We start from the raw sequence: 71,813 nt of genomic DNA, 5'->3' as shown, positions 1-71,813 counted from the left end.
AAAGCTTGGACCCTGCCCGTGTCTTCTTGTGTCAAAATTTGCACAGAAAGACATATTTTAAGCCTGTTAAGTAGGCACTACAAGGGTGATTCCAATCTGGATCATTTTGGGCCTAGTGCTACCCAGCTCAACTGTGACGTCAGCTAATTAATCTGCAATGGTCTGAGAAAAACAGGGCGGTGTGATTCTAGTATGTAAGTATGTATTGGTGCTGCGCCATCCATGAATTATCTATGTACTCTCATTCCAACATACTTTGTTGTTGCTTCTCGCACGGCATCGTCCGACACTGACAAAAAGATACTTTACTTGCGCCGTGAGCTGCAGATGATGTCAGGACCTCTCACCCTGGCTGTTTACTTCCAGAATTTACGCAATAGGCATTACAAAAAGGAGCTGGCCCAGCTATAGAATATCTAGATCAGCATACGCCAGTAAACCATGAACAGTTTCATCAGGCTGGTAATTCGATCGTCCTTTACACACAACCGTGAGATGTTTACCTACAAGCGCCACCTTGCGGTGGGAAGTAGAACCTGCCAATATTGCCCGGAGTAAGGCAGCAGAAGGATGGCCAAGTCATTGGGTGATAAACAGGTCATGGCTCTGCGTACAGAACTTGCCCAGTGCAGTGTTTAGGGCTTGAAAACCAGATTTTACAAAGCCAATAGTTTATAGTTATTTATCTACATACCACGTTGAGACAACACTATCCCAATGTACTATATTGACATTCATGGAGCAGAAATGCCAACATTGTGACGAAAAACGGTTACTGGTAGGATTTTTGTGCCGATTTTCCGGGTACCAAAAGATTCATCATAGCGCTTTTTTCTGCCCTATTTTAAATGCCCAAAGTATGAAAAAAAAAATCATGGAAATGTGCTAATGTGGGATAGTATGTGTCAATATATCATGCAGATTGCCTTGTTCCAGTTTTGCTGCCATTATATTGCATCGAATGCGTTTAGCCATAGAACTCTGATGTACAGATGGAAATACTTCAAGGATGAAAAATCGGGTTTTGAAAGATGAAAATTGGGTTTTGAAGGATGAAAATTGGCTTTTGAATGATGAAAAAATTAGGTTTTGAATGGTGAAAAATGAGTTTTGAACGGTGAAAAGTTGGTTTTGAACGGTAAAAACTGACCCGATGAAGCCTTGTTGAACTTGTACTTTTGGTCTTTCGTAATTGACGATATCCTTCGTTCGTGGTAGATTTTAATGTCGCTCTGAGGAAGACGGCGTTCCAGACAAGCACCCTTAACGGGACGCATGGACCCGGGGTTGCCAGCCTTGCTGTAGACGGGCTCACCAATACCTACATGTACTACGGCACTGCCACCTGTACACACACACAGGAGGAGACTGGTCCTAGCTGGTGGGTGGATCTCGGCCGATCGTATATTATTGACAGGTACGTATGGACACGAGATGAGCGTATTTAGCAAAACGAATTCGAAAGACAGCATACTAAAACAGTAATAATTAAACAGTACAGGAAACGGTTGACTAGAAATGGTGTGATGATTGACATGTAGGGGCATGGCCGGCAACGACGTCCTTTCATTTTGAATCGATATATTTAAACCAGTGAGTCAAAGAAGAACTGACATAGGAGAGATTCAAGATGTAAATTACACGTTACCATGTTTTGCATGCATGGTGTCTCATATATATAAGCTTTAACAACTTTCATCCTGAAGTGTATCATACTTTATAATTGCAATGGCTTCGACAATATCTACAGAGTGGTCATCTTCAACCGCATGGACTGTTGTTCGGAACGACTCAACCCCTTCAACATCCACATCGGGGACTCCGACCAGGTCAGCGAGAACCCCAGGTGTGGAGGTGATCATCAGATCCTCGTGACGAAGCCGACCGTTTCCATCCCGTGTCGGTGGATGGCAGGACGGTATGTGGGCGTTCATCTGACTGGCCCCTCTCGAATCCTGACGCTGTGCGAAGTCCAGGTTATTACAGGTACTGAATATGGTTATTGGTGTGTCAATTGTTGTTAATTTCAAATTTTGTTCATAACACATTGATATGCGAATTCCGTTCCATTATCGATATCATTTACATCATTTGTCATTCTTAATTATTTTGTTTTCTGTACTTTTTTAGTTACATTTCACTCATACTATAGTATGGAATAAATATATTGTTTTCCCTCATGTTTCTCCTCTTCCTGTCATTTGTTTAAAGGGATTCAACTCTGCCATTTTTCAGCCGAATGACCTGAAATTTGGCATGGGATGGCAATAATAAGGGTAATATAAGTACTTACATGCCTAACCCGAAAGAGTTTTTGTCCTCACATGTTGACCACAGTTGGAGAGTGTTCCAATGGCTACTGGCACCTCCCACACACACGCCGATGTTACCGTGCCTACGACACGGAGAGTGAGTACGACCAGGCTTTGGCGACCTGCCGAGAAGAAGGGAGCACTCTGGCCATGCCTGGTGACAGCGCCACCAACGACTTCCTGGTCGCTTTAAAGAACGCCGCGGACACGACCAAGGTTTTCTACTTCGGGATGACCCGTTCAGATGACGGAACGTGGACATACGCACGCGGTTCCCAGCCGATGGAATGGGAAAACTGGGCCGATGGACAACCGAGCGGAGGAAAGGAGCGATGTGCGGTGTACTTCCCCGACAACTCGGGCGACCTCTCCTTCAACAACAGAAATAAGTGGAACGACGTGGGCTGTAAGATAGACGCTGGTTTCATCTGTGAATTTGGTAGGTCATTAGAATTGGTGTTACATTCAGTTTGTGAATTGCTCATTCATTGAAACCAGGAGTTGGACAATCGAAAATTTGCCCAATATTTCTGATAGAAAGTACAGTTCAGCTGCATTTTTCATCTACCAGAACCCTGCCAGGTGGGGAATGGGGCATCCTACCGAGGAACCGTCTCTGTGACCAGGACAGGCAAGACGTGTCAACGCTGGGACAGGCTGTTTCCACATGTACACGACAAGACACCGCATAACTACCCGTCATCCGGACTGGAGGAGAACTACTGCCGGAATCCGGATGGTGAACACGGAGTCTGGTGCTTCACCACGAATCCGTCAGTGCGATGGGAGCTTTGCGAAGTGCCAGTCTGTGGTGAGGCGTTCAAGTTATTTAGCACTAGCAGCTTCGCCGAGAAGGTTACTAGTGAGTGTTAGGTACACCATTTATAAGGCTTTGTGAATTCTTTAACGGTTTAATACATCATGGGGTGTGGTGCATGTATCTATATGATATTTGGTAGGTAGGTTGGGTTGGGACAACGAAGGTTGGCTGCTCTGTACGGTACTGTAACGATGTGCAAAGGTATGATATCTCGTATTTTGAACATGATTTTTGAGTGGGACGTAGGTGTTTGGGCAATGGGTACCTAGTAAAGCTTTCAGCGAAATACTAGTAGCTACTTACGAAATTGTCTTTTACCTCTAGTTGATCCCTGAATATTCCCATCAGATTTGTGCATTCACATGTTATATGTACTTTGTTATTGCTTCTCTCTCGGATTTTAATTTTCATGCTATTTGCAACATATATAGACGCCGTAATGTTTATTCAATGTACCCTTTCAAGACAAAAAAATTGACACCGAAACGATGCCATATACAGAATTAGATTAGACAACTTTTTGTGTACGTATGAAAGGTGACTGATAGAGCGAAACCTTTAATGACTTAATGACCTAATAGCTCCTAAGAAGTGGCGTGAAGATTTGCGTTGCGGACGAGGCTACAAGGCTGAAGACCAAACCCCGGCCGCCGAATGCGACCCTGGCAGTAATTTCCCATGCTGCTCCTCGGACAACTGGTGCGGCAACACTGCGGCCCATTGTGACTGTCTGGCGTGTGTCGACTACAGGAAAACTGGTACGTAACAAGAACACATGTACAGAATGGAAGGGGTAAATAACTTTATCGGAAACTAGATTCTTGAAAAGTTAGACTTCCAGGTCAACAATTTTCAAAGGCAAATCAAACTGTACTGCAGGATTTAATTACGGAGATTACTTCCAACAAACAAGAGTTCCGAGACTCCATACCTCCTTGAAATATGGGCTTGATAGATAAATGTAAATTTATTCTTTAATTATGCAAATGACCTCTGCATTAACATAATATATGCATCGTGATGTTAACTTTTGATAAACTTACAGATATCCCAAGTATGACATTCCCATCAGTCACCATTAATAAATCATAGAATTTTTGCATTAATTATGCAAATTAGGTCATCATTTGCATAATAAGCATCTGTTGATGTTCCATCTGCCATAGGTTACATACATTACATGTATGAAATTACTATAATGTAAAACACTGTAATTATAGAATTTCCTCAGGACAAAAGATACAAAAAACGGAAGTTCTGCTGCAGTACCAAGGTCATCCACCAGGAGGCCATATTTCACCTTGACCTTTGTCTTCCTAAGACTTACCAGCATACCAAATATCATCATAATCCATAAAGGCGTTATGAAGTTATGCTAACTACAAATGTGCGGAAACACAGACACACACACAGACACACACACACACACACAGACAGACGCGCCAAAAACAATACCTCCATTTTTCATGCAGGTAACAAACAAACAAACAAACAATTTTCTTTACTTCAATCAAACCTAAGGGATTTGTGCCAATGGAACCATCCTTGACCTGGCCCAAGTATGTGACGGTAGAGACGACTGTGGAGGCAATACGGACGAACTACGCTGCTGTAAGTAGAAACGCAGAGAGCACCGTTTCATCACATGTTTCAAACACTTATATTATATATACTAGGGATTCGAACCCAGAACCTTTAAATTCACCTTGCCACCTTTATATGATTATTCATTTTTTTTTTTAAACTGGACTTAAATTGCCCTTGGTTCCACTTTAACCATAAAACAATATGTGAACACTATTCGCTATTTTCTTAAAACAAGTAATTGCTACTTTCCTATGTATCTGATGACTTTGAATGTAAATACTTCATCGATCTCCCTTGTATTTGGATACAAGGAACATAAATTATCATCATCCGGAGTCTCACGGATGTTCATGAACCTTTTCCTCTACCCCCCTCCCATCCTCCATAGTAACAAAACAGGTCTTCCAGAGTACAGTATCCTCACACAGTTGGTGCATGTACGTAGGTTGCGCGTGGTCTGCCTCCACTTGCATGTACTTACATTCAGCATTAAAATATTGACGGTTACTCATAATATCCGATAATGGTATAAATAAACTTTAAAACAAGGAGCAAGACTGATTAAAATACAAATATTCTGCAGAGGTAAGAATTTATGAAAGTCCATAGTGTCCTTATCTAAAACAGTTACTCCTGCATGATTTTTTAAGTTCTAGGGATAAATAAGGACTGTCTAAGTCTCTCAATACGGCTCAGTGGCATATTGTAGTTAGATGTTGAAACGTGATGCCTCAATGTTCAACGCAGGTGAGAGAAAAGGCGAGATAGGCTGCAGCAATGGACGATGTCTTGAGTGGAGTATTCAGAAGGCCGAAGACCCTTTTTGTGACGGCATAAGGTCCTGTGCGGATGGCAGTGATGAGCTATCATGTCGTGAGCATATTTCCGCTTGTGTCTATGGTATTTTCTTTCTTTTCCTAACTTTTTGTGCCTGATATGTGTGTTGTTTTTTCTGCCACTGCAGGAAAAGTAGGATTTACTGATGGTGGTAAATTCAAGTAAAGTCGTTTACTTTGTATACAATACCGGACATGATAGTAAATAAAAGTCAGATCCGGTAATTTCAAGTCCGACAGTGCCGGACTTTTGTCTACAACCATTGTAAAGTCCGGTACTGTTTACAAAGTAAACATTACCTGACTTTACTGGCATTTACTACCATTGGTAAATCCAACATTTCAAGCAGTGTGCGCGTCATGTGTATCATGTATACAACCAATGGCTCACAAACACCTGCAGTTGGATAGACAATTTTATAACTGTTTTATAACCCGCAGCCCTTTCTGCCTGTGACAATGGTGCCCTGTTCCACCCGTTTGCTCGATGTGACGGCAGAGATGACTGTGGAGACAACAGTGATGAGAAGAACTGTGGTGAGTTTTTCACACAGTTATTACTGACAACCCCATCAAAGTGTTTATAGCACGAAATCATTATAGGAAGGTACAATGCAATTGGACACTATGGTACAATGTAAAGCTTTATGTCCACAGACTGTTACTACCTACACGACAAAGGGGCAAGCTACAGGGGCCGTGGAAACCAACAACACTTCTGTCAGTACTGGACATCTCAGTACCCCCACGCCCATAACCACACTCCCGAGGCCTACCCGTCAGCAGGGCTGGAGCGGAACTACTGTAGGAACCCGGACGGGAAGGACAGACCGTGGTGCTACACCAACAACGCAACAATCATGTGGATGTACTGCGACGATGTCTTCGCCTGTGACGGTAAGATCATAGAGAATACTACACGGTGTATTCCGTATGGACCGATTGATTTTATTGATTGATTTTATTGATTTGCTCATCAAACAATAACAGAATGTAATTAGAGTTCCACGATCTCATACCTTCGCCAAATTAATCCTTCCGGTGGACAGTTTGTACATTTGTACTCATTAATTTCATGCAAATGAGAGTCTCATTTGCATGAATTATATCAGTAGATCATATTCTCAAATGACAGCCTAATCTGAACAAAAAAACTATTCTAGCACTTCCTCATAAATTATGCAAATAAGGTCATGATCAGATTTGATTAGAATATGTTTATTACTGTTCACCTTTACTGAACTTCCAAATACAGCACTATATCTTCAGATGTTTGTTTGCAGTTGTTTGCACGATGATGTGTGTGTGTGTGTGTGTGTGTGTGTATGTGTGTGTGTGTGTGTGTGTGTGTGTGTGTGTGTGTGTGTGTGTATGTGTGTGTGGGGGGGGACATGCTAATTTCATTACTGGCACGACATACATGTCCTGTTTCCATTTTCAGAGTTACCAACAAGTTGCTTCTTCACTAACGATAAGGGAAGGAGCTACACAGGGCACATAAATAGGTAAGATTAGCGCTTGAGCTTTGGTGCCATTTTTTTCTACAGTACGGCGAATCAGTTGTGCAAACCATTGCACCCCAAAGGACTCTCTTTGTATGGATTTGCAACGCAAACTGGAAATATGCACTAACCTTATTTAGAAAAGGCTGTAAAAACGTTAACTTAGGTTTTAAAAACAACTTGACAAAATTGAGAAATACATTAATTATTTATCTATATTTAGTTTAACATGATAAAGTACATAACCTATAGTAACCCATTCCACAGGGCAGGAGACCGGCTGTGTCAGAGATGGGACTCACAGTTCCCCCACAGCCATCCCCACACACCGCAGGCTCATCCTGATGCGGGGCTGGAGGAAAACTTCTGCCGTAACCCTGACAACAAGGACCGGCCCTGGTGCTACACCAGGAACGGGACGGAGACGTGGGGCTACTGCGACGTGACGGAATGTCCTGGTAAGAAAGCTCGAAGAAGTCTATTATTGTATCCAACTGATAAGTTGTAAATGGGTAACTGTTATCATCCTTAACTGTCATCTATCGAGTCATTCACATCTACCAATGCATGGCAAGTCATGACAATATCATCATATATACGCAATAATAACAGTTTTGATAGTGCAATTGGATAGGACAAAGTCTAACAACAAATAAGATTATGTTTACTGTATCATTGGACATTATTGAGGAAGATTGTTAAACATCAGTTTGAAAGTTTTAGAATTAATGCAAACTCTTTATCCATCAACACTAGTATTAATTCACTATTTCCTGTTTCTCATCTATGTAGACCCCACGTCGTCGGACTATGTTCCCAGAAAGTGTAACAGCTCCTGTAAAGGAGAGTGCGGACAGAGTTACAAACAATTTTACTCGTGTCAGTGTGACCAGGACTGCAGCTTTTTCAGCGACTGTTGTAGCGACATTGGGTACGTAGATTGTATACATATTGCAATCAGTGGGGACAGCATATTTCTAGAGGTACATCCTAATTGTACATTGTTGCAAGAAAAGGAATACGTGCCCATACGTGAGTTTTGGTACTCTCCAAGCAGAGGTTTTGGTTTGGGGTTATTACCTCCATGAAAAATGGAGGTATTGTTTTTGGCGCGTCTGTCTGTGTGTGTGTGTGTGTGTGCGTGTGTGTGTGTGTGTGTGTCTGTCTGTGTGTGTGTCTGTGTGTGTGTGTGTGTGTTGTGTTCCGCACTATTTGTAGTCAGCATAACTTCATAACGTCCTTTAGTGGATTGTGATGATATTTGGTATGCTGGTAAGTCTTAGGAAGACGAAGGTCAAGGTCAAATATGGGCCTCCTGGTGGATGACCTTGGTACTGCAGCAGAACTTCCGGTTTTTGTATCTTTTGTCCTGAGCATGCTATGGTCTTGAATTTTTGGTGACAGATATCTTTTCCTGTCAGGAATAAGTGGTGTGGGTTTGGTCCCCCTAGCAGCTTGTTCTGGAATTGCAGGGGACCTTCGGGCGAAATCTTTGAAAGCAAATCTTTGGAAGTCCAGATAGGAACAACGTATTTTCATTATTTTTGGTAGGTAGGTAGCTGAGAGAGAGATGTACATAATTAAATGCAAATAATGCAAATGACGACTTTATTTGCACAATTAATGAGGTGACCTGATGATTGTTTGCCTTCATAATACAGAGAGGTATGCAACTTCAACACAACAGCTCAAAAACCATCTGATCGTGACCATGAAAAGTGGAAGTGCCTGTCGGGATATGACAAGGGAAGATCTTATTGGCTGGTGGCTGGCTGCCCTGACGACTGGATGGACGACGTCACAAGAGATCAGTGTTTAAAGCAAGCTGATCCCAACAACCCGGGTGACCTGGTCTACCGGATGCCCGTGCAAGATAGCTCAACAAGTATCTCCTATAGAAACATATTCTGTGCTCTTTGTAACAATGTAAGTACGGAAGAATTCAGTACATGGCGATTCACACCTGTGTGTACTGGGTACACAGCTTCACCTACAAACCCCATTGGAATTCCACAAATATTATACGATCATTATAAACTCCGCATTCCCAACTGGAATGGAGATTGTACCGGAACTCTAAAGGTGGAGTTCAGTCCTACTCGGTTGAATGTGAGACAATGCATTGTCCCTGTCGTCAATATTTCGAATGCAAATTGTAATGTGACTGCTTGCAGATCCTACGACGAAAGAGTAACTTTTGACGTTTTCAAGTTCTATAAAAACGTTCACTGTGCTCTTTGTGAAGGACTTTCCCTTGCGGTAGCCACACATTTAAGTTGTCCTTCTGCTAGTGTGAGAGATATATTTGCATTGAACCCTATCTCATTACCTTCTCTGTTCAACTTTAACGCTGATGAGAGTCCCGAAAACAGTCCTGAGCATTGCCCCCCAGACTCTTTATACGACCCATTTGTAGACTCGTGTCGATCTCTCTCGTCCCTAAGTCACGGCTCTTTGAACAAAACTTCCCATCTCCAAAACTGCAGCAGACCCATTCTGAATTTCACATCCGAAGAGTTCGAAATCCTTCCCAATGGCAGTGTCCGCCTGTTGAGTTCTAACGTGTCGTGCCCAGCTGAGCAGGTGGCCATTCTGAACACAGAAGCGTCAGTCTGTGGGGACTGCCTACTGGAGTATTTTTCCAACGACACGCTCCAAACCTCGGACCCTGTCCAGCACTGGTTAACCCTGGGTCTTGTGATAGTGTCTGACGTTGCCGTGTCTGGTTTTGTGGCTCACACTTACAGGTCAGGCCAGTGGAAAAAACTCCCGGAAAAGCTGAAGGTACAGATGATGACATGCATGGCAGTTGCCGTAACCCAGTTTGTGGGACGTGTGTTCCTCTCTCCCGGACCAGGCTGTACAGTTTATGCAATACTTCTGCACTACTTTATTCTGACGGCCTTTACATCCATGAACGTGCTAGCTGTAGATCTCTTCCTTACATTTCGTGAGGATTCCGAAAGAGCCGAACTGTACAAGTACATCTTGTACACCTGGCTGGTGCCGGTGCCTATAGTCCTTGTCACAGTGATTGTGGAATTCGGCAGTTCTGTCAGGGTGGGTTATGGAGAGCAGTGTTGGATCGGCAATCCAACAGCCAGTCTGGTGGCATTTGGTGTTCCTGTCCTCTGCGCCCTTATGGTCAATTTTGTCTTCACCACTCTTGTGTTGTTGGCCATACGGAAGTCATTTCAGATAGCCAGCACTGCTTTGCCACGCTCGGAGATCAGCAAGATCTGGGTCTACACGCGTATCTCGTTTCTGGCGGGGTTCACCTGGATTTTGGGATTCATTGTTCCTTTCGTCAAGATCGCAGTTCTCGACTACATCTTTATTGTGCTGAATGCTTCTCAAGGCCTGCTGCTGACCCTGCTGCTGACAATGACGGGGAAGGTGTTGGAGGAATGGAAGTATGCGATCATGGTGCGCCTGGGTCTGATCGAAGCTAACCAGGACGATGGAGGAACCACCACTACCAGCAACCGGCGGACCAGGAGAACTGAGGTGACAACAGCAGGTGGAACCGGCACTGCTATAGAGATGACAATTATGGCCGATGTAGAGGAGAACAGGACACGCCATCGTGTGGGCAAGCCTCGTCAGGACAAGGGGCGGAACGCAACTGCCAGCAACCAGCCTACCACCGCAGGGGAAACTGAGGCAGATGAAACTGGCACTGCAGGCAACTTGCAGACCCTCGCAGGTGGAGTTGGGGCTACAACAAGCGGCACTGACGTTGGTACTGAGATACCCATTAAAACCTTCGTCGATGCTGAAGGAAATCAAGCTGAAGACAGGCGTTCGACCTGCGCTGAAGATGAGACCAGTTTCTGATTGCGGTACTGAAAGGAACCTAAGAGCATGTCTCTATAACTGCCCACCTACAAAGTGCTTATCATCCCCACATGACGTTGCTAATACAATTTGAAAGTAATTGCCTTTCAGAAACAAGCTTTGCTTCTCTCCAGAGTTCAAGCCTTTTGCTGAGTAAACTCCTGCATTGTGCCCGCGTGTTTTTGAGTATTGAAGAGGCTGGTCTGTGTGATTGTAGATACAAAATGTCATTTCATTTATCTTATTTTTACCAGTGGATCACACTCAGGTCTGTGGCCTGTTTTTCAGATGTCCCTGGATACATAAAAAATAAATACATACACACATACTCAAGCGATAAAACAGATGGATTGAAATGACACAAAACAAATAACGTTCAGAACAAAGCAGAATACAAGTCAACCGGTAACTTATTCATTTATAAGTAGAGTAACTGATTACTTTATCAACTACATGTATATAGTGTAGTGTATCGTAGCGTGTATATGTAGAATTGTAACATTCCTGGCAAGTAACTTAGTCAACACTCTTTTTAGTAGTCATAGAACACGTTTTATAATGAGGTACAACTGCTCACTGTACCCGTCATGAGTATAGTTTAGAGTAATGTAGAATGTACATGTAGAGTTGAAATATTTTCTAGCCAGTAGTTCTTTATAGCACTAAATCAGACACAGTAATTGTTGACCATATATGTATACTGCCTTGCCACCGTACCATTCACCATGGCAGTCATTGCTACTCTACACCTGGCAGTAAGAGACTGTGAATAATGCCACAGTACAAAATTGTAAATAAGGCTGTAAATAATCCGCTCTGCCCTGGAAGACCATGCAAGGTAGTCTGAAAAATAGTATACATAGAAGGCAGAACTGCATCATACCTTTGTTGGATATAATACTCGAGACAAAACGATTTTATTAATCATGTAACAAAGAGTTGAAGGAGTGTATTCCAAGAATTGTTGAATACTATTTCATCACCAATATTGTCTTTTCAGTATGAAGCATTATGCTTTGAGTAAGCTTCATATTCACTTTGATAGTAATTTAAGCTATAGGATTCATGCAAGGAGTCTTATTCATGCATCACTGAGATGGTCTAGTTAGGGCACTGTTACGTGCAGTATGACATAGTGTAGATGTTTATGTGTAATAAGTTACCAAAATATACGCAATCATTTCTAACATGTAAAATTACATACTAAAAGTGCTAAAAACGTTCAGATAAAAAAATCAAAGCATTGCACACATCAACAATTGCAAAATAATACTGTATTTATCAAATACCACTTCATGTGTAATGTATCCCAAGATATTAAAAGGACTCCTTGTTTTATGCTAGATTATTCACTGTTTAATTTGTAATAACAAGTAAATGCATGTTTTCTGGTGTTATAAGGAATCTAGTGTAACTCATCAATAGTAAGGCTTGGAACAAGAACTGCGTACTAGTAGTCAAACCTCAAGTAGCCGTCGTCATTTAATTTGCCTCTCAAAATGTAGTCTCCCAGTTGCAGACTTCTTTTGCAGGCCGAATAAATCGTAAAAATCAGCCTGAAAAGGGTATTAATTGGCGAGAGAAGGTAGCCGGCTATCGACGATCACATTGGCCTGCAAGAAGTCTGTGAGATGTCGCTATGATGAAAATGCATAAAAGTAATCCCCTCCTCTACAGAACAAGGACACTAGCTTAGCACCCCAGATTTTTTTTTGCATATTACTACTCACTATGAAGATCCAAATTTGTCGGCACCGCTATTCTAGTCCATAGGTAGTTCGATTCAGGCGACCAGATGCTCGTACTGTATGGAGGCACTCACAATCACATGCTTTAGTTAACATACAAGCAAAATAAAAGTCAAACTATATACAGCGGCACATTTCTGACAACCCAAACTCATACATGACGAAGGTATGGGGTAATCGAGCTCTTGTTTGAGGTATAATTTTGAACGATTTTCGGGAATGGTTAAAATATGTTTGCATGCATGCCATCATCAGCTTTCATATGGGGAGCTGGTATTAATTACGGTGTAAATAAGAATTACGATCTTCAAGGCCGCCCACGATGACGGCAGTAGCTTCATTGCATGTTATATATCCATAATAATAATAATCCACGACATAAATGTACTGTCTACAAAACGGTTCATATTCTGACCAATGTAAATAGAGAAATGCTTGTTTCTTGTGAACCCATCCTGTATGGGTGCAAAGTGAAGCATATTATTTTTCACCAATATTGTTCTCCAAAAACAAGCATTTGTGCATAACTCGCTCGAGCTCGTTTACGAACAGGTGGGTATGGCGCAGAAATACATATGCGTGACAATGCGGGGCGATGGGACCGTCATCAAAATATTGCTACATTCAGTTCTGTCATATCATTAACCAAAGAATTCAGTCGACTCAACGTTATCTTATCAGTGAAGAGTTCTATTGAATTTCATGTATTTGAAAGGGAGCCAAAACTTCATATAATCGCAAACCAACTGTAATAAAGGTGACATTCAGATGCATTGTTAAACCTACAAATGATTTTGGGTTGCCATAGCTGCCATAGTAAGACTTATAAGCGAGAAAAACAACAACAGATATTTCACGATGTCTCCTTCTGATAGTTACGACGAAACAGCGGGATACTTTACATACCTCAACCTAGAGTCACGTCAGCTGGTTTCAGTGTGCATTATCATATAGCTACGTGCGTCGACCAATCATAAGGCTCCATTTGGCATTGGTTATCAGGCCGTAACTTCAAAAGTGGTCGGTTATTAGAATAATTCATTGGGACTTAATACATGTAACTGCGTGTGTCTTAAGCGTGCAACAAAGGGGCGGCATATGGGACTTGCACTGTATAGTACGGGACTACATAGCTTATAAGCTACATGTGCCCTATACAGGCGAGTGCCACCTGGAATTTCAATTTGCAGTTTTATGTGGAAACCATAAAACATTTCTTACTGTTTTTCTTGCTCGTCTGTCGAAATTCGCAAGTTAGCAAGCTTATTATTATTAAGAATACATCAGATCTGAAGATGTTTGATATCTCTATCCGATGTCTTTTTGCATTCAGATCAACTCTTTGGGTCAACAGCACGAAATTTTAAATACATATCCTGATATAAAGTCGGGTGTGACTCACTCTGTTAACAGCGAGAGAATGTAGCAATTCTAATTAAAAGGTTTGATGACGTTTCCTCACATTCCTCTGGGTTAGTACCCATATGTTCCCTGTAATTCTATACTTTTTATAAGCCTTTACGTGAAACAGGGTATTCACAAAGCCCGGTACTTACCTGATTATTAGTGGCACTAGACTGAGTAGACGTCACCGTGCCAGGGTACGACTGGTACACCAAAAATGTCAGCTACATTTCCCACCGTAAAGTTGACCATGGTACCCGGCTTGCTCCTTTTCATGTACCTGCTGTCCATCGGCCATGCCTCCCCTCGTCCTGCCGACAGAGACGAAGAGTGCCCCGCCTTGGCATGCAAAACGACTAACGAATGCATCGATTGGGCACTGAAAGGTGTGATGGTTTCATAGATTACCTCGACGGCTCGGATGAAGAGTGTACGGCTCCAGATTGTTTGTCGCCCGACGTTTTCGGCTGTGGCATTGTCCGCCGCTGCCTCTCTCTCGCTGTGGTATGTGACGGTAATAATGATTGTCCAGACGGTTCAGATGAAGAAAATTGTACAGCGTGTCCCCTGCCCAACTACTTCAAGTGTGATAGTGGTGAATGTGTACTCCAAGGATTGCAGTGTAATGGTGATGATAATTGTAAAGATGGTTCAGATGAAGAAGATTGCATCAACAAAGAGTGTTACAATCCCGATGATCTTAAGTGTGAAAGTGGTAAATGTGTCCCCTCACACTGGCTGTGTGACGGTGCTGATGATTGTGGAGACGGTTCAGATGAGAAAGATTGTATAAACAAAGAGTGTTACAACCGCGACGATTTCAAGTGTGATAGTGGCGAATGCGTACACCCATGCCACACTGGCAATGTGACGGGGGTGATGACTGTACAGATGGTTCAGATTAGGAAAATTGTACAGCGTGTCCCTGGCCCAACTACTTCAAGTGTGATAGTGGTGAATGTGTACCCAACGAAAAATTAACATTTTATATCAATAATATATAGTACGCAGCTATCTAATTTTCAAAAACATTTTTCGTGCTTTGTTGTCTTTCATACCATACCATTCGTTCCACAAGGCTACCCGGCTGGGCGCCGGTTTGGAAATGTGACCTTAGCATTAGTATGTTTCTGTTGTTCATATTTGTTATTTGTTTTTGTTGCAGAGCTCTATGTAGCAAGCTGTGGTTCCAAGGACCAGGCCATGATCTGGATGACAGCGGCTGCACTGGGCGGTCAGATTCTGTATCTCATGGCTGTCTAATCTATACAAGGCTTTGGCTGTATGTAACAAACTAAACAAAATTGTTTGGAAAATCTCTACAAGAAAGGAAAATAGCCTAAAATAGTCTAGCCTTTGTAAGTGTTTGTCTTCTGTTTATTTGTTAATATTACCTGGAAATTTGCCAGATAACCAGAAACGGCCAAACCACTAGTGTAGTATAGCATAGCACCTGATACACATCCTAACAGTAGCTATTGAAGTTAGTCGTATTGTACACAATCTGTAATTTAAGAGTGAATTTTCATTAATGTATCTTATGATTGATTATCTAGCTCTAATTCTAGATCTGTGTGGTGAAAACACATATCATAGCAGCTTATCTATCTATTCTTTTATGCCTGTGCCATTACCAGAGTATTTATGTTAACCAAGTGTTTTGCTTTTATCGGTGTAGACATTTTCAAAACGCACGCAGAATTCAAGAAATATTATATTATTGCCCTTCAAACGTTTTGAAATGTTTTGAAACACGGCGTTAAGGGATTTTGTGCATGGTCAGCCAAATAAACTTGTACATCCGTGTCTTTGTGCAGTGTCTTCTGTTGCTTTCCTCACCTTTCCATGACACAAAACACATTTTGCATGTTTTCAAGTGGCCGCGTTTGGAGCTATTACGCTCTGGAAGGTTGCATAGGCTGAAGACATTTAGAAAGAAGAATCGGACCATAATATGCACGGTTTGATATACTTTATATAGAACGATGTTTTATAAAACCCCAAACAAGCCTCGAGGCTTCGACCGAATATCTCACACCAGACAGAATGTATCCATTTGCCGCCATAAAGTAGTGCGAGGCAAACAGAACACATATCCATCCGCTCCGACATGTAACGGGTAACAAATACATGTATGTCAAATATGTAGTTGATTTAACAGCTAACACATACTGGCATCAGGAAATATTCGAGGATGGTCGATGTGTAATATGTACTGTGTGTTTGACAATGTTGAATAGAACGCCGTTTTATAAAAACCCCAAACAAGCCTCAAAGCTTTGGTTATGCTCCACCGTATATCTCCCTCCAGACAGAATGTATCCATTTGCCGCCATAAAGTAGTGCGTGGCAAATAGGACACATTTAGCAACGAAATAATGTCAAATATACAGCTGATTTGACAGGTAACACATACTGGTTTGATGAATCTAAATTTTGGCTTTACAGACGACATTTTTGCGCTTTATTTGTTATGATGTGACCGTCCAGATGTCGGAGCGGATGGATATCATTGTGATCCTGCGATCGTCTGCAGATTGTAGCGTCAGTGCAGGGCCGGCCATCGTGAGGTAAGGACTGGCGCTTGTCTGCTTGCTTCTCGTAGAATTTTTTTTCTCAAAAACATGCAGTTGTCGTACAGAATAGCTGTTCCAGAGTATGTTTAGATGTGTAGTTGTTACTGGTGAGGGCCTTCCTTTTCGTGAGGGTCATTTTCGGCGTTCAAATCAAGGAATATTTCGTGGCGTGGTAAACGCAAGTACTGGAAATAAAAGCCGTTGCCCTGAAATTCTTCTTTGCTTGCAATGTAGCCTTTGTTGCTTTCTGTACTGGACAATGTGGATGTGATGTATTTGTGGAATTTTTAGTGCCTGTATACGCCAGTTTGTGTTGCATTTGGTTGGGTTCTGTGTGTTTACTGAGTCAAGAAACTAGTCATAATAGACATAAATTACAGTGAACACAAACAACCCGGGAAGTACAGCTTGGCCGCTAAGGTGCACAGATATGGAATAAAGTCGTCTTTATAATGAGATGGAAAACAAACCTGTGTAATGGGAATTTGCAGTCTGATATATGCTGCCTATAATTTGTTAATACTAGTATACTAGGTAGACCACAGGGGGTCAGGAGGACAGCTGCTTCCCACATAAACAGTTTAAGATTTTTAGATGCAAGCTTTTACTGGAGTTCTATAAGAATACAACTGTAATATAGTATGTGTACCTCTCGCTACTACAGTACTGGGTACAATGCACATGGTTAAATATGATAGGTTCCCTCTTTCATATGTTGATTTTATTTTCATGTAAAAGACATTTTTGTAAAATATGTCTTTCATTTCTTTTGTATAGGTCAACCCAGAGAGGATTGTGACAAGACAGACGTGTCAGCCAGGAACATGGGTCTGGTGATACCTGAAGTCTTCATCTGGATAAACATTTCAGCAGCCAGAAACACGTAGAAAACACAATCAGTCCTTGAAAATAGCAACTGGGAATGGCACAACATCCAGCTTACTCGGGGTGTGTTAGTTATGTAGGTTATCTTAAAGTTTAAAAGCTGTCAAGCCTCTTGGAAACCCAGACCTCGGGGACTGTGCTTCTGGCTCAGTGGGGGCTTGTTCAGCTTAGGTAGGTGGGTTTGTTGGATGTTAGTGCCTCAGTTCAATTTTCAGGGTTGCCCTTGTCGCTTAGCCTTTCCTGTTAAAATTTGAAAGGCACACTATGAATGATCGACATATAGTAAGTTACATTAAAGTCACTTTACGTCCAATATTGGTCACCATTGAAGGCTTGTTCAATCTATTGGTTGGGATTAGCGGTCGCGTACATAATGCATGTAGGCCAGCCGTTATCCAAGGCCGTAGGCCATCAGTGTGTCTTTCTCAATTGATGGTTGCACAAGGCTTCATGGTAGAACATCTCACTAGATGAACTTCACATCTGTATAGCATGAAGTATGCTGTCAGAAGGTGTTGTGTCTCGACTAGTAGGCAATTTCCATGCTGGGAAGTGAAGGATCTGTTAAGATGGTACATAGATGTGATGACAGGCACGGAAAACACACAGAATATAGGGTGGGGATGGAGGACGGTGAACTAGCACAATGTTGTGCGACATCAAATGAAATTGGTGCTGGAATTCGGTGTAAAGCCATTCCCCATGTACCGAACACGGTAGTCTTCGTAGCGAGGTTCGTTCTGTTTGATTTCCTCAAACTCGCGAGACCTGCTGCTCGTATCAGTCTCTTCTTTCGCAAGGTGTCCGCGTACAGTTCAATCATCACCGTGTCATTTACTGGGTTCACCGTGTGGCTTGAAACATTTCTGACACCCATGGTAGGGACATCCGCTGTATTCGTACACGGTGTTGGTCTCTTCGCAGAACCCGTCAACCTTTCTGCCACACTGAGATAGACTTAGTACTGTCAACCACAGAGGTGGTCCTTATGTATAAGAACAGTGTTTGGGTGTGGACATGGTCACGACCCACGTCCAAGGAATCTCCCCCAATTCGGTTCTAGGTCCTAGAGTTACGTCACAATTAGAAACATTTGCAAGCCGGATGGGAACATGACTATGCCGTTCATTGGCATAGGTCCTTGCTACTAAGACTTTGGAAGGGTCCCCGCCTCTGGGAGTACAATCAAGGCAGTGTTCGGGGCACCATTTGGCCAGTCCTAGCTTTACAGAAAACGACCATTTCGTGGCCCACGGGAACTACTAGCCTCTCCCTCTGTGGAGCCCATGCAAACCCAAGACGTCCTTCCTCAGACATAGATAAATGCTCCTAGATGGGACTCCTGACCCTCGGGCGGCGACTCGACATGCCCGCATGCACACTGTTGAAAATGCCGGCACCATCGGCGGCTGTTCCGCTGGCGAGGTCTGATCAATGGGTTCTACGAGAACCTCCTCTTCCCCAAGGTCGAAAGCCGGGTGTACCGGCAGGGGCTGGAGCAACGGAGGTGGTACCTCGGTACAGGGGCACCTGATCGGTACCACATAGGATCTCAAACAATACAATTAACTGCCCTTTTCTCGTTCGTACGGGTGGACGAACCAAAGTACCTTATACAATACACCTGTTGAGCGGACTGCCTGCTCATGCAATTGCACAAGAAATCCAAAACTAGTCGCTATGGCAAGGGCGTTGAAAACGTCTCCGTCGTTTCCAGGGGCTACCGCAACCAATAGCGATCCACCCGGGGCGGTTATCGACATGTGACTTACGAAATTCTAAATTCTGAAGCTTAAAATCCAAAGAACTAATAGTTATGTCCGAACACATAACCAGATGACTATCTACCGTGAATTTGTAGGAAGTAGAATTGCAAGGAGCCCACGCTATCACCGTAATTGACTCTGAGGCCAAATCACCGTGATCTTAAGTGACGTATCTACATTGAGGAAAACACAACTAGCAACTATTTTACCTCGTCCTTGAGCGGGTAGTATCGTGTTACAAGATAACCACACACAGATAGGCTGTATGGAGGTAGTTCAGAATTAATAAAGGACGGACAAAATTTCCAACATGTAACCTTAATGTTGTCTAAGACGTGAACGAAAAATAAATATAGACTATATAGCCACATAAGTACATAAAGAAATGTAAGTAGACTATACTAGTATTTTATCTATTTTACAGAACTGCAAATGAGAGATGACAACACTACATATATAACGTCGAAAACTGTACAAGCATAAGATCATGTCTCAATTACCGGGGTCCGGCACTCTGGGCATGTGTTATTTAACTTGAGCCATTTAGCTATGCAAGCAGTATGATATACATGCTTGTACGGCAAGGTTTTTGTGGGTCGTCGGTGTTTGTTACGGCTGTCTCCAGGCAAAAAGCGCATCTGTGTAGTAAGTTATGTATACAGTCAAAATTGCATATTGCAGATTCATTCTCAAATATACTAAACACACCAATTATGTAGTGGGTGTTACCTTAAATCTAGTTTAATTTAAGATATGGATTACTTACACAGCATCATCGTTGGGGGTGTTCTGGTCTTCCTCTAACTTTAAGGCAATTTCCACCAAGTAAGTTACGTCAATGGTTGGGTCAATTTCTGGATTGCGCCTGAAATATCACAGCATTCAATAACAGCCACAAAAGCGAGTTCGAAGCAAACACTATCAAGTATACATACAGGCGTGCATGTTGTACATGGCGAAGGATAAAGAAAAGATATGTCTACAATGTTGCATAGTGATCGTGGAGATACAAAGCAAAACGCATTTGAGTCAGCAGCGATAAAACAGTGATTTATATAGGTTGGCAATTGATGTATCTTACACAGGTACTGCGTTCTGTGTCCAGAGATCGGCGACCGTCCTATTGATATATATTTCTTACGGGAAGTAGGAAAGGATATTGGGTATGTTTTACTTCAAATGTAAACTATGTCAATTGTGAACAAAAAATACAGACTGTATTAGTGATGTATATAATACAAACACGTGTAATAAGATAATATTCAAACAGTGAAATAGCAATTATTGTACTCGTATATATCGGCCTCCAATTTCTGGAACAATATTAAATAACTGTTACTTGAGCAGGGTTGTGGTTGGATGACAGGGACTGGCAGCACTACCACTGGAATTATGGCACATGTGTTTTGTACCTTTGCAGCTGCAGCTCGAGTTAGGTCCCTGTCAGACTTAAGCCTGCACAGCATTTGTCCCCTTCTTCCTTGATAGGTGTGCGGGGACACGTGCCAGCACAGTTTCGTGCACCTTACAAATAAACCTTACAAAGTGATGAAGGATTTTCTTTGAGGTTCTCCGTGTCATCATATTGTCGACATCTTTGCTGAGCCTTCTGACACCTCTTACAACCAGTCAGCTCTCCCTCGGACAGATCATTCAATGCATTCAAATCGATAGGGTCACAGTGAGAATCGTTTATGAGTTCAAACTTGTTCTGTCGTAGTCAGATACCTGGCATTTTCCCGGAGGGGAGGCCGTCCGCTGGCTCCCTTCTGCCTTGGGCGGTGGTCGTATTCGGCGTGTTGGAGTAGCCAGTGTGAGCACATGTGGTGAACCTGACCCAGGTTATGCGTCCTTGTGCGTAATCTCTACGTACAGACAGACATCGGACTGGATCAGGCAGCAGCGCTTCATGGAATACGGATTTTTCTCCGTCGGCCAGCGTTGAAAGTTTCAGATAGCCGCCAATGAACTCGTCGTAGGTTCATTCTGGCTAAAACTGTACCCGGGAACCAGGGCACATAGATGACACCAGAGTTTGTTCTTAGAATTACTTGCCCGGTCCAAATCCAGCAATACTTAGTCAGGTGATGTTTTGTCTTTTTAGCAATTTTCCTGATATTTTTGCTGACAAAGCTTTGAAATCATTGGATAGAAGGCAGTTCTGTAACAATTAGTATTCTATTATAATGTTGCTTCAGCCTCAGTGAACTTCAGGCAATAGTAGAGATCATTCCCAATCCGGCGCCGCATGTGTAGTCCAATGGCCCCTGATGTTTCTTTGCTGACAAACCTTTGAAATCATTGGAAAGAAGGCAGTTATGTAACTATGTAACAATTAGTATTCTATTATAATTTTGGTTCAGCCTCATTAACCTTGAGGCGATAGTAGAGATCATTCCTGATCCGGCGCCGCATGTGCAGTCCAATGGCACCTGATGTTTCTTTGCTGACAACCATTGATCTCGCAAACTCCTCCCAGTTCCACAGGTGCAAAAGAAGAAAGGAATAATATTGAATCAGATATGGTAGACAGATTTCATTCCTGTTAACACTCTGTAGGACCATCTTGATTATTGAGAGGACTACATGTACATGCTGTGTATGACATAAAAGGATCTTTAAGATAGTGCTACTTTCCGATAGATTACGCTTCAAGGATATATTAAAGTCAAAATATATACGTTGACTTTTATTATTTCTAAATATATAACAATATGGTGTAACTAAATGTCTGAGATACGAACACGCCCGCTCACCATACATCTTTTTTTTTTACTTCTTACATTAAAATGTGGTTAGAATGAATACTGTTCCTTAAAGGTGGCACATGATAAAGGTGGCACATGAAAGTTCAAAGGTCACTGACCTTCAATTTGGATCAGCATCTTCAGCGTGTCCTTCTTCATATGACAAGCGCTCTCCCTAGCATCATGTACCAGCTGCCAGAGGTGGAGTACTCGTGTCTCGCCACGTGTTCTCAGGGTGCTGTGACAATTTGTCACAGTTCCACAGTTTCTATAATAAAGATGTTGGGCTTTCCATGTTGTGAGGGACCACAACTGCATGCACCAGTGTACTGTAAACAATATATCAGAATGATGTGAAACAATAGGGGGCTGGGATGGTGTGTTGAGAGTGGGTAGGAATCACCGAAGGATTAGGTGCAGGCTCCCAGGTCTATGAATTATTCCACTACAGCCATCCCTGTCTCATTAACAACGGCATCTGTTAGTCTAACTCCCCTGTCTGCAGGTGGTGTACTGTGACGCACAGGGTCTTGAGTTGAAAAGCTTGGCACAGAATTTCCTAGCCTCGTCGAACATCGGCACTGCTAGTGATGATTCCTTCATACCGGTAACAATCATGTACTGTGTACGTGTGTATGTGTCTATGTACCATGTCATAACATTTGATACCGTGTACATACTAGGTTTATACTTACCAATGTTGAAGTCTTGTTGTATTGGGGTGTTTCCATTGTCGAGGTCCTCCAACCATGTTGTAAGGAGGCACTGGCGGTTTTCCGGAGGGGTGGGCTTGTACTGAGTGGAGCTCTGGTCGGCCGGTGGGTGGCGCAGGTACTGGACGTCCGGAGTGAATTTGTCCTTGGCATGCTGGAAACTCAAAATGCCCACTAGATGCATTCAGCACGGCCTTTAGGATCCTGTAGTCACGGTGGACGGGAGTATGGTACGGTCGTTGTCTAATGGGCTTAGCATCGCCCATGTCTATGCGATGTTTCACGAGGTTGGTACGGCCAATGTCAAAGGCGTTGGTAGAGAAGTAGTCACGATTGGCCTCTAGCAGATCTGATTTCGACAGTAGATCTAGTAACCGTTTTTATTTCCTAGGCATAGCGTTTCCTTTTTGTAAAGGGGGGGCAAGTGTAGGAACTATTAGTGGTGACCGCCCCCCAGCGACACATCTGGTGTCAATAATAATGTGATGAAAGCCACATAAGTTCGAACTCCGTTTACATATTTCGAAACGGAATTGACCTCGTGTGGTTCTGCTGTCCGGTGAGCAGGATTGACACCGATACGGACATAACACAGATGGGAGACGTCTCTGCCATCTATGTCAAAGTGAATTTCCATGCCATGTAAGCTAGTCTATGTACATTCATTCGTTTCCTTCTGGCTTAAACTGTACCCGGGAACCAGGGCACATAGATGACACCCTAGTTTGTTCTTGGAATTACTGTAATTAAAACTTACCAGTCAGTGTTTTCCACTTGTATGCGCTAGGTCCCAGTGCCGTGCCTTCTTTTCTGATCCAGAAGCTGACCCCAATGTCAGACATGGCTTTCTCCAGGGCTCCAGTTCGACCCTGGTCGATGTTCCAGCCTATCAACTGGAAAGGAAAACCACTGTCAGTTGTTGATTAATGGACTAATTTTTTTAAATGATTCTCATGTTTTATTCAACGTTGTTTCTTACCATGTGGATAATAATAAATTGTAGTGAACTATCAGAACTTTTGATTGTACCATTTCTGCTTGTCGACTTCCAGCTGAGCACGCTCGGCGACAAGATGGCCGTCCAGCTGATTACCGCCCAGCTTGATACACTCTCAAATATCGCCTAGAAGTGCAATGATAGATTTGCTCGGCAGCTCCTTTTGATGTGGTCCAGCAACGTGTCGGGGGTACCGATAGGGTGATCTTTGATCTAGTGTACATAAAAAGTGATGTTTGTCATTTTATGTAAGATGGTCTTTCTGTTGGGCCGCTGTTGACGTGCCCGCACAGTTGATAGGTCTTTCTGTTGGGCCGCTGTTGACGTGCCCGCACAGTTGATAGCAGATCAGTGATGTGGCAGGTAGAAAACAATTTTGTTTCGTCCCCTCAGTCTCTCTGGGCGTTTCTGCCACTTTTCTTCATGCCTATGTAGGAAAACCCGCCGCTGGGCCTGTGTGAAATCTTATGTGTCATGTGTATATAATTCAATAGCAAGGCAATTATTCATCCTGAAAGTTCTAACCCTCAATTTGTTTAACATTTATCCCGATCAGCATGCCGAGCCATGACAGGGAGGCATGAACACCCGATACATAACCAATTTTAGATAGTAAAGGACAAGTGCATTAGTTGACCTTGCAATTGATGACCAACATTTTCTATCGTTGTATTGCAACGTTCTCAAGTTGGTACGGCAGGGGGAAATCATCTTTCTCCAGCTTGTCGTGAAGGTTCAATGTGCACAGCAGTTACTGCAGTTACTCCCCGCCAGTTGTCTCCCCGAAAGTTGGACTGTCCGGCGGCCGGACTCACGGAGTTGTCTGGGCCCCGCCAGGAGTTGTCTCCCCGAAAGTTGGACTGTCCGGCGGCCGGACTCACGGAGTTGTCTGGGCCCCGCCAGGAGTTGTCTCCCCGAAAGTTGAACTGTCCGGCGGCCGGACTCATGGAGTTTTCTGGGCCCCGCCAGGCGTTGTCTCCCCGAAAGTTGGACTGTCCTGCTGTTACAAAATATCATTGCCCCTTCTGTACATATAATCTGTAGCTGACCTGAGGGGATCAGCAGCTGACAATCTACATGTCTGATAGTCCGGCAGTATACTTCCCAACGTCAATGATCTGGGCTTATATTTTCCTCCTTAGCAGTGATGTTTCCATCTACTCCATTGAAGATGAATATTCATTGAGTCTTTCCTTGACAGCACTTGCCTCCATTTCATCGTACTGTTGTCCATCCCGTGTCCCCCGTCCTCATAAACTCCTTCCTGCTCCTTCAGGCTCCTACTCCTGACGTCTGCCAAATGATGCTTACTACCATCCACATTGAATCGCTTCACATGTACTTAACCACTTTCAGCATCAAAAACCATTGTCTCGAATTCTTGCGGAACAATCATTTCTCCCTATGTTTGATCATTATGACAAGACTTTTCCTCATCTCATTTGCTGCTCGGGGAGTTGGCATGGAGACATCTCCTGAGTTTGGGATGCGTTGTTTCCTGCGCCGAGGCCTTGGAGTGGTGGTATTCTGTGATTTCACAGCTGACTGGAAGCGATGTATGTTGACACCCTCCTGGACCAACCAATCCTGAATGATCTGCCCACCATGGCTCGCTGGTTTCCCCTGCTTGTTATGCACACCTTTCTCCTTGGCGTATGCCATCCAACTGACTACTAGTACTTTCCCGTCTGGCCAGGGTTCAAATTCTTTGATGGCCTCCCAGGACCATATTCCCCACAGCACCGCTTTTCCGACTTTCCGCCTCTTCTTGAACTTTGCCGAGGCCTCATCAGCGGCTCTCTCTCTCTCTCTTGCTCTCTTCTTATAAGACTCAATCGTTTCGTACCACATTGCTTTTCGGTTTGTCGGACACTTCACGGCTTGTGTGGTGGTGGCTGGTCTCACGGCTTGTCGTCGAAGAGGTCATTGACTCCCACAGTTGGGTGGTTTATATTCTGGTTTGTCAACAACCAAGCCTCATCACCAGAAGGATAGGTGTGTCTTGCGACCTCCAGCAGCTCCTCAATGCAGGAAAAAAAAACAAGTCAATAAATAAAGAACAGGTAACAGTTACCAACCTGTGTCCGCTGCACTGTGAGTTGACACACCTCAGTTGTACAGCCCACATCCTATATATGGCATCCACAGGAAGAACGGCCTGTGGAACAAGGCACCTGGGCAAAGCCGTCACAGTGAACCATTGTGTCATCCATGTAAGGCTCACATATTTCACACATTTAAGTATCTTGTTTATCTATTCTTTGTTTCAGACCAAAGGCCCATATGAAAAAGACGAACAATAACAAATACACGAATTACATACAAAGGTTTTAAAAGTGTGGCCAGTACAGTTTTCGAGTATACAGAACGGAATGGCAAAGGGTGTACACAATGCTGTTTCTCGATGCGAACAATGCAAAAATTTGAAAACAAATTTGCAGTCCAACAGGCGAAACATCTACCGGGCTTTACCTTTGGTTGCTCGTTGGGGACGACCTGCCACTGGCACGAAAAAAATTGCGAGCGCAAAATAGTTTTGAAAATGCGACGGAGAATTATCAACGTGCGTGTGTTATGCCGATTCAATATAGCATACAACCATTGTATGCGCGCAGGGTCAGAAAGATCACAGGATCACGTTGCAATCTCTGGAAGTCTTTTATGGATTTTATTCTCCTTGGCGCGGCCGCGGTTGAAGTTCCTCTGGCAAAGTCGTCCATGTTGGCGGGGTGGATGGCGAACAACAAGTAGTTTTTTTTTTTAATTTAATAGTTCCTCATCGGAAAGTTCTGATGTGGGTGATAGATGTTTTGAAGCATTCCATGGTAGTGCTTACTTATCTCCGCATAGGTCACAACAGGAATGTTCTAATGACTTTGTCCTCCGTCGTAGTAGTAACTGTTTTTGGCAAATACTATCGTTATGTTGGGAACAGATTCGTAGACCAGAGCTTTGTTGTTGGCGCAGCATTGGAATGGCAGTGATTGCCAGTTCTCTGATTCTGGAACCGGAACACAATTGTGGTGGTAACAGGAGAGGCATTCCTGGCATTGAATCATGCCGAGTTCCTTTTTTTCCTTGCATCCCAATGTCAGCTTGGCTGCACATTGCTCAGCTGCCTGGATCCGTGGAAGCTGGGTTGCTGCAATCTCATGGTTGGCTTGTTGTGAGTCTCCCTGGTTGAAGCTGCCCTGTTGCACAAGTCATCGTCTGTCCAATCCGGAACTTCACGAGTCCGGAAGCGCCGTTTGCTGTTGTCTCGTAGCATGTGTGCATCGATGCTGGCAACAGTATCCTCCCACAGTTGCCATTAGGGATGCGGACCTAAACCCACGTTCAGTTTAAGGTCCGGACTCATAACCAGAGGTTTAGGTTCAGCTCCGGACCTTATGAGTCCGGACCTAAATCCATGGCGTGTTTGAATTCAGTTACACCGGCATAACTCGAGCAGTGGCAGTAGTATTGGCAGGCCCAGTCCCAGTGACAGTAGTATTGGCACTGGCACCTTTAGAAGTTGACATGGACATATAGACTGGATACATATCTTCCAGGTGGTGGAAATATGTGAAAAGTAACCACTTCGTCAAAACAGACAGCCAACTGCTCGCGTCTTGCAGTCGTTCTCTCTGTTTCCCGAAATTTCGGAAGAAGAACACTTTACTGATCGTCGTTACCTGGCTCCCAGTATCAAGCAGACAGTCCACTGGGACGCCATCAAATATTGCAGAGACAACTGGCTGCTTTCCCACGGTCCTAATAAATAGGCTAGTGTCGCCATGTGTATTATTGTCATTCTGGCAAGGGTTAGTATCTACACTACATTTATTTACAAAGGCACGCGACCTGTCGCCTCGTCCCACTCGGCCGGCTTTACTAGTTGTGGGACTGGCTAGTTTCCCTGTTGAGCGGGGGACGGAGCCGGGTTTGTATACGTATTAGGGCGGTATGGCCTCGACTGCGCAAAACACTCGCGCTCAAAATGGCCGAGGCCATCGCAGCGACGGCAGAACGGCCGCCCGTCAGGGGACCACTTATCGTCCGGACGGCCACGAGGCCTAGACCTAGTACTAGTAGGATTCTGGCGGGGAGCATTCCGCTCGAACTGCCCCTTTATGGCGGCCAGTTCCGCCGTCAGTTATTTCAATACTTATATCCTACAAACATACAAATACGTAGTGTGCTGTTGTGGCTTACCCCTTTTCAACATCACGTTTTTTGTGAGCGTATATTTTGTTAACTAAATGTTGCATTGCGTACAGTGTGTTGAAAAATATGTCCATATAGAATATTTTTTCGTCTCAACATATTTGAGATTTTGTTTTAGTATTCCACTATTTAGCATTGCATCTATGCTCGGTCTAATGATATGCCAGAGTCACCCTATCGGTGTTAGCAGTAGACAAATAAAGTCCATAGGTTTAAAACCTACTAGTAGATTTTGTGTTGACATTCCGTGCCAAAAGAACCTTGTGATGGCGTCCTGGGTCTTGTTAATGCCTGTGTGGGCCCCCATGTCAATCTGGTCGACTGACGAAATATTTTCTGTCTCATCGACCTGGAGTACTTTTCTTAATTTTGTTTTCTTGTTGTGGTACAAATCGCCCCCTGCAATTAGCATAATATACAATATGTACTTAAACTTTGATCAGTCAGATGTCATATCCCTCCTCATTGGTTCTTCTGCTTCATATAACCGTTTCAGTTGTTCTTCTTTCGTGCCCCATTGTTTTCTTAGTTTCCGTGCTCCTTTTCTGACCACAGTGCACATGTTTTCCCATGTGTCTTTGGACTATGGCCCTCCGCAGTTCATCCTTGAGGCTCCGTAGCTGGGCATCTTTCACCACTCTGCATGGCAGGATCCTGACTGGTATGGCGTACGGTTTCTGGGCCCGTTGCTCATCACTGATCATAAAGATCAAGAGATGGCTGGCTGCCTCCCTCTTCTTGGAGTATACGCCTTTGAGGTAAAACTGCAGCTGTTCTAGTAGCTTTCCCAGTCCTGAAGGGTAGTTATCCCTTGCCAGTGTTGAAATCATGTCCTCCAACGTGTTTAACAGTTCTCCCACAACCGTCTCAATTTTCTCTCTCTTTCTCTTTATAGCTGTCAACATCCCACCCAAGGGCAAACATTGTTTCTTCAGATGCATTCTGTTTCCTGCTGTTCAGGTCTTGTGCACTCTTAAGCCCATCTTTCAGATTCAGCTTTATTTGACATGTTCGATGAAATTCAAAACATGAAGCCAACATTTACAATTATGACAATATTTAAAATACATAGAGCAGATAAAAACTACCAACATTTTAAATTGCGATTTAAAAATAAAAATATAAACCGGATGGAACCTAGGTAAAGTAACAACAACGAATAATAACAACCAGATTTATTATGGAAATGTCCATGTCATGCGCCAAATCAGTTTGCAAAAAAAAGTTTTAGCCAAAGTATTTAGAGCTATACAAATCTCATTGTGATTGGTCAGCGTGAAGTACTTGTTAGATATCGGAAATACATTCGCCAAAGCGAATACAAATCTCTTGTCCACAGAAACAGCACACCTGCTTCAATGTTACTTAAAGCAATTTTTGTTTTCTTTTTTTCATCTCTGAAGATAGACAATTTTGAGGTGAGTGGGATCGTTGTCATTGGTTTCTGTTACCTCTCCTAGAAACTAACTAGGGATGTCCTTGGCCGCCTGTGATGCTGCCAGGTGTAGCCTGTGACAAACTGGGCTGCCTATATGTCGGTCACTTGCCTGGTGTGTACGTTAGTCCTCTCTTCTTGGAACTGACATTTCTCGGACTGCTCGGTTCTGTAGTAACCTAAAGGCATGAAGGAGTTTTGCCCTTCCACGCTGACAATGTTGCCTCGAGTTTTTTCCATTCTCGGGATTTGCTTGTAACATGTCTGACGGATTACGTCCTAGAGAGTCCGGGTCTCTCGCGATAGGAACTCCCAGCCTTTCTAGCCTCGTTACTGGAGTTTCGGTGTCCTGGCTGCAACGCTTCAACTTGAACAAGTTGTTGGCGTATGCAATGATTCCATGGATCATATTATTTCGTCTATGCTATTCGTCTATATTTTTTCGTCGCCGTGGTCGATGTTGTCATTGCATGACAGGTTCTTTTTGTCCCAGGCAAAGAACTGTCCTTTCTGAAAAAATATCAAAAGGCTGGAATTTGTATCTAATAATATTGACAATGTGACAGTCTTTTCCGTGTATAAAATGGCACCGGCTGTGTCACTTTGGGTCATGGGACAGTCTATCGCATGGCCAGTCTATTTCAGTACTCTAAGATGTATATCATCAAGCCCCATTGACTTGTTCGGGTTAATTCCTTTTAATCTTTTAATCATTCTTACAGGGGTAACGAAGCGGTCTTGATCCTGACGGAACGAGCGTGTAAATACAAAATAGCCAACATCGATTAACATGTACAGCATGCCTACAATACAAAAATATGGTTTCTCGATAAATGTAACTGTACCTTCTACGGGCACCTATTGTGGCTTTCTTGAAAAGACATCATGTCATACCTCGGACAGTTGTGAAGCTTCTGAAGGACAGCTTCACGTTTCGCTTCCGGCGCCATCCTTACATTAGTTACAATCATAGTGATGATTTGTAAGTCAATCTCAATGGATCTCCTTGTTTCCAGCATGGCGATGTTTCGCAGGTCGCAGCTTACCCTCTGGAGCCTGACGTAAATTGATAAAAGTCCATGTGTATTGTATGTCCCGCTGTCCATGGTGTGTAGTTTGAAAACCTGGTGCTGATAATTACTTGCAGGAACTTAAAACGTCACAGGGCGGTAGCTCGGATGGTCATGTAGAATCGTGTCCAGCTCATCGAAGAGCGGCATGGTGGACCTGTTGTTGCCGCTCTTTCGGTTGAGGTCACACACCACCCGATACTTGCTGGTGAGGTTCTTGATCTTGTTACGACACTGGGCACAATTCTTCTCAAAACCATGCTCGGCCATGCCGCGGGAAATCTCGTCATAGATGTCCTTGTTTTTATGAACTTATGAACCTTTCCCATTTTTCTTCTGCGTTTCTTCCCGGCCCCACAGGGATAGCAACAGCTTGGTCTCTTCATGGGCCCAGGTGGAGGCAGACACCTTTTTTTGCCGGACATTTTCACAAGCGAAGATGGTCAAAATCTAGCGTGGCATGGAGTGCTGTTTTTTTTTTTCACGCGACGCGAACTATGACCCCGAGTACCTGTATCTTAAGCACATCTTCGCCGATCGTGACGTATCACCGGATGCCCGGAAAGACACACCCTTGGCCTTCAGCTCCGAAGTGTCACCGTCAAAGAAATATTCCTTGAGCGAGTCCCAGTCAGAACTCCACGTGGAGGAAGATCTCAGCGCACGCTGCACCGCGGCGCTGTGAAAGGTACTGGTGCTTTTTTCTTGTTGCGCCCTTTGTTTACTAGGGATGTATGTGGTGTTTTGTCTGTGATGGTCTGTCTGCATGGTTGGATGTGGTGGCGTCTCTGAAGGTCCTCGGCTTGCATAACCTCTGGTAGTTCTGTCCGTTCTGATTGTGACGCTGATGAGAAGAGGAAGGAGTAGCTGCGGATGTGTTCTGATGATGAGTCTACTTCAGTTGTGGTCGATTTTGATGTGCATGTTGGAAGTGATAAGTCTTTCTCCCAACCCTCTTGTTGAAGCCATGGAAGGGAGATTTGTGTTTCTGTCTCTTCTTGAAGTTCCTCACCATCCTCCAAGGGGGCCACACCTAAATCTGCTCTAGCTCCTTCATAGCCTCAGCTAGCACGTCAAACTCTGGCTGATTAGCACACTTTGCGAGGGACAACAGTTCCATTCTCTCTCGAGCGCCTACCCCTTATTCTTCTTCGTTGACACACATACCACTCCCGGCATGGGCCCAGAGTGAAGGCTTGCCCATTCGTTGCCAAAGTAGGCATACATGGTTTCCATGTAGTTCACATACTCTTTCGGACATTACAGCAGGTCAGGATGGTCCACCGAGAAGACTTTTGCATTGTGCTCGATGAGAGGAAAGGGCATCCTGTCTACAGGCATTCGGGGGCCACTACCATCATCTCTGCTTGTGTTTATTACTTGCTAATTGAGTAGGCTGCTTCTGTAAGTTTGCATCAGTGACATGTTTAAAATCTTTTACATTTCATTTTGCATGGAAACAATACATGTATACAGGACACAATTTAACATAAGTGCTTTTCAGGTAGTATCAAAATTATAGTATACTTACAAAGGGAGATCTTTTGTAACAAGACATTCTGCCTTTACATGTAATCTTTTAGTCAAAAGAACCCATTGCAGTATCATATTTGCGGAGAACCTTTCTTATGGAGAGAGTGTGATATTACTTAGGCTGTCACAGAGCTTTTTGGAGGCTGTGCCTCCGGCCTGTCCTCAACTACTGCAGGTGTTTTTGTGTTTTTAAGGAAAAAGCCACGAACCCCCTCGTAGTATTCCTTTGTGATGTCAATGAGTTGTCAACAGTTAATGACATTACAAGCAGATTTATTTCACAATTTAACAGATTAATGACTTACCGCTGCAAGCGAAAGGGGTACGGGCCAGGGACTTTTTACCCCTGCTGCTGCAGTCAATAGTGCTGCAGTGTGTGGACCGGCAAAACCTGTATTCTGGAAGATATTTCAATATTTCAAGTCGTTTCAGCAGTCGCTAGCTCCTGACAAGACTCTGAGAACGCTGTTCTACATTGACATTGTTAACGTTTTTCCAGATGGAAGTGTTAATCAAAAGTTCGGTATTTTTTAAATAACTTCGATGTTCCATCTTGGTGTAAACAGTTTCCCCTTTCTGTGTCAACAGCTCCTACAATTATGGCTTCTGCAACCTGCCGCTGGGCCAGAATTCTAGCCTTAAAAATAAGTCTGGACTTGAGGCCCTGGCTTGGAAGGCGATCTACTGTTTTTCCAGCTAGTTTGCTTAAAACTGTAGTAATCACACTGTCTACTTTCTTCATGGATACCCCAAATACCCTATAATTATATGCACTAGCGAAGTTGTGTACAATCACTTGACTCGACTGCAGCGGCGGCCGCGCCCTCGGCGGCCGGCGGTTGGGCTCTCTCTTCAGCTTTGTTCAAGAGCTCTTTAAGAGACAGAGCGAACTCCCTGATATTTTCCCCCCCTACGTTGGTCTCTGGCGTAAAACTGCCCCAGGTAATCCCTGTGGCTAGTCATGTCATCAAAACTGGCTAAAAGTGCCTGGAACAGTCTCTCGAGCGTCATCTTGAACGTTACATAGCCGAAACACCGACCGCATCTCTTCGATGAATTCCCGCACAGTCAGGTGATTTGGGGAACAGAGGGGGCCATTAAACTTTGCGACTCTCCTGTCGAAAGGAGCTAAGTACGGCGCCGCCCCGACCATATTGCAATATTAATAAGACTATCTATTTAAACGTCGAAAACTGCCTCACAACCCTACCACCGAACCCTAAAACCGAACCGTTCACCTACACCTTCAGAAAATATACAACTGTCTAGGATTGTGCGGTTTCATATGGTTGTCAATATGCCACAGAGCATTAGGATAAGGTACATAATATGATACACGAGAGGTCGTCAGAAACCACCGCAAAGCTGGGTTGATGGGATCAACCCTGTGAATGGAATCCCGAAGTGTTTGCCTGGTCACATATATTCCTTGAGACTTAAGTAGACCCCAAAGATAGTTCTGTCCATGGTTGGGCAATAGTCTTTTTAGACCAACAACAGTCCGGTCCAAGTCTTCCTCTGTGATGTCTTTATAGTTGTCTCGTCCCGCCCATGCAAACTCCCTCTGTCTCCTTTTCAATGTGCTAAACGAGACCCCTAACAGTTCAGCAATCTGCAGCCATGTAAACCCTAGTTCACGCAGGTATGAGATCTGTTGCTCGGTTATGTGCTTCCGTGGTCTTCCCCTGCTGTAGTCCTGGGAAACTCTGTACCTGTAGGAGTCAACATCCTCTCCTTTCTTGGCATAAAATGAATGCATCTGTTCTATATCATCCTGTAGATGCCTGCAAGCTATTAATAACTTGTTCCAAGTACACATAGTAATATGGAGAAGGTTGCCTCATGGTAGCTAATACTGTGAAACTGATACTGATGAGGGCAAGATTTCTCATTGCTGCTTCCAGTCTGCTTAAGATGTAACTTATCTCATGCCTATACTGAGTACTTTGCGGGGGCCACTACTATCATCTCTACTTGTACCGAAAGCATATGGTACATGGTGTTCTGTCTGTCATGTCTTGATAGTGTGTCCATCGCTGAGGCTGCTAACTTTTAAGTTAAAAAAAGTTCCGTGGAACAAATGAGGGAAGCCTCGGTTGGATGGCTTTCAACTTCTGATGGAACAGGATCTGTTAAATTTGACTTCCTGTGGCAGAACTCCGGTGGCGCCCTGCTCCTCCTGCAAGAACGCCAGGTCCAGCTTGAGCTCCTCTACTTACCGAATGACGTCCGCGAGGGCTCTGCCACCCCGAACTTGTCGGGTAGTGCTTTGTGTAACCCCACCAAATTACCAGTTACGACGTCGCCCAAGCTCTCCGCGTATTCTAAGCCTGGCCCCTCTAGGTGTAACATAAGGTAAAGCGGGTAGTTGTCAACTTGTCAGGCTTCCAATCCTCTTGAACTGTGAGTACCACGCGTTGAAGTCCGCATTTCTTCCCGAAAACTTGACGAGTTTGATCTCTGCTGCACGTGTCGCTATTTTTCTTTGTGCCTCGAGACTTGCCGTTGTTAGAACTTGAATCCCACTTCTGACACCAGTTGTAACAAGTGAAACTCCTTCACCTCGGGTTCGGCAGGATTCTTTGACTCGGCACAGCCACAGTACAACGATTCTCTTCTTCGTAAACTCCGAAGGGAACTAAGTTTCCTGTCTATTTACAAACTGGACAGACACATGGTTCTTCTTGTTCCCTTCTCGGGCCCAGGTTCGCTTCGTATACTGGGCGTCTGTCGGGAAGCCCGGACCTCCGACTGCAAGGCCTCCAATCGCAGGTCCACAGCCGCCAGTTTCCGTTCCATGCGCGACAGGACAGCCATGATGGAGTCTGTGTTCTTGTGGATAGCCGAGAGGGGCCGGCCTGGGCTGGCTGGGTCGGCGGCTTCCTGAAGAAGCGGTCCTCGAGGGTCGCACTAGTCGGTGGTGCCGGTGGGGTGAGGACCAAAGCATCAAGATCGGGGATACAAGTGTACGGGGAAGATCAGACTCTAGCGTTCACAGAACAAAGGAAAACATGGCGGTCGTCTTTGTTTACAAACGTTGACAAGATTCACAAATGTTACAAGTACAATGTACGATGAAATGTGGCTACAGTTCACACACTACTAGTACATCAGATAATATCTACATGTGATCTTCAGTCTATAAATTCTAAAACTAGATTAAGGTACAGTTACTTTATCAAAGTTCCAAACTTTACCGGCGTGCCTTCTCGATCATCGCTGGGATGCCGGTTTTCATCAAAACTCAAGAGCAGGGATTGTGAAAGAACAAATGAATGATAAGAATCATTAAGATCCAATCAATTTTACACAGCAAGATTCTACAGTACATCAAACATGCAAGCAAGCCGTACAAATGTATATCAAAATATGGACATTGATCAAAACATGCAAGTTAGCTGTAAAAAGATACATCAAGGACAAAGTCCAAGGATTTTCGGATTTTTTTTAATGCAAACTCGCAGCTCTTGCGTTTTTGTACCAAAATGTATGCTGCTGCGAAGGCACGGCATCTTAGGTTTACATAATATAGTAGCGCAACTTCTCACTATGGACATGACTGCTGGCTATCTGGCGTGGAGCGGCTTGAGTGTTGTCGATTTCACCTTGACTTCAGGGCCCTCCTTCGAATTCCTCTCCCTGGCGAAGCTGTCGGCGTAGAACTTGACGAAACTGGCATTCAGATCGCGCTTTAGCAGGTCGTTGATCCCCCCGTCGGCGTCCAGAGGTTGCAGCTCCCCGGTGCAGCTGGCTGGGACGTAGACGGGGAGAAAGTGGTTCTCTTTCAGGTTGTGTAGCAAGGCCGGGTTGCGGTGAGCTTTTAAGACTTAAAAGATTTCTTTTAGTATTGTTCTTGTTCCTATTTGTTTTAGTCTCATTTTTCTCGGGTTTTACTCGTTTGTTTTTGGCTCTGGAGTACCCACTTCTCTTCTCCTCATTCTTCTGATCTCCATTCTTGGAAGATACAGATACTGTATCAAAGTTCCAAACTTTACCGGCGTGCCTTCTCGATCACGGCTGGGATGCCAGTTCGCTCCCAGCCCCTCTCGATGGCTGCCTAGTTTTGTTCCTACTTGCCCGTGTCCACGCCATGTACTCCATGTACTCTTCAATAACTGTACCGGGGGTACCGGTAGTACTTATTATAATGTGCAGTGGGCATTCTAGATCTGTACCCTAGCTGCATCCTAGGCGTGAAACCATACGGCTCCACTCTGGGATTCATCCACTGTCGGGGGGCGCATGTGCGGTGTGTCTGTCCTGGCTCGTGGCATGTTGACATCAGCAGCCATTCCTGCAGGTCGGGGGGGTCTCATGTGCGGTGTGTCATCAGCAGCCATTCCTGCAGGTCGGGGGAGTCTCATGTGCGGTGTGTCCATTCCTGCAGGTTGGGGAGGTCTCATGTGCGGTGTGTCCATTCCTGCAGGTTGGGGGGGTCTCATGTGCGGTGTGTCTGTCCTGGCTCGTGGCATGTTGACATCAGCAGCCATACCTGCAGGTCGGCGGGGTCTCATGTGCGGTGTGTCCATTCCTGCAGGTCGGGGGGTCTGATGTGCGATGTGTCTGACCTGGCTGGTGGCATGTCGACATCAGCAGCCATTCCTGCAGGTCGGGGGGTCGCATGTGCGATGTGTCTGTCCTGGCTCGTGGCATGTTGACATCAGCATCCATACCTGCGGGGGAGAAGAACGTGCTGATATATCTTGTGTATCTTCATAAATAGAATCCTACTCCAATCAACGATTAACAGACAGACAGAATTGGGGTATTTGAGCTAACAATTGATCAATACGTACAGTATGACTGTATTGTAGACATCAAGATGAAAGCTGCCCTGATTTGTGTGCATGTGCAGATCATTAAATCTAAAACATTATATATGTGGACGGAAAAAACTTGTATTATGCTAAAGATACAAGTCATCGCCACAAAAGCATGAAATATACATTAAAAAGCAAAAAAAAAACATTGTTCATACATTATGCATACATTCTATCAGTTGTGGACCGGCCCATACATACGCGACACAGCGCACAAGAAACATGAAATATACATTAAAAAGCAATTAAAACATTGTGCATACATTCAATCAGTTGTGGACGATGAAGTCGACCTCTCTCCCCTGCGGTACTCCTCCCACAACTCAAACAGGCGGCTTCTCAGTGCCCGGTACCGGTAGGGCTTGTGCTTGTAGCGCGTCAGCCTGTTCATGCTCACCAGCTTGACATACCGAGACTCCTCATGTAGAAGGTCCACCAGCAGGTAGAAGGGCAGACTGTGCTGCGCCTTCTTGTTAAGGCGAGTATGATACCCTTCGGTAGCATTGTTGGTGCGCACAGGCAGAAAGTCCACTGACCATTCCTCCACGCTCCACACGCTGTTGTTCAACCACTCCTGCTCCATGTAGGCTGTCAGTTCGGCGATCAAGGGGTTGACTGTCAGCGCTTCTCGAAGGCACGCCGGATGTGCTCCGCCGGCAATAAATGTAGTACCATGAGCTTCCTCATCAGCTTGTACGCCCCCGCCTTCTCGTAATAGGCCGGCTGGAGTCCTAAAATACGAGATGAAAAATTATACACTACCAAAAATGCTTTTTCTTGTTTTTCTTATTTTCTCATGGGAAGAAAGTTTTTCTTTGGGGGAGAATAATAAGAAAAAAATAAGAACAAAATTAATTTTCTGTATACCTACATTCTTGCACCAAGAACAATTTTCTCATTTTTCTTGAGTGGAGATAATTTTTCTAAAATAGGCTTCTTTAAATCTTGATTTTTCTTCGGTGAAGAAATATTTCTAGAGGAGATTCTAACTTACAAGATTAGAATTCTTTTAATCTTGAAATTTCTTTAGTAAAGACAATATTTCTAGGGAAGATTCTAAGTTACAAGATTAAAATTCTTTTAATCTTGAAATTCTCTCAGACTTAGTTAAATTTTCTTATTTAATCTCCATGGAAGATTTCTTTCTTACCTGACATCAAAGTGATCAGATTTAAGTTTTTTTTTCTTGTGTATGTCAAAAACTTTCTTGTTCATGTTACCTAGAACAATTGAAAAAGGCCATTCTTGTTTTTCTTTGCAATGTTTAAGAAAATACAAGAATTTGGTTTTTGCCTTTCTTGGCAAACACTGATTGGAAAAGCAAGAAATTCAATTATCTAAATCTTTATTAGAATAAAGCTCTGCTTAGTGTTTCTTTCTTAAAGTTTCTTGTTTTTCTTGACTAGAAAGCTAAGAAAGATCATTCTTGTTTTTCTTGGCAACATTTAAGAAAATACAAGAATTAAGTTCTTATCTTTCTTGACAAATACTGATAAGAAAAAAAACAAGAAAGTCTCATATAAAATTAATCTTTGATTAGGCTGAAGATATGGCTAGTATTATATTCTTAAACATTCTTGATTTTCTTCCCTAGAAAGTTTAAGAAATGCCATTCTTGTTTTTCTTAGCAACATTTAAGAAAATACCAGAAAGTTTAAGAAAGATGATTCTTATTTTGCCTGGTAATGTTCAAGATGATGTAAGAACTTTTTTCTAGTTTTTTCTTGTCATGTGACCTTTTCTAAACCCCTGATTGGTTGATTCAAATCCCAGAATGCAGTTAGGGGGTTTTGAACATAAGTCAAATGTAGGAGCCGCGCTGGTTACTTATTTTTGTCAGTTACTGACTCATGTCAGATTTGAAGTCAAAATCAAATCAAAAAGGACCTTGTGTACATGTGAAGCAATGGTGATCGTGGTCAGCTTGCTGAAGAAACCAACTTTGCAACAGAAAAAGCATGAAACCAAACAGATTGAAGGTAAGCGCGCCCCCCTCCCCACTTCTAAGATCTGTTGACATTGTTTTTAGACTTCATAGCCAAAATATTGTTACAACGCCATTGGGGTTGATTTCAAAGTCAAATCATATATCTCTGGTGTATTGTATAGTGAAGTTTATTACAGTGCTTTATGATATAATTTTAAATTGTTTACTCCAAGTAATAAAAATAGTATTTTAGCATCCTCTTTTGACTTGTTGCCTTCAGTGCTCGCATGCAAACTAACACAGGTCTTTCCTGTTGTTTTTCAGGTGTCCAAAGGGTGTGACTTTGTCAATTCTATTTGCGAAAACTGTAGTTTTTGCTGAATATGCTTCTGATCAGAATGTGATACGATCTGTATTCTGAAATCATAATGGCTTGTTAGTTATACATCGTATAATATTTTGAAAGTTACTGTTAAACTGTTTCCATTCCAAGAATGTTGATGGACTGATTTTATATTTTTAATTAGATACATTGTACAAAAATCAATGTGATAATAAACATCTCTATACTGTCCAAATGCTTTTCAAAATAACATTTAGTTGCTATACATTATTGTCTTTTATATTTAGGTACATGTAGCACTTTATATATACATTGTATTTCTTTTCTTGTGGGCAGAATGGTTTTCTTGCTACAAGCACAGTTAGCTCATAGTTCAAGAAATCTTTTCTTGTGTACAGAATGGTTTTCTTGCCACAAGAACAGTTAGATGTTAGTTCAAGAAGTCTTTTCTTGTGGGGAGAATGGTTTTCTTACTACAAGAACAGTTAGATCTTAGTTCAAGAAATCTTTTCTTGTGTACAGAATGGTTTTCTTGCCATAAGAAGAGTTAGATCTTAGTTCCAGAAATCTCTTCTTGTGGGCAGAATGGTTTTCTTGCTACAAGAACACTTAGCTCTTAGTTCAAGAAATCTTTTCTTGTGTACAGAATGGTTTTCTAGAAAACTTAGAAATTCTTACTGCAAGAATAATATTCTAAGGGTGTTTAGTTCAAGATATGTAAGAAAAGAAATCTTACCACAAGAAAAATATGCTAAAATGCAGTTTCTTGAAATTCTTGTCTCATGGACAAGATTTTTTTCTTGGGTGAAGAATAATTTTCTCAGTGGAAGAAAAGTTTTCTTCTCTGAAGAAAAACAAGATTGGCATTTTTGGTAGTGTACTTAGAGTTGCCATTCGAAATACTAGTACATCTGTGCATAAATTCCAAACATTAAAAAGATTACTTAATTTTCACATTCGAAATACAAAATATTAAACATGTCATGTACATACCGATCCTCCGTATCTTGCGATAGATCGCCGTTGTCAGATGAAATGCACAGCCCTTCCTGCTTCACGTCGGGAAGACGGCTCTCACCCCCCACCCCACATCCCGTCCTCGAAGTCCATAACAACGTTCTCAACCCGAGGGTCCCTGGCCAGCAGATCCTTGATTGCCCGGAACACCTATAACGACAAATTTGCAAAACGAATTGCATCCATCAATCCACAAAATTATGCATTTGTTTTTGCAAATGTGCAAATTGTCGTAGGAGCTTACCGTTTGTTGTTAGAGTTGGAGGGCGTGCGTGAGTTGGGGGAATTGGCGGTTTGGGGGCACTGGGGCGCTTTGTGTGCCCGGGAACAGTGGAAGCACGAGTGCTTCCAAGTGCAATCGTGCTTAAAGCACTGTCCATTTGGCCTGTGGTGTTGAAAACAACACCCAGAAGGGATGTTGTAAGTCGGCTATGGTTTGGGAGCAGGAGCGGGGGTTGAGAAAGGGGCGGTGTGGAGAGCATCGACATAGAGTTGCAAGTGTGGGGTGGCCCAAGATGTGGTAGGGGACCCGTCCCTGAACTGGCGGAAAGAGGCTAAGGTACGGATGAGGTGGTGATATGCGATGAGCTGGGAACTGTGGTGAGGGTGGTGTTGGATATACACAAACTAGAAGATTAAGAAGGCATTGGACCATTGGTCCAAGGAGAGGTTTTGTTTGCATACATAATTTCCAAAGTTTCAGTACCCAGTACACATACATAATTTCCAAGTTTCCCTCTGGATAAAAAAAATGCAAGTTGTACAATGCATAGAAAATATACTGTTTTGGGGCTTTTTTTTACCATATCCCTTACCCTGTAGTTCGGCCTTCCACTCTTCATACGTCTTAGTTTCAGTCGCTGGACAGAACCAGTTGCCAAAGTACTGTTTATGCCCGCCATCATTTCTGGGCAAACCACACTTCCTACATCTGATTGCATCTGTCTGACGATTGTAGAATGTGACTGGCATACCCCTATCCTCCTCTTTTTTCTTACGTTTTAAATAGTAGTACCTACTTCTGTTCCCCATACTTGTTGAAGGGGCAGGTGATTGAGATGGTATAGTAGCAGGATATTGTGGGGGAGGGAGAAACCCAGCAGGAAAAATTACTCGCTGTGACACATGTACAGTTGTAGGCCCTGAAGTTTGGGGGGGGGGGATTACCACGGCCTATTTGGGCCTGTCCAGTAGTGTTCACTGGAAAACTGAAAGTCAGGGGCTGTATGCTAACCTGGGGCAGTGCCTCTGGCAAGGTTTTAGCAGGGGGTAAAGGGTCAGGAGTAGTAGTAGTTGGTGGGGCTAGTCTGATTCCCTGCCGAAGCATCTCCCTCTCCCGTCTCTTCTCACGCTTGTTGTACCACTACAACAAGGTATGCTGATTTATGTCAAACAACTGTATGTTTGTTAAAGCTAACACTTTGGCACTAGACATCACTCGCGCGGTCCTTGATGGACTTGTAATCTCTACAAACTAATGACCAGCGCAGAGTTGTCCTTCCTCTGGCCTGGACAGGCGTGGGGTGACGATCACACAGCTTGGACACCACTGCCTCCACATACCGGTTGCAGTCTGGCCACTGGGCTGGTCCATTCAGGCTGCCGAGGAAACACCTGGGAAAGGGAATAATTAAAAGGTCAGCAAAAGATGTTCATTGGTAAAATCTGCCTCTGGTCTTCCAGCTAAACATGTCACTTGTTTAAAAATTAATCTAAGAAAATAATATACTGTAGTAGAATGTATCATGCCTACTAACAACAGTTATCAGTTTTGTGATTGACTCAATGGGCACACAATGTTTTCAAGTTTGACAGTAACCAGCACTCATACCTTTTAGTGCTTTCCACCCCAGCATGGCTCGGTTTTTCTGCAGACTTCGAGGCCTTGAACCCCCCTTTTTGTTTGGTCGTGTACCGCGGTGCGAAGGCAGTTGGTTGTTGGTCATAAGGCAGAAGATTTCTCCACAGTTCAGCAATCCTGTCTGCCTGTGTGTTGTTCAGTGGCCCCTCTCTGTCGCACAGTGAGACGAGGAAGGATGCCAAGGCACCAACCTTCTCAAACCCCTCTATGTTGTCAGGGCATACCAAAGACTCACTGGAGCTGGGCGGTGTGGTGCAAGCTGGAAAAAGACATTAAAAAAGCATACATTTGTTAGTAAGATACACCCCGCTCCCTTCACATAAATAAAATTGCTGACATACATTAAACAACAGAGGAGTAGTGGCTTGCAAATTATGCAGATTTGGAAATAACAATCAAAGGTTATGAAATAACCCCTTACCCATCTCCTCACTGGGAGGTTGTTGACTCTGTCCTGGGCCTCTCTCCACACATCTGCTGGGAGGTTGTTGACTCTGTCCTGGGCCTCTCTCCACACATCTGCTGGGAGGTTGTTGACTCTGTCCTGGGCCTCTCTCCACACATCTGCTGGGAGGTTGTTGACTCTGTCCTGGGCCTCTCTCCACACATCTGCTGGGAGGTTGTTGACTCTGTCCTGGGCCTCTCTACACACTTCTGCTAGGAGGTTGTTGACTTTGTCCTGGTTCTCTCTCCACACTTCTGCTGGGAGGTTGTTGACTCTGTCCTGGGCCTCTCTCCACACTTCTGCTGGGAGGTTGTTGACTCTGTCCTGGGCCTCTCTCCGCACTTCTGCTGGGAGGTTGTTGACTCTGTCCTGGGCCTCTCTCCACACTTCTGCTGGGCGGTGTGGTGCAAGCTGGAGAAAGACATTAAAAAAGCACTAAGATGAAGTGATGCTACATTTGTTAGTATCAGTTACAGCATGCTCCATTCACATGAATAACATTGTTAACATATTTAACAAGAGAGGAGTAGTGGCTTGCAAATTATGTACAATGCAAATTATGTACAGATTGAAATAACAATCAAAAGTCATATGAAATTAGAATACTTAGTGACACATTGAAAACATCAAGGATTCACCGTTGAGATGAAGGCATAAAGCTATGTGGCTCTACTTACCAGTGAAAACAACAGCTGCTGTAGCTACGGTGCTGTCCTCCACCTCCTCTACAAAACCCTCATCTGTGTTGTCCCCATCACAGAACGGCCCGTCATCAGGGTTGTTGGAGTCGTCAGGGCTGTCATCTTGTAGCACCTTGCCTGTTTGGCTGAACAGGTACTCCACGCCAATCAGCTCTCCTAATGAAAACAGAACAAAGAAATAGCAAGTTTGAAATAAATTGATGATAACCACATATGAACAGCCCTTTTGCAAGTTACTATTTTAACATGGCCTTACTGAACTGAACTACAACAGAAATGAAGTCAATGTTAACATAGTATATTTTCATACATACCTGTGTATTTGCCAATCTGTCTCACTGGCTGCATCTGTTGTTTGCCAAGAACAGAAGTGCTCAGCTGGTTCAGGGCTTTCCACATCCCTCTGTTGTACATGCGATGCTCCGGCCTACCAGACACTGCCGCTGCCGTCCTGTCTTCATTCCAGCGAGCCAGACCTTCAAGTAGATAGGCTTGGAAGTGCAGGTCGCTTGCGCTGGTACCTGGTAAACAGTTTAAAAACATGAATCCACTATATGAACCGAAAGACATTTGTACAAATGCCACAAGTAAGAAATTAAATGATTGCTTAAAAATTCAAGAGGAATAATATGCAAGACATATCCACCTGGAATGAATCTGTTCTGGTGCAGGTGGAACGACTCCAAGGATGTTGACCCCCTGGCACACCTGAAGACTGGCAGTGTTACTCCTCCCTTCATCAGAGACCCTGTCTGGACATACAGTTGAACACCTGCCGGGTCCTGCAGGCAGTGAACATGCCCCTTTTGGATTCTCCAAATGAAGATTCACTTCAAAAGAACTAAAACATTTCCTGGCAATAACTTGTCATTTTTTTTAAGTACATGTATTGGAAAAATGTTGTTCAAGGTCACCTGTTGTAATGCTCCACCAGCATGTCGACTGGCTTTCCGTGGCCCGACTTGCCATGCAGGTTGACAGTCCGGTTTGCAGTCGCTACGTATGCTGTCCTCTCTGACCAGTCAGCCTGAAGGTTGGCTATGAGATTCACACACTCGTAGCTGTAGTTCCCTCTTCCTGTTCCTACGAAGAGTGGAAACCACAACTTCCAGTGTTCCACAATTGCTGTCCCATTCCCATTTCTGACAAAACACAAAATGTTTCCATTAAAAACAGCATTCACATGCATTAGAATTTGTAGCATTTGGAAATGCCCTCTTTCTAAACAGACATTCCTACATGTGGAACATGAAGTATTGTCTTTATCTCCTGTAAATATGTCTGTAACTATTTTGTAAATATCATTCTATGATAGTTAATCACATGCTCTAATTTTTCCACTGTAATTAGAAGATTTTGATTGGTATAGATAACACCAGTGATGGATTTATAAAGTGACCTATCCAGATAAAAAAACATTACCTGATGCACTGTCTCAGGTCTGTGTACAACAGCAGGTGGAACAGCAGTCGGTGGTTAAACTTGTACAACTCATCGTCCACCTGCTGTGTGTGAGAAGGGTCTTGTGGCCAGGTTTTCCACAAAGCCTTCGCCATGTCCTTCAGTTGCTCGAACTGTGGAACGTGGAAGTCATCACCTTAAACAGACATGACTTCTTGTTATGCATTGTTTAAAAAAGTAAAATGTATATACACAAGTGTGGAGCGCGAAACCTGCTCTCCGTGGCAAAAACTCCCTCGGCAGCAAATCGTCCCTCGCGGCCGCATATTACTCGCGTCGCTCAGAGAAAAAATAACGCCGACCCCCAACAAGACTGCGAAGGAGGCTACCTTCCCATGACGTCACAGCTGGAGCTTCTGTTGGCTTGCTTGGGACAAGCATCAATCCTCTTCAGCAGTTTGTCCCATGCTGTGCCCCGCCTTGGTTTCTGGCCCTTGCTGAACTTGAAGGTGCCATCAGCATACTGCTGGAACCTTTTTCGCCACTCCTTGGAAGTTGGCCCGAGTTTTGGCATGATATTGAAACTGTGGCGTATACTGGAAAAATATAATAATAAGCATGAACTACTTCTAATACTTCATAAACAGGTATGTGACAATACTTCATAAACAGGTCTGCGACAATAATGCAGACATATTTCACTATTTAATAGCATCTAGAAATTATGCTACGTGGGTGTTAAGTGTAATATTACAGTAATATATATCTTGAGCTCATCACAACATTTCATAGAGAAAGAGCTCAGTTAAGAATAAAGCAATTCTCTGACCAGCAATTCTATGAATTGAAACGCATAATGTATATACAGTATATTAATAATAGCCTGACCGCTGCGTCCACATAAAAGTCGGTTCGATTCTTTCCCCCCTGCTCAAATTGACACCAAATCCCGTAAGATATTCGACACAGTTGTTTGTTTATCTGTTACGTACCCTTACAATCGATGTACGTCACACATACGGTAGAATTTCAAGAAAATACTCACCAAACCGCCGGAATACAGACTGTCCGCCGAACTACAAACTGGCCGCCATCTTGAATCTGGTTCTGTGCCCACCGTGCACGTGATTGGTCCATCTCCCCCTACTTCTGACCAATGGGGTCCAAATGTTACAATTGTTCCAAATGTTCCAAAATTTGGAGACACACGGGGGAAAGTAGCGCTAGGATGACACGCAAATTCGCGAAGCGTTTCATATTTTTTTATACATTTTAGTCTTTCTTTTTTTTTTACGTTACCTAGTACAGACGACGCGAGGGTGTCAGCTGGATTTCCTGGGATGGTGTCCAGGTGAGTCGGTGGCAGGGTGGGGGGGCCAGATGTGGAGGTGTTGAGCGTCTGCTGCGAGGAAGGAGGCTGGGCGCCAGGTTCTGCCTGGGGCACGATGGCGGCGAGGTTCCGCTGGATGGTATGGGTAGCCGACGTGAGCTCCGCCAACTGACGTTGGCGGGTCTGGATGTCAGTCGGCGGAGGTTGTGGTGGCGGGTGCTCTTCGTGGCCGGCTCCGCCGTCTCCTGTCACGTTCCCCGTTGAGCGTTTGCTACGCCGTGTCCGCGGCATCGCTAGGGCTCGAAGGAAGGAAAAACGACAATAAGAACGATAAGGTGCGAATTGGATGATGGAACCTCCGCGTCCTGGAGGAGCAAATGTGTCATAAATTATAAATTGCCAAGACATGGCGCCCGACAGTACAGTTTTACAAAAACAAACAATGAGGCAAATCCTACAAAATCCACGAAAATAAGCAATATGTTTTGAAGTAAATCCTGCACTACCTCTGTGTAGTCTTCCTTCTCTCTGCGGCTCATCAGGACGAGGGGGACTTGCTTGTAGTCTCTGCCTTGTCGGATGAACGCGTGCACACCGAAGGGCGGCAGCACGACGAAGAACGTCCCGTCACAATACCAGGTCTTGGCCAGACACATCCATCCACCGACAATGAACACCGCGGCCAACCACCATTCAGGCCAGTGTACGGCAGAGGACGGTGGACAACCTATTCAAGTCAGCAAGTCAGGTTGTGGAGGAGGTCCACTCCAAAAAATATTGACAATTTGTTTATCTTAACTCTAGTGCCATGGTGATTCAATCTATTTTTAACCTTTTCCCAGTAGTTACCCAGCCTTTTGCAATTTACAAACATATGCATGTAGATTTCCTTAACATTACATAGTGTGCACATTGGACTATATACTTCACCTGCTTGATTCCTAATTTTGCCATTTGTTCAGTTTCACTTTACAGGGAAGGATATTATGCAAAAGTTTGAAATTGAATTCTTTCAATTTGTTTTCTTTAATATTTACTGTTAAACTTTTCCATATCAATTTCTTATCCAAAGGTTTAACATCAAGTGTTTCACTCCAGTCATCAATACATGTACTTTGTCTTACTTCTTTTGCTTTTATCTGATTACATAATGTCTTAGATGTCAGTTTCTCTAAAGGTACAGAAATATTAAAAATTCCAAGTTGCTATATTTGTAGATCAACTTCACTGTGTTGGTCCCAATATTGGCTCAGAGATATTTCCCACTGTTTATATCTTTCTATGATTGATTCATAGTATTACCCGTATTATAAACCCCGATTTATAAACCCTTTATACTTTCACATTATCATGTCATCAGTAGTGTGACCTGTGTTATAAACATAAATTTGGCGCATTTTCTATTTTCAGGACTTCAAGAGGCGTCCCACCGGCGGGAGGGCGTCTACAGACTACTGCGTAACTTCCTGGGTGTGCAGATGCTGCCACATGAGCACGTGTGCTCCCACCTTCGACGCAATGTGCCAAGACGCCGCCAACACTCACGACCGGAGAGGATCGACCGGCTGACAACCTACATGAGGCCCTACTGGCTGGAGAGCATGCACGGTCTGGGAGGTGAGTGAGTGGGTCGTGTACATGGAGCCGGTGCGGACCAACAACGACACCGAGGGCTGGCATCGGCGCCTCAAGCAGAAGGCCAACCGTCTCCACCTGCCGCTGTACCTGCTGGTTCAGCTACTGAAGAGAGAAGCCGACTTCGTGACTGTCCAGGTCCAGCAAGTGAGCGTCAAGAAGCTGAAGAGGTACCAACGAACTAGCCTCCTTCGCAGTCTTATTGGGCGTCGGCGTTATTTTTGCAAGTCTGAGCGACGCGAGTAATATGCTGCCGCGAGGGACGATTTGCTGCCGAGGGAGTTTTTGCCATGGAGAGAAGGTTTCGCGCTCCAACAGCGCGAAACCTCTCCGTGGCAAAAACGCCCAACAAAAACGGCTAACAAGACTGCTAAGGAGGCTACCAACGAGCCCGGTACGCCAGTATGCAGGGGAAGCTGTTCAAGCACGGGCGAGAGTATGAGGAGGGGCAGAGGACGGCGTCATCTCTGTTGAGAGCGCTAGCGTGCTCCCTTGTCTACGCTCCCATTCCCGAGGAGTGAAGCATTTTTGTTCTCTTGTGTTCTTGATGTGCCAGAGTAACACGGATTTTCTTGATGTATTTTCACGTGTTTTTTTTCATATGAACATGCGCTTGTGTAACGCATTTTTGTTCCCTTATGTATTTTTTTTATATTTTTCTTGATGTGCCAGAGTAACACGGATTTTCTTGATGTGTTTTCACATGTATTTCTTGATGTGTTTTCACATGTATATTCAGAGGGGGACATACTAGTACATTGTAGTTCTAGTATTAGTTACTTTCGAATCATGATATCAACGTGACATGGGAGACACCTAGCGGCGGGTGACTATAATAACAGGCAGACAACAAGTCACTTCCTTCCACGGGAAAGCTTGATTTTCTTGTCGTTTAATTTATACTGTTGGATTAGTTTTCTTCATTTTGCTAGAAAATACATGTAGTAAGAGAACAAATAAAACAATCCGGTCCTCAAATGTTTGTTTGGACTTCAAAAGAAGAAATCTGTGCACCCGAAGCATGCATGCACCTGTCACTGTACAATACGAAATAATTAAAAAAAAAAAGAAGACAAAAACATAAAAATATGGAACGCTTCACGAATTTGCGTGTCATCCTTGCGCAGGGGCCATGCTAATCTTCTCTGTATCGTTCCAATTTTAGTATATGTGTTGCCGAAGCGAACACGACTGTACAGGGAATCACTCCTGTATATATAGGACGCTATTTATTGTCTGATTCAGCTGGTGGTAGACTTCCTACAGCTGACCTGACACAGGTGCCAAATTCCGTTTCTGTGAGGCAGCAGTACATTAATTAATTGTGCAGCTGCCTTCCAAATAATTTAATTACTTCAAATTACCTCTCTAAACGCCTCATATTCACCACACGGGGCTTAAATGTGCCAGTAAACCATTTTTACGTGCCCGCTAACGCAGCTGTAGCGTAGTCTCGCCAGATAATGGCGTCGTGACGTCATGCGCATGCGTGAATCAGCTGTTGTTGGACAGGTGCCACCTGGCGAAGCAGCTGCATCTAACAGAGACCCCCTGGGACCCCTAAACTGGACGCAGACAAAGAGATACCGCTGAAAACAGTTAAAAACACCTTAATTCAGCAAAATATGTGCACAGAAAATGATTTAACAAAACCTAAAATTTTAAGTGATACCTCCTTGAAAATGCCCTCTTAAAAATTCCAGAGGCGCCGCCAAAAACGGTCATTTTTGGTAAAACAAAATCTCACACACTTCAGCTACATCTCGCCAGGTGGCGCCACTGTACTGTAAAGTTTACAGGGTGACGTCATTATCAAGAAGTCGCATTGAAACAAATTTTAAAGTGATTCTCCAAATGACAAAAGCCAAGGATTGTAACTTATTCCGTTTATTTCAAAATCTATTTTCAGTATACTCAATACACATCCCAATAACGTCAACACACATCCTCCATTGAGAACCATTTTTGCAGTAATGATATTGTATAGTAAATCATTTTTCAGGTGCAGCACAAAGAAGTGTTAACGCTCCAAGAGTGTTAAAAATATTTGAAGAAGTTCCCTTAGGCCAAACCAATTTTGTTTGTCAGTTCTCAGATTTTTTTCCTAAAAAGTATGATGCGACAGGGCAAAAAAATGAATAAAAACTGGCCTAGAATTTATGATTTCATACATGTAGCTATCATGATAAGAGCCATGAAGTCAACATACCAGGCTGGTTTATAATTCAAAGACTGACTTTTCAAAGCAAATCACTGCATTATCAGATGGAAAAAACATAACGGATAGGAAGACAAGGGCTTTCATAAACTGTTAAATCCTTTTTTTAAATGCAAATCAGAAAAAAATAAAGCAGGAAAATCCGAGAACCAATTGATTCAATTGGTGTGGCCTTAAAAATATACAGTATAACAGTATATGCAGTATTTATAAACCATTACAGGGTACATCATATACTAGTATATACATTTTTTTTTATCTGTGTGACTGCAAAATCTAGCCAAAGTACATACATGCAATGGTTCATAATCAAATTGACAAAAAAATCTTTCTAGAAATTCTAACTAAATGGACTAATTCCATATGCAGTACTATCATGATTATAACAATTTACTAGTGGCAGTTACTGTTATATTTGCTCAGTACTTTAAGACTTTAGAAATAAATTACTGCATAGATAATGTTTATAAGAATTCATAAAATAATGTTCCTTGCTCAGACAACAATTGTCAATCCTGTGTGTTTCACTTTGGATATTTTAAGGCAAACATGCAAAAAAAGAATGATATATATTTTGGAGACTTAAACAAACATTCAAGTATATACAAATAATATCAGGAGGCTACTTAAAAGATTTCGAAAATACAGATACTCAAAACAATGGACTAAAATCATCAACTATGCTATTTAATTACTTAATGCTATTAAAAACTTTTTGTTACAATGACAAGTTTGAAGGTAGTTGTTAAAAAATGCAAGAATGTGTATGAAAAGTACATGACCTGTTCCAAAGAATTCTATTCAATAACATTAAGTTTATAGCACATGAAATCCAGTTTCACATTTCTATAAACAAAAGGAAGAAAAAGTTATAAAGTTAAACTGCACAATTTTCTGAAGTATATAAAGTACACTGTCTTCTTTGATTACCATATTTCTAATAATCTAAAGTGGTATACAAAAGTGCTACCTCAAAGCCTCTGTTATCAGGCCAATACATGTACAATGTACTCTATTTCCACCTTTGTGAAAAAATAAAACACAACAGCCTTAAAGCAACTCTAGGCAGAGAAAATTTTTCTTTCCAAAAAAACAAAAAAAAAATCAAATACCACTTTACAAGTAGTTTGAGGTGTCTAAAAAAAGGCCTTTGAGTCCTGGCCAGTTTTCTATATTGCATGAAGCCCAGTTTCTCCAAGGTACACAATGCATACGTCTAGGACGGCCTGCATGGGGGTTGGGGGTTGGGGGTTGGGGGTTGGGGGGGGAACGATGACGAATTGGCAATGCGTTAAATTCTCAGAGCTGATTACTAACAATTATGCGTTAGGGCTAATGTACTGATGTAAGATGACAATGAGAAGTTAAATACTTTTTGCCTTTCTAAACATGAAAGAAAACAATTAAAATTTTCAAAACTGGTACCCCACCCATTTTTCCCATCAAAGGCAGCCCGGGCAACTCATAATCTTTTATAAAAATCCATGAATTTCAAGTTTCATCAGGTAAGTAACTCACTGAATACTTTGAGACTCTTTTTACACAACCCTTTTATTCAGCCGACGTTTTAGTGACTGTCTGTCACCTTCCTCAGGGCAATTCTGACTGGTTCACATTGCACTGCAGCACAGGTGTCACTGCTATAGATGCATTCCCAAACTTAAAATATTTACATATCTAGTACAGTTTCAGGGAACAGTATCTACAATGCCCTGAGGAAGACAACAGACGGTCACCGAAACATTGACTGAATAAAACATGTCTTGGTTGTGTACAATGAGTCTTATACACATGTAATTTATTTAACTTTTTTATAAATGTTCTCAAAAAAATCCAAGCCATCCCAAAGTTTAATCTCTTTCCTGTGGTTGTAGCTTCCAGGTACAGGCTTGAACGATTTGTACTTTGTACTGTGATTGTAACACCTAAATAAAACACATAGCTCTTTCTTCAACTCTTCTAAAAATGTTCTCAAAAAACATCTCTTCTGTACCAGTACGTGATGCCCTCCCTATCCAAACTGTCCCAAAGTTTAATCTCTTTTCTGTGGTCGTGGCTTCCAAGCACAGGCTTAAACGCCTTGTACTTCTTGTCGTAGTAGTAGTGGCTGTACTTGGTATTGTAGCCAAGTCCATACAGGCTAAGCTTGTCACAGGAGTTGAGAGCTGCCATGACCATGATGCCACCCGTAGTGGGGCGGAACGACTTCACTCTCATCCACCTGTAGGGAAAAAGGAAAGGGTTGGTGGAAAAAGCAGTCCAGTCCGGGAGACGGAAAAAACAGTCTGGTAACAAAAAAGGGTCTGCATGGGCGTTCCTGGAAATGCTTAATGGTAAATTAAGCAGGATTGGCGACATTTATCGTCCCCTAAACCCCAAGCTGATTATTCAAAACATTTTTAATTTTTCATGAACTGTAAGGTAAAGAATCTGCAGAGCAGATAAAACTTCTGCCTTCCACATGGATAGGTGGCAAAATAGTGCAGGTAATTTTGAGTTAAACTTGCTGCACTTAGTGCAGGTATATACGCAGAAAAAACAAATTTCAAGCCCTATATATTATGCACTTGCAACTACAACTTGAGTAAAAATTATGGAAGTTCAAACCCCTTTTTCTTTGTGTTATAAAGGTAAAGCAAATATCAAGACTACAGATTGAAGTAACATTCGCAAAGCAAATGCATAATGTTTACCTTTGGACATGGTCTGCTCTGTTAATTCTTACTCAAACACATTCATATACATGTGCTACTAGTATATGGTGACAGGAGCAGAGTAGACCATGAAATTGCAACATTATGTAACCTAACACCAGTCACCATGGTGACAGATGCCAACAAATCATGTCATTGGTCAGGTCATAGGTCACTGTTTGGAGAAGAAGAAGAGGAAGAAACTGAGCAAAAACAATATGTTTTCTTTCGGTAAACATAACAATGACAAAACAGGACTTACACATAGTGGATATATCTCATCCAGTCAGGATGGATGATGCGTACATTTTCCGGTGGCACTGCAAACTTGTTCTTACGTTCTGCTATTGACTTGAGGTATGAAAAGTCTGCCTTTCTGCATGGCACAAATATATATGTGATGTCCTGAAAGAAATAAACAACAGACTAAGTTAAATTGCCCATAGTAGTTCTTCAGGAAAAATGTGGAGATAACAGGGTTTAATTAATCTTGATTCCCTTTGTAAAGACATACATGATTGTACACTTTACAGGAAATTTGACAAGCATAATCTTTTCTCCTGTCAAATCTTCAAGGGGGTGGGTAGAAACAAAATCTCCTGGCTCCCAGGAATCGAACCCAGGCCGCCAGCTTACGAACCCAATGTACTAACAGCTAGGCCAAAAGGTTTAGACCCTTTCAGATGAGTCGGTTAGTAACACTGTTTTCTTTTCAAGATTTATGTTCAAATCTGACATCAAAACACAGAGGTGCATAGAACCCTCTCGAACCTGAGCCTAACCCTGGCAGCCAGTTCACAATCCAACACGCTAACTGCTAGGCCAAGAGGTATATGGGGCATTCTATTGTACTACAACTACAGTACTACAATGGGTGGACATTTTGCAATGCTTTTTTTAATTGTATTAAGACCACTTGTCTAAGAAGACCACTTTTCCTTGGTCCCTTGGGTGGTCATCGTAGACAAGTTTGACTATATGACTGTACTTGTACTGTACTTGTACTGTTAACAGACTGACCTTACTGATAGGGTAGTCATCTGCCTTCACACCGACCAGAGAACGGTCATAGAACACGTAGTGAGTCGTCCTACTGCCCACGTCTTCTTCAAACCCCTTTGTCAGGGCATGGTTCACCCTGGAAAATATTTTTAGAAAAGAGAATGACAATCAATGTTAAATTTGCCTGTATGTCAACTGAAGAGAGCACCAGCAATGACCTATAATGAAGAGAAGACACTACATTTGAGGCACCCAATGCAATTTCAAAGCAGTAAAACTGCATTTTCAAAGACTTACTTAGGCCACACCAACTTAATTTTATGGATGACATCCGCGCGCGCATTAATTTTTGCCTGTTCTCAAAAAAAAGATCACGTCCACCGAGGCTCTGGCCTGGCTCTAGGTCTGGGTAGTCCATGGTAATTAGCGACAATACGGAGGTGGTAACTCTGGAGGATCCACCCAGGCTACGGAAACTCCACGATTCAAGAACTCAGTGCATACGTTGCCGATTGATAAATTCTGCAAAAGGCCAACATGTGCCGGCTTGTCGTATATATGTCGTTTTGCTGCAAATTCACAAAACCAGCTTTGTATTCCTGTGGTTTAGTAGCATTTTTATTTTTGGCCGGAATTTTTTTTTATTCGCCCGCAGGCACTAGTTTGGGGGTCTTCAGAGGATGTCATCCATAAAATTAAGTCTGTGTGGCCTACTACTTATAATGTAGTGATTTTTTATTGCAGTTGAATCAACCCTATCCCATACTGGAATACTGATATCTGTAAGGTAAAAATGTGATGTTGCTGGCGAAAAACAGTTCCTTGTTTCGTATCATATACTAGTTCTACAGGTAGGTATTTATTGGTGGTACCAAAAAATAAAGGGACTCTTCCATATATAGCTTGGTTTTGGGCTATTTCATACATGTAAAATTGTATGAAAAGATGATAAAAACAATGATGAAATTTCAGGAAATGTCATCCAGAATATTTTTGCCGTCCTGAAATTGCATTGAATGCCTCTAGGTACAATGAGTATACCTATGATTGTACCTGAAGATATAGTTATGCCTGTCAATCTCCTCCCCGTTCTTGGAGCCGTTCAACATCCCACCATTGCCAATGACGGCACAGGTGATACACTGGGGCCTGCTCCTCCCCTTAAAGTTGAAGATGGTATCGTCCGCTGGAAACATGTTCAGTACATCTCGGACCTCTGACGGACAGAAGGGAGAAAGCTGTTAAATATCAAAAGGCCAATGCAATTAATCTTCATCAGCGCATGCATTAATTTTCTCCTGATGTTGGAAAAAAACAAGAAATTTTGTTGCCTTCTGACAGTAGTCAACATGCCAAAAGTTGGCAAAGATGTCTGTTGCCATGCCGGAAGGTGGATGCATATGGCAGATAAATATGAAGAGAGGATGGAGACAAGACAAGGCTCTGATTTATTGTTTTTTCTTTTACTTTGATGCAGGAATGTTTTTAATTCCTTTTATATGTAATGTTTTGACTGAATCAAAACCCAAAAATAAATAAAATTCTTTGTTTGAATTACTAACCAGACTCATATTGTGACCTCTCTATATTAGCTCAGTGACTAGAACACTTTGTATTAGCCTGGTATAGTACCCTTGTATGTTCCTTATGTATGTATGTCTAAGTCAGGTAATGCGTCTCTTGTCTCCAATTTTCTATATACGTTTGTTACGTGTCTGTTATATCTTGACCTGTACCTAGCTTGTCGTGGCATGAATGTACAATAAAGGTATTTCATATCGTTGACTTCATGGCTCCTATTGTAATCAGAACTATCATAGGATGCCAAAAAAAATAAGGCCTGCTTTTGTTTTTTTGCCCTGTTGCTTCCTCTTTTTCTATAAACCTCCAGTTACAGTCTCAGTTGTTCTTCCAATTTTCAAGTCTTTCATACATTAGGCCACACCAATTTAATTTGTTGTTTCTCGGATTAGCCCTGTCCATTTTTTTCTGATTTGCAAAAAAAAAAAATTGTTTGGGTTCTGAATCAAATGCAAAATGCTCAATGAAAGACACATTTTGGCCCCAACAGTTTACGTCCTTTTCTTCCTAGTTGTTAAAGTTTTTCAATGTAACAGTGCAAATTTGTTTCATTAACAGTTCAAAATCTATTGTTTTAATATTATAAACCAGTCTGGTATGTTCACTTCATTAGCCTTTTTTTTCTTACTTCGCTCTGTCCCTTCATATTTTTTCTGAAAAAAAAATTGAATTGGTTTGGCCTTTGATGTTTCAAAAGTATATTTTCAACAACCATTGTTGTTGTTGTTCTTACATACCTTCATAAGTGATGTTATCCTTGTAGTTGTACCCAAACGGCGTTGCCCAGGGCTTCATTCTCCAGTACTCATCTACATTAAACAACTTGCTGTTGATCACCATCTGTGTGTCTGGTCTGAAGATGGGACCAAACTCTTCTGATAAAAAGGCTTTTCTCTGTAGACTTCTGGGACATGTCTGGAAAGTCAACCGTATAGCATTGAATTGTTAAGAACTACATTACTTACATTTTGTACATGATGTATTCTGCATAGTACAGTAATATAGGTTTGATATCAGTTTAACCATAACTGTGAGTGTATATGTAGTTTGTTGCATCCAAAGCAAATTTATAGACTCTGAGGCAAAATTTAAAAATCTAAAGAGTAAATCACTAGACTGTAATGGAGTAGCTAGCCTAAGGGTTGATTCAACATACTTTGTGAAGAAATGACCAGAAGATTTACTTTTTGTACCTTCCTAATGTTACATAATGCTTTAATATTGACAGACTACGTGTAAGTATACAAGCGTTGTTATAAGACTTACCGAATCATAGCCCGTCACCATGCAGCTACATGTGTGTTATGTCTTACTGAAATTACCGTTGCAGGATTGGTAGTGTCAGTAGCATAGGTGCGAAGTAGAATAACTGCAGTTACTGTACAAGACTGCCATATTGTTTGTGCCAGTACCTGGGTGTTAGTCAGTGTTCAAGCAAGAGTACAGACAAATGTTGACAGTTTTGTAAACATGAGTGACAGGAAGACTACAGTAACTGTACATTCCAGATTGTTGTACATGTGTTGAGTGACAGGAGAATATAATTATTTTGATATTGAGAACCAATAAAATTGATTAAATTGGTGTGGCTTTGGCTCTCAGTGTATGATGATACATGATTTGCTACATACAATGTTTAAAAAAAAATGTATTCCCAACACTACTAGCAGAATTTTATGTTTCTAATCAATGTTTTAAGTCAACAGAAAATAATGTCATGTGCAACTTTTACTTCAAATGATCTAAGGATCTACATGAATGTGCTTTTAGGAAATAAAACCTCAATGTAGAAAAATTACATTTGAATGCTACTGTTTTTGATTAAACCGACTCACAGAGTTTCTCCAGTTGGGGTTCTGTCTGAAGGTGAACTTGGTGTCGTTCTTGTCTGTCATGTGGAAGAGCTGACCTAACCGCGGCTCCGGGGGGACGTAAAACAGGTCTTCTCTTCTTCTGTCTGCTGGGGGAACATCATCCAGCTCCTTCATACTGTAATGAAAATAAAAATATGTATTCATAATTGCACTATTTATATTGCATTATTGATATATGTACACAATAAAATCTGACCAAAGCATGATCTTCTTCTGGCATGATAAATAGTTCCACTGAGAATTTTTTAAAAAATTAAGAAATTTATTAAGGTTTTGTTTTCTTCCAACTTCATATCTTAAAGTAACTAAAGCAAAAAACAGCTGTAAGTCTTAGTAAAACTCATTGTGCATGTTAGTATAGTAGTAATACTGTAAATCTCCATTTCTTTGCAGTACTTACGGTTTTGGTCATCACTTCTGTACCTTGAATTTATCACTGCCATGAAAAAAATGAAAGCTATCCGCCAAATGTTCAAACAGTAAGATCTCCGTGATTAGTTTTTAGATTATGTACCTTCATTTGTATATAGTGTAAATCTCTTTTTGTATCATGTGTGTGTTTTTACTATGTTATTTGTTGCATGTTGAACCTGGAATGAACCATGGAAGATTAGCCTTTAGGCTAAAGGATATCGAAATAAAGAGAACAAAGAGAATGATTCACCAACTTTCTTTTGGCCGCACCTACCGCCACCGCAAACATATAGTTCCACAAACATGTCGGACTCCTTTTTCTCAGACGGCGAACTTTTGCTACACATTAAGTGATTTACAGTAGTAGAAATTGTAGCCCTAAGGCAGGCCTGCAGCCTTTATAAATTACCCAAACTTGGCTGCTGCTTGATTTAAACTCCAAGTGGAACTGACAGTCTGTGAGGAGAGGGGGTCACAGGTCAGGACGACCCACTGGGTGCAGATGGTTGGAAGTTCTGCCAGGTCAACATCATTAAATTTCACTTTCCACACGGCAGGCTGCCAAGAACTAAACCGAGATCTTGGAAGGCTCACATCAGCAGAGGAAACATGGAACTTTTATAGCTAATTCAGAACTTCCGAAGGGCAACATGCCAATTCAAGATACATACAATGTAATAGTTAGCCATGGAAATCATACCAATCACAGCATGCAAATACTGTAAATCACTTTAAGTTCACTGTAGCAAAAGTTCGCGGTCTGAAAAAAATGGACATGTTTGTGGAACTATATATATAAAGTATGTTTGTGGTGGCAGCAGGGACAGTAAAAAGAAAGTCAGCGAATTATTTGTTTACAGTACTGAGTCAGAAGTTTGCAGTGAAGAAGTTACCGCGAAAACCAGGAAATTCATATATATAAAAGTACCATGAAAACACAGAGAGTGTATATTACACATTCAAATCTATGCATGCACATAGTAAATACGTATACACTGCTGAGGCCTAGGAAAATTTAAGTTGTGTTTGCAGTTTCTGAGGTTGGTAGGTAGGGATTTTCTTCTAAAAATAAGTGAGTAAAATGTCTTTAGAAAATTGAGGACCTGTCCACCTGATTGTTTGTGGGCAAATATTTCACCCAATTTACTGCAGAAAAATCTGGAAATAGTAAATGACATTTCAGAATTCCGATTGGTTTGAAATATTCAGCCAAGTACAATCATGTACCAGTGGTCAATAAAAAAAAAAGGCTAGGATTGGTGGGTTTTTGCTAGGGGTCGGTCAGGAAACAAGAAACACAACATTTTGTTTCCTAGGCCTAAACCAAATGTGCAGCTAGTATAATAATAGGAACACAAGGACAAAACCAAGGACATTTGGACTAAAGGTCACGACGGACCCAATGCTGGAATGTCTTTCCTTGATTGGGTCACAGTACGTTACTTTCTGGAAGTAATCTGTACGCTGGCCTTACCAAGGACTCTGCCATCTCTGTTTTATCCATCAAGGCTGTTTTAATGTTTTTAAATCACTCCAGGCTTTCTTATACAGCCAGGGTATTGAAATAACAGCATGTAGTGTGTCCGTTTACAATACATACTTGTAGTAATAAGTATCCAGCAGAGGAACCACTCTTTTGAAATTTTTTGGCACATTTCTACATCAAACTACAGTTCCAACTGGCCCTTCTGAAACAAAAATTAGATGGATGCCAGAAGGTACAAACCCTCAACTCATAAGACAAAATTAAGCTGTGTGTAGACTATAATCAACTACTAGTACTTGAACTTCCTGCATAAAAACTTGTCATAATACAATCATGTAGTTTAAAAAATAACATCTCATCCACAATTTTCTTCACTTACGTACTTGGTGTAGTCATTACAGTTAAGAAGTTCCTATGTACTGTTATGAACAATAGTATTGTTATGAACATGAATCTTATGAACATGTTACTTCAATATTACTTGACTTGGAACTTTTATATACATGTACATGTAAGCATCCTTCTCTTTGGTATATACTGTAAACCACTTTATATTTGCGATAGCAAAAGTTCGCTGTCTGAGAAAAATGGACACGTTTGCAGAACTATATGTTTGCGGTGGTGGCAGGTGCAGAAGAATGAAAGTCTGCAAATAATTTGTTCACGGTAATGATAAATTTGTACAGAAGTGACCGTAAAAAACGCGAAATATTAAAGTACTAGTACCAGTATAAAGTTATTTACTGTAGTATAAGGAACACAAATATCATAATGCACCATACCCTCGAATGTGTTTAGAGTCCTTTGCGCTCTCCTCACGTCTATGAAGGGCAGTCTTGGCGTCTCGCTCTCCGAAGACGTCAGCGCCGATCAGAATAATCACTATGACGATGACACCTCCAGCCAGGGCTAACTTCCACCTTCTACCCAACAACCTTCTCAACAGCATGGTCGATCTTGTGTGGTTATGTCTGGAAATAAAATTTTCAGAAGTATTATTCAAATATACATGTAGAAGTTAATATATTCATAATCATATTAAGCAGACTGGAGGGAGAGGGTCTGGGACCGGGAACCCCCGACCTGATGATGTGTAGAAGTTGTGGTGTGGTGTGGCGTAAAGGCAGAGTGTTCGGTTTAGAACCAAGAGGACAGGTCCCTGGTTCGAATCTTGTCATGCCACCAATCTTGTGCCCTTGGGAAAGGCACTTAATGAACACGACTTTCCTCACTTTACTCATGATGTAAAAATGAGTACCTAGCGTCGGTTAGGGACGTCCCTCAGATAGAATGTTAAATGGAGATCCAATGATATTGAAATCTTTGGGTTACAAGAAAACAACAACTCCTTAACATTACTGAGTAGTACACACCATCATACTAGTTGCCAGGTCTGTTAAAACTTTTAAATGCACATACTGCACAGATTTTATAACTGACCAAAAAGGAGTCCAAAAACTATCACTGTTACAGAAATGAAAGAATGTTCAGTACAATGTACCTGAACTGATGTGGTGACTTGAAAGTTGGCACACCGTCAAATTCAAACTCAGACCCATTAATCGTATTATCGGCATCAATCCTTGACAGTGTCATGATTGTTATAGTTTATACCAAATTTAAAACAAGAACCTATTCCACGTCTCAGGCACACTGAATGAGCTTACTGATGATAGAGTCTTCCAGATGCAGTTAAATATATGGGGTGTCAGAGAGGCTAATAGTTCACTTTCACAGAGTCTATCTGAAACCCAAGTCCTCTTTGAAAGCAGCGCAAGCAGGATCTAATACTGTCTGATCTACTGAGATACCAACTTCTCAGGGCTCTGTGACCATACTTATTAGTGGGTAAGGCCTTGTTGATTTGATTATATGGATAACATCCTCTGAGATCCTCACAACTGATACGAGCGTGCAAAATAAAAAGTTTGGCAACAAAAAAGTTCCATTCGTTATGAAATCTACGTGGTCATGAAGGTTGAACAAATGACTAAACACATGTATGGTATGGCGAATAAAACAGACTCTTCATTTTCATTTCATCACATTTTCTTCTCTTCCTTTCTAATTTATTTTGCCATTCTACGACATCTTTCTCCAATATAATTTTTTTTGCAATTTACGGCATGTATGGCATACATGTATATTTTGCAACTCCTTTGCACGATTTACAGTCTGATGGTCGAAAACTATTTGGAAATGGACAAAAATTCATGCGTGCATGGATGTCATCCATGTAATCAAACCAACATGGCCTACCACAGTCTGTCCCACAGATTGACGTAGATTGGACACCGCTGGGTCAGGTTGAGTTGGTTTAGTGCCACATGCCACAGAAAGCAGGACAAGACGTGGTTGCAGTAAATCTAAACCGGATGGTAACAATTCTAAGAAACATAACCTGATCTTGGAAAACGTACAAACCACTGTAAGCAGCTTAGAGTTGCCTTTGTAAAACTAGCCCGTAAATCACACCAATTTAATTTCTTGGGTAACGGATTCGCCCGCTTCATTTTTTTCTGATTTGCAAAAAAAAAATTCAGAGTCAACTGCAAAATGCTCATATTTTGCCCTGAACAGTTGAAAACAGTCCTTTTCTTCCTAGTTGTTACAGTTATTCCATCTTTCAATGCAATGGTATCATTAGAAGTTCAAAATTCATTGTTTAAATATTGAACCAGCCTGGTCTGTTGACTTCATGGCTCCTATCGTACCATTTTGGGCCATAATTGGATGCCTAGGCCTGTTTTTATTTTTTTCGCCCGCCCGCTCCATTATTTTTCTAGAATAACCCGTTAACCAAGAAATTAAATTGGTGTGGCCTAAGCAGCTTAGATCAATAGATGAGATCAAATTGCCTCTGTAAAACTAGCCCGTAAATCCAACACTTAACAGTTGAAGTCAAAGTTTTAAAACTTTTATGATCTGCTAGCTAAATTTGCCAGCAACATCTGGCATGAGAAACAAATTTGAAGAAACCACATGCTTTGATTCAAGGTCTGAACCTGACACTAGCAGTTGGCTACCACAAGCTGTCTAATGCATTTAATGCCAACAGCATGCTAGAACTAGTAGAAGCTTTCGTGTCCCCACTAGGCAACAAGTGTTTAAAGCTCTGGAAACAATGGAGAAAGATATGTAGCTTTTATATTAATGCACAAAGGTTGCTAGCAAATGTACCTGGGTAAATATTTAGTTGACCGAGGTGCACTCAAATTCAAAGGTCACACATCTAGCCATATAACTACGCACTTACATGTAGAACCACTCCAGGTATGTTAGGGTAACTGTAACAGATCAGGCCTCATGCTAATAAAGATTACTTGAAAATGGGAAGTTCCCAACATATATATTTATTGCAAGGCAAAATAGGTATTGACATGTACATGGTGTGTGTGTGTGTGTGTTTGTGTACAAATGTATGTGTGTATGTGTGTGTGTGGGGGGGGTCTGTATGTGTGTGTGTGCAGTGTGGAGTTTCTATGTGTGTCTGTACTGTGTGTGTCTGTAAGTGGACCTGGAAGGGCTGAAAAGAAACTGCAAGGGGGTGAAGTCTGCCATCTCTGATTCTCACCTTAAAATATCTAAAGAATGATGAATGGTGTGATAGCGCCGATAACATGTTGGGCACTTTTGGATAATTAATAACTGTAATATTATCAGGAAATGTACGCCAAATGTTTAAGCTGCCTGAGCATTCAATGTGAAAGAAAATCTTGTTGCAAGCTGTTGACATAATCTTCTGTGAATTTGCCCCTCTACAACAAAAGGTGTGTTTGCATGGAAATTGTTTTCATGCTGCTTACTAGTAGTTTTGTTGAATGTGATTACCGTATTAAATCATAGACCGGTGAGCAAATATGGCAACACCCAATGCCCAATCTTAATAATAGCCAGTACTTATAGAGTATGCAGGTATGGGCTTTCCCTGTGTGAGGCAATGACATGATCCCCTTAATAAAGATTTGAATTATAAATTATTAAACCATGATAAGGTTAACTTACTATTGTATTAGCAAATTGGCAAGGTTGCTTGTGTATAATATCTTATGGCTAATATTATTTAGAGAAAAGCAATAAAAGTTAGACTAGACAGGTGAGGAAATTGTTAACTGAACAACGATTATGATTAATATAAACATGTGAGGAAACATAATAATAATTTAGCTTCGAAAAATTATCAGTCTTCCTGACGCCCCCCTCCCCACACTACACAGTTAAAAAACTCCATATCTCGTAACAGTTTCAACTCACCTGGTTATCTATCAACTTGCTGACATTTCCTGATCTTCAATGTTGACCAAATTTTCCCGCTAACACATCTTGTCCATAGCGCTGCCATCGGACTTAAAAACCATGTTATGTTGAACTTCTTCGAACAAGCCAGACCTTGCGAGATAGGTTTCGTAGTTGTAACGTGAAATTTGTAGCTAGTCCAGCAGAGATTTTACTGAATCAGCCACGTCAGAGAGGTCAGAATCCACGTCAATGGGTGTAGCCCGTGTTTAGTGAACCAGAGAAACCAGTGGACTGTTACTAATAAGGATAATAACTACTGTACGCAACTACTGTGTGCTTTTTAGCCTTTACTCGTTTCACTCGACTTTACTTCCGGTATCTCGCAAAGGGCTATGGGAAATGGGAAGCACTGTACTGTAAATCCTGATTTTTTTCGCGGGACTTTTTTGTTCGCGGTTTTTTGCATGTCAAATAATTCTCTGACTTTCTTTTTTTTCGCACCTGTCACCACCGTGGACACCTCCATTTTTTTTAGACCCTGGACTTTTGCTTACCGTGAACATAAAGTGAGTTACAGTATCAACTTTGGTGAAGTCAAGAAGCTACACAGCGAGAGCTACACTTAAAGGCATTAAATGCAATTTCAGGGCGGGAAAGCAAAACAACAATATTCTGGATTAGACAATCAGATATCGACAATTATTTTCTTAGCACATTTTCGTCATCATACTTGAAGCGTTTGAAATACTAGTAGCCCCAAAGCAATCTACGTGATGCGGCACCTTTAATTTTCTCTGGGTACCACCCATAAATTGCTAGAACCAGCCTACAATACAAAACAAGCAACTGTTTTCTGTCCGTCGACATCGCATTTTTGCCTCACAGATACTTGTATCAGTATGCTATGCGTTTACGGTTTATTCCACTTACTACATTAAAAGAATGACAAGTAAATAAATTGACTTTGAAAATACTTTTGTTGCGGCCCTGAAATTACATTAGATGCTTTTAATCAAAACTCCTTGGTGAAATGAAATCAATATATACATGTAAAATTACATTTTAGTGTCACATACTAGTAAGTTGTAGTAGATAACATTGGTACCTTGTAAATAGATTTATCAGAAAAGAAAAAATTAAAAACACAAAAGTCAGGGACTTCGATACATTTATTCAGATCTAGAATTCAGAATATTTTTTACTAGTACCAGTAGTACTAGACGTTATTTTTAGGTGCATGTTGTCTAGCACCCTCAACATACTAAAGTAGTCTGCGAAGGCCCGACTGGCAGTCACACCTAGCGGTTAACTTTATAATTACAAGCAACTCGAACTGAGTAAGAATATACACGTTATCGTAAAACTTAGTATTTTCTATGAAATAAATTAGAATAACTTAATAAAGAATATTTAAAAACGGCAAACATACTGTTGATACAATATATACATGAATGGAGCGGTATATATATTATTGTCATTATGTATATATAGACATGAAATTAAATACTAGTACATGTATTTCAATGATCTTATATTATACACTTTCTTGAGATATTAGTCCGAAGTTCAAAATGCATATGCAATAGATTTGATGCCTTTTCCACAAAACCTGTGGCAAGCGCTTTGAAGAATACAGTAAAATGCGCAATTATTACTGGGTTATATATTTTTCTATTTTTCTATAATTACTGAGTTTCTATTCTATACGTAACTTCTCTGAGTAGAAATTGTGCGGCTCTTGGAGGATGTCGTCGCCGGCGTCTGTGCACCGTGAGAGACGGTCCTGAGTCCGTGTCGGGCTCTGCTGTTGTTACGGTGTCTACGGTGATGTTGAACCGCCTGGGCCGGCCTCGTCTCCCCAGGGCCAGGTACAAGCGCTGTACGGTGGAATCTGAGTCCGGCAGGGTGTTTGTGGAGTAGGTGTTGTAGCCATTTTCCTCCAGAGTCTCTTGAAACACACATTCTGGTCCGGAAACTTCCTGTAGAAAACGTATTAAGAGTTAAACATGGTTTTATAGTGGCAATGTGGTAGCCTCTGCCAGGCTTCGGGAGGTGGCAAACTGTACTTTATAGCGGACCAACTCCCAGTGGCATATCTCTCTATTTGGGCAATTTCTACTCTTTCGAAGCCTGTTTAGGGGCTAGCAATGTGGTCTTGCGGTTAGGGTTAATTTAATTGTTGTCTCACTAGTCAGAATCCGAAGGTTTGAATCCCTGTCTTTGGGAAAGGCACTTAACACTCATTTCCGACCTCACTTGCCTAAATCAGTACCTAGCTTGTTTCTTGTCTTCATTTCTTGTTTAACAAGGTTTATGATGTTAAGATTTGAAAACATAGAACTCTTATTTTTGGGGGGACTCGTCTTGTTTCTTTCGCCCAATCTCATTAGATTTGGAGTCTGCGGAGGATGTCATCCGTAAAATTTACTTGTACATGTTGTGGCCTCATACGATTTAAAAACAGTGCAATACCACATATCGCGCGATTACTGAATGAGGACTAAGATTGCCACGTATATATTTTACTGTACAAATTCTCTTTCATCCAGCCTGTAACTTGTGTGTAAATCTGTTGTTTTAAATGAATCTTTTAACGTATTTTATATTAATACTAATGACGAATAATGATTTTAATGTGTGGTAACTTTTTATTAATCGATCAATTATGTAATTGTCAGAGTAATTCAGGTCCCAATTACATGGGACCTGCCATTCTCTACAACTGACAAATGCATGACGATTAAAACATTATCATATATAAACTTACGGAGCTGTAGAGCTGCCCGGTGTTGTTGTTGATACACAGGTGGAACCTCGTGTTCAGTCCCATGATCCTCACCTCCCCGCTGTACGGACGGTGGAAGGGCGACAGGGAGGCGTCCACTACCGGGAACAGCTCCATGATGGCTGGCATGGTAAAACGTGACATTTTACTCACTTTGAAAAAGGCAAAAAACACAGCACATGTTCGTCGACTTTACCCGCCCATCTTAAAGTGGCATTATGTAACATTTTCGCACGAAAAAATGAAATAATTGATTAAAAAAACATTCGTATGGTTGTAATTTATTTCCACATTCAACATAATTGTGCAATGATCTCATATATTTCTAGCATTTGTGATTGGCGCACTCATTTTGTGGAGCCACCACAATCTACCAGAATGTAAACAAACATGGCTGACAGCTGTGGTTCCAGCTTTCCAACACACTCGTAAAGCGTCATATTTTTTGGCACCTACACTTCCTGAATGGAACTTAATTTCATGCAATACAGTAGGGTTTATTCAACTTACTTTGTAAAGAAATGACCAAAAATGTTTCTCTTTGTTTCGGCCCCACAAAAAGCCCCTTTAAATCAGTCGCGAAGTTTTCGAGATCAGAGCTCTGCGCGTGCTTGCTGTTAACTACAGAAACTGACAAGAAAAGTGAAGAAAAAGAAGAAGAAAACATCATAAATATGCTGATGAAACGTTAACATGAGACAAGGATATTTACTTACAATCAGGATGGTTGTCCTCCCTCGTCCCTGCTACAGTCCCGTTGGCGTCTATCCGCAGGTGAAACCCGTTACCGCGACAGTACAGCTGCCGTATGCGGACCACGCCGCTGTCTGCTGCCGATACCCCTCTCGTAAAGCGCTCGGTGTCTCTACCGTAAGACGTAAGAACCGGCACTGCCACACACATCTTAAGAACCAAGACGCACGCCAGCGAAAGGACTTTAAGATTAAGAAATTCTTTCATGGCGAACATGACGATATTCTTCTAGCATCAAAATTTGTGAGAGAAAACATTTTTCACGAAGTTTTATAGCTACAAGTCGGGACACTCCTGTGTTTATACCAAGAAAGACAAAACTTCTCCGAAGAAAGGGCAAGAAAGTTCTTATTGTTTACGGCAGGAAAAGCTGGAAAGTACGTCACAGCGCTGAAGTTCATTCACCGGTGCAAAGAATTCCGCTTTTGAAATTGTTATCGGAAACATCACAAAGACCCAACAAGGCGTTGCGTAAATTGCATAACTTAAGCTCGAGCCACAAACACTGACTTGAATACCGCGCATAGTTTCCTTAATTGTTATAACTTCCAAAAACACCAATCAGTTAATGATGTTGCATTGGTTAATGATGATTTATATGTATTACATAAGATATATAGATCATTGTACTTCAAACCCAAACCAAATAAAACAAGCAGGTATATATTTCTTCGTTACAACGCTAGTTGGTAGCATCCGTAGCAGGCTTACTAGTAGAACTGGGGGTTTGGTGGTCTTCGGCTGTTTTCTGATTAGCCCAGTTCTTAAAACGGGGGTAATTTAACCAGACCGGCTATGTTGTCTGTATTCAATCAGAAAATAGCACATAAAAAGCTCCCAAAACCCTGAAGACCCCCCCAAACCCCCCCGTTTTTGGCATGCTATGGAGGCTAATAGTTGTGTAGTTGTTCATTAAGCCCCTTAAGTTGTTGTCAAAAACAGCGAACAGAGTACGTCAGAAGCTGCCAGGATCCATGCTCGGAAAGACGTCGCGCTTGGTGTGTCAACAAACTTTTTCTTTGTATTTTTCACCGCTGTGGAAACAGTCTTATGCATACTTACACCTTAGGTGGCCGCCCTGTATACTACTGTACATATTTTGGCACGAGAGATGTTATATTTTTAGCGTCCGACAATAGACAGGAACAAGGAGAGGGTAACAGTAGTACAGGTAGGTAGACTCTACCAGACTTCGAGACGACAGGAAAGAATAGAAATTGGCCAAATAGAGAGATAACATGCCGGGGGAGTGGTCCGCTAGAGAGTATGTACAGTTCGGGTGCGGCAAACCGTACTCTCTAGCGGACCAACTCCCCTGGCATGTTATTTCTTTTTGACCAATTTCTACTCTTTCCATCCGCCTACAAAGCCTGTTAGAGGCTACGGGTAGGGCCAAGGATAGCTCCTTGGTAGAACTACGTACCGTCTTGGAACGGTTAAACTTTATATCGATGCGCGTATGATACAGTTCTAAACTAAACCCTATATGGTCTGTGAGAACACGTTTTCATAATCTCCAAGCAGATCTTTGAGTTGGTGGCTGCAAAGACAGTACTAGTATCAAATTTGCCAGGCAATACGTCTGATAAGTTTCCCAGTTTTTTTTTTTAGATTCAGATAGAACAGACAAACTTTTATTCATTATGGAAGTAGACAGGACGTATATTATAAGCTCCATATAAATGTTCTTGGAGCTCTCTCCGCGCTCCGACCAATTTCAGGTCGCAGGGAGACCGCAGTGAGAGCGTCCTAGTGAAATGGGGGCCTTGCACGGTTGCACCCTTGATTTAACAATCTAAATATGATGCAGGATGTACGAGAATGACTTTGAAAGAGAGAAAACGTAAAAAAAAATTCGTTTTCTATTTCCGTAACTCGTTGAGTGCGCTATGAATTCGTTGATCGCCCAAAAACGTTACTGACATTTGAGTTTGTGGTCGCATAGAGAGCGCAGAGAGGTCGCCGTATATAGAGATTCCACCTGAGCACTTTCTTAGTGGAGTTCGGCGCTCTCTCCGCGCTCTGGGCAATTTCAGGTCGCAGAGAGAGCACAGAGAGGAAATTTGCCGCGGCGCCGCTCGTCGATTTTTGAGTGGCACATCTCGGGTGACAGGCCTGTCGATACACGTACACGGTCAAACAATTCTAATCTGTCCTACAACACGCGCCGCGCGTCAATCGTCGTGAGACAAATGATTTTCTTGCCCCGTGTAAACTGACCCAAGGTCAAGGACAAACGTAAAGGCGTTAAGACACACACATATACATGAATCATTCTGATTTACATAGCTACCACCGGAAAGTAAACTATAAACTTCAGGAACCAAACTCTCTGATCTTACTGTACACACGACAACAACATTCACGGGTGGGGTATCCGACTGTACATAAACAAATAACTAATGTTATTATTTTCTTTTGTGTATAAAATAGATGTTAGCAATTTGACACTAACAAACGGCATCCTAGACGAGGGTATTTTCAACACAGTGACGCTGTTTCCTACCGCCGGGAGTTAAAAATATCACGTGAATATACAAAACAGTCGGGCACTCAGGTTTCACATAGTGGGTGGCAGAGGTGTTCCTTCCGGAGCCTGCAAAAGGCTTGTGGGAGGAGGAAGATTGCTAGCCTCTTTCAGGCTTCGAGAGGCTGCTGGAAAGAGTGGAAATCGGCCTCTCACCGCGGACCCTCCCCTGGCATGTTGTCTCTCTATTTGGCCGATTTCCACTCTTTCCAGCCGCCTCCTGAAGCCTGATAGAGGCTAGAGGATTGCATCTGTGGCTGCGATCGTTGTTATCAGGAAATTAGCCTCTACCAGACTTCGGGGCGGCTTCGACAGATAACATGCCAGAGGAGTTGGTCCGCTAGAGCAAGGACATTCTACAAATAATTGGCTAGAGAGTACAGTTTGGCCAATTTTTACTCGCTCTTTCCAGCCGCATCCGGAAGCCTGGTGGAGGTCGAAATGTTTAGACGGAATACTTGTAGTACGAGTGCATACAGCAAGTACTGAAATTCCAGGCTATGTCGGAAGTAGGTCATTGAACTTCAGGAACATAAGGTCTCCTAGCCAGAAGTTATGTTTATTGTATTATATGCATATGACTTTCGTCGCCGCATCAATTTTTGTCTGCCCCCCCCCCCACCAAAAAGTTTTCAAACATATTCGTACAAAGCAGCTGCGAAGTGAGCAAATATCTTGCAAAAAAATGTTGAAAAACGATACTAATGTCGTAGAATCTTTAAATCAATTCCAAAGAAAAAGAAGAAAATGTGAAGAAATGAGAATAAAGAGTCTATTGTTCTCCATATTATTATTCTCCTCTGTGCGTTAAGTCATTTGTTCAACCTTCATGACCACGTAGATTTCATAATGAAGGCAACTTGTTTTGCCAAACTTTTTTTATCCGCACGCTCGCATCAGTTTTGGGGTTCCCAGAGGATGTCATCCGTATAATCACATCAACATGGCCTTATGAGAGGAGGAAGTTTGCTTCCTTCAATGTTATCAGGAAATGTCGAAATGTTTAGTCGCTATACATACTTCAAATACTAAAATTCCAGGCTAAGCCGGAAGTAGGTCATTGAACTTAAGGAGCTCTAGCGCAATCCTAACCTAAAGTTCAGATATGATATGAAGTATCATATCTGAACTTAATAAAGCTATGTTGATTTGAATATTTATAAGGATGACGTTCGCGCGCGCATAAATTTTGGTCCGATCCCCCCCCCCCAAAAAAGTTTACGATAATACCGTAAATCGTACAAAGCAGAAATGCAAAATTAGCAAACATATGCCGTAAATTAAAAAGATAGAAATGTTGGAAAAAGATACTCGTGATGTCGTAGAATGTCAAAATGAAAAGGAGAAAATGTGAAGAAATGAAAACAGTGTATTATTCCCTATAAAGTGCGTTTAGTCATTTGTTCAACCTTCATGACCATGTACATTTCATAATGAAGGCAACTTTTCTTGCCAAACTTTTATTCGCACGCTCGCATCAGTTTTGGGATTCCCAGAGGATGTCATCCAAGATGAAACATGGCCTGATGTGAGGAGGAAGTCTGGTTCGATCGTTAGGAAATGTCGAAATGTTCTGACCCAATACTGCAAGTATTTGACACTAACAATTGACATCCTCGACGAGTATATTTTCAATACACTGACGCTGAAATTCCAGGCTATGCTGGGAGTAGGTCATTGAACTTCAGAAGGACTCCTAACCTAAAATTCCTGTATGTTATATCTTAACTTAATAATTTTTTAAACACTATATATCTCGTAGGTCTATAATTAAACAATTAATTAAACTTTATGATGTGGGTAATATATTTAGTTTTATGCGGAAATGACTAAATCATTCAAATAATAACTTAAGAAAAAATTTTATGACATCAGACTAAAGTTAAAACATTGTCTATCCGCCCACATCCCTAAATCCCCTTAATAATACAGCAAATTTTAGATACCGTAAAAATTTCAACTTAAGATATAATTGGTCTTCACGAATAGTCCAATCACCAGTGTTGTATTTTGGTGTCGTATGCACTTAATTAAACTTTTAATTTAATCAGTTATATGTTTTAGCTAGCGGACGTTTCAGTGGCTGCAAGTCAGTATCAAATTGACCAGAAAGTATCCATTGGCCAGACAGTTACCCAGCCCTATAAATTGAAAATAGCTTAATAAATCGTAACGCTTTTGCCGCTAGACATCTGCTTGGTTGATACCATCTGAATGCGGTCGCGAGGTCACCAGCTGATTGTGCGGAAGTGGAAATGGGACTCTCTCAAGTTTAATCCACGAAGGGGGGAGTTATAGGGGCATTATAACTTTTAAAAGTAAACTTGTCAATCTTACAGGTCAGACTTCTCCAGGATGTAAAATAAATTGTGAATAATATCTAGGATACATTTTATATATGAATGCTAATTCAAGTGATAACCATTGTTCTTATATAAAACAATAGGCGTTTGGTCCCTCAGAGGACCCCCTATAATGAAGGCGAAATGGAGCATTCCATCTGATCATAATGACAACAATGGCGGCCTTGGGCAAGGTTCGGAGGAGCCCTGGAAGATTTCTTATCGAAATTATCGATTAATGTCAACAAACATTCGCCACTGAGACAGGTAAGACCCTTCATTCTCTCAAGGTTGTGATATGTTACAAACTGGTGCGAGAACGGCCTCGAAAATACGCCAGGAGAGACTTTTATCTTCGGCGGTGTTTGAGGTCAGATTTGCCGGCCGTGGTGCGTGGTCGCTCGCGCTCTAGTGTTGCTACATTTTCGACCTATTTATGAAACAA

General features: G+C 42.2%; 5 protein-coding genes and 1 pseudogene across 6 annotated transcripts in view; 4 read left to right on the top strand and 2 right to left on the bottom strand.

Moving 5' to 3' along the window:
- Positions 1-1,769: 1,769 nt before the first annotated feature.
- On the top strand, positions 1,770-3,185 carry LOC109476685 (tissue-type plasminogen activator-like). The gene is made up of 3 exons (XM_019777692.1): positions 1,770-1,986; positions 2,338-2,751; positions 2,884-3,185. The coding sequence occupies exons 1-3, from the start codon at positions 1,770-1,772 to the stop codon at positions 3,183-3,185; spliced, it is 933 nt and encodes a 310-aa protein (XP_019633251.1).
- A 138-nt stretch (positions 3,186-3,323) lies between these two features.
- On the top strand, positions 3,324-10,894 carry LOC109476684. Its single transcript, XM_019777691.1, has 10 exons — positions 3,324-3,333; positions 3,714-3,890; positions 4,654-4,743; positions 5,467-5,505; positions 5,997-6,092; positions 6,213-6,417; positions 7,325-7,515; positions 7,850-7,988; positions 8,719-8,942; positions 9,450-10,894. Exons 1-10 carry the CDS (start codon positions 3,324-3,326, stop codon positions 10,892-10,894), a joined length of 2,616 nt encoding a protein of 871 aa, XP_019633250.1.
- A 3,402-nt stretch (positions 10,895-14,296) lies between these two features.
- LOC109476683 (low-density lipoprotein receptor 1-like) lies at positions 14,297-15,223 on the top strand. The gene is given in 4 exon segments (XM_019777690.1): positions 14,297-14,422; positions 14,425-14,895; positions 14,898-15,008; positions 15,212-15,223. Coding segments are annotated over 4 exon segments (720 nt in total).
- A 21,836-nt stretch (positions 15,224-37,059) lies between these two features.
- On the bottom strand, positions 37,060-46,475 carry LOC109476682 (annotated as a pseudogene).
- Positions 46,476-51,465: 4,990 nt separating this feature from the next.
- On the bottom strand, positions 51,466-66,706 carry LOC109476750 (alpha-N-acetylgalactosaminide alpha-2,6-sialyltransferase 1-like). Its single transcript, XM_019777760.1, has 11 exons — positions 66,463-66,706; positions 65,729-65,868; positions 64,731-64,940; positions 63,506-63,510; positions 59,505-59,693; positions 56,784-56,937; positions 55,686-55,863; positions 54,421-54,583; positions 53,386-53,503; positions 52,628-52,770; positions 51,466-51,893 (listed from the first exon to the last, which is right to left on the bottom strand). The coding sequence occupies exons 1-11, from the start codon at positions 66,704-66,706 to the stop codon at positions 51,644-51,646; spliced, it is 1,794 nt and encodes a 597-aa protein (XP_019633319.1). The 3' UTR covers positions 51,466-51,643.
- A 4,830-nt stretch (positions 66,707-71,536) lies between these two features.
- The window catches only part of LOC109476753 (hairy/enhancer-of-split related with YRPW motif protein-like), a 6,247-nt gene continuing 5,970 nt past the window's right edge, over positions 71,537-71,813 (top strand). Inside the window, exon 1 of one of the 2 annotated variants that reach the window (XM_019777764.1) lies at positions 71,537-71,635. The gene's annotated coding sequence lies outside the window, so the exon portion shown is untranslated. The remainder of the gene's footprint in view (positions 71,636-71,813) is intronic. The other variant, XM_019777765.1, reaches the window with a different exon arrangement.

The sequence above is a fragment of the Branchiostoma belcheri genome, unplaced genomic scaffold, assembly GCF_001625305.1.
Source record: "Branchiostoma belcheri isolate BF01 breed outbred unplaced genomic scaffold, Haploidv18h27 scaffold39, whole genome shotgun sequence".
Lineage (NCBI taxonomy): Eukaryota > Metazoa > Chordata > Leptocardii > Amphioxiformes > Branchiostomatidae > Branchiostoma > Branchiostoma belcheri.
Note: the sequence above shows the minus strand (reverse complement) of the source record. Positions and strands in the feature narration are given on the sequence as shown.

What these genes read in the sequence shown, in the direction of transcription:
- LOC109476685 (XM_019777692.1), top strand. Translation starts at nt 1,770, where the DNA reads ATGGACTGTTGTTCGGAACGACTCAACCCCTTCAACATCCACATCGGG. An exon ending in CGAAGTCCAGGTTATTACAG is followed by an intron (nt 1,987 to 2,337) that starts GTACTGAATATG and finishes TGTTGACCACAG; the next exon opens with TTGGAGAGTGTTCCAATGGC. An exon ending in TGGTTTCATCTGTGAATTTG is followed by an intron (nt 2,752 to 2,883) that starts GTAGGTCATTAG and finishes TTCATCTACCAG; the next exon opens with AACCCTGCCAGGTGGGGAAT.
- LOC109476684 (XM_019777691.1), top strand. An exon ending in TGTCGACTACAGGAAAACTG is followed by an intron (nt 3,891 to 4,653) that starts GTACGTAACAAG and finishes ATCAAACCTAAG; the next exon opens with GGATTTGTGCCAATGGAACC. An exon ending in TACGGACGAACTACGCTGCT is followed by an intron (nt 4,744 to 5,466) that starts GTAAGTAGAAAC and finishes TGTTCAACGCAG; the next exon opens with GTGAGAGAAAAGGCGAGATA.
- LOC109476750 (XM_019777760.1), bottom strand. Translation starts at nt 66,706, where the DNA reads ATGAAAGAATTTCTTAATCTTAAAGTCCTTTCGCTGGCGTGCGTCTTG. An exon ending in AGGCATAACTATATCTTCAG is followed by an intron (nt 53,504 to 54,420) that starts GTACAATCATAG and finishes AATATTTTCCAG; the next exon opens with GGTGAACCATGCCCTGACAA. An exon ending in ATGAGATATATCCACTATGT is followed by an intron (nt 51,894 to 52,627) that starts GTAAGTCCTGTT and finishes TTTTCCCTACAG; the next exon opens with GTGGATGAGAGTGAAGTCGT.